This window comes from Lytechinus pictus, chromosome 12 (assembly GCF_037042905.1).
Source record: "Lytechinus pictus isolate F3 Inbred chromosome 12, Lp3.0, whole genome shotgun sequence".
In the NCBI taxonomy this organism is placed as follows: Eukaryota; Metazoa; Echinodermata; class Echinoidea; order Temnopleuroida; family Toxopneustidae; genus Lytechinus; species Lytechinus pictus.
The window spans coordinates 2302252-2374340 of record NC_087256.1 but is presented as its reverse complement, the minus strand read 5'-3'; the positions used below and the strand labels follow the sequence as shown (position 1 = coordinate 2374340).

The 72089-nt window shown below is 35.7% G+C and overlaps 5 protein-coding genes across 5 annotated transcripts; 2 read left to right on the top strand and 3 right to left on the bottom strand.

The window, feature by feature from the left end:
• The first annotated feature begins 14744 nt into the window (after positions 1–14744).
• On the top strand, positions 14745–19532 carry LOC129273350 (testis-expressed protein 36-like). Its single transcript, XM_054910373.2, has 5 exons — positions 14745–15164; positions 15961–16064; positions 16260–16394; positions 16808–16888; positions 18053–19532. Exons 2-5 carry the CDS (start codon positions 16014–16016, stop codon positions 18380–18382), a joined length of 597 nt encoding a protein of 198 aa, XP_054766348.2. The 5' UTR covers positions 14745–15164; positions 15961–16013; the 3' UTR covers positions 18383–19532.
• An 842-nt stretch (positions 19533–20374) lies between these two features.
• Positions 20375–27569, bottom strand: LOC129273352 (acylpyruvase FAHD1, mitochondrial-like). Its single transcript, XM_054910376.2, has 3 exons — positions 27402–27569; positions 23712–23811; positions 20375–22694 (listed from the first exon to the last, which is right to left on the bottom strand). Exons 1-3 carry the CDS (start codon positions 27518–27520, stop codon positions 22209–22211), a joined length of 705 nt encoding a protein of 234 aa, XP_054766351.2. The 5' UTR covers positions 27521–27569; the 3' UTR covers positions 20375–22208.
• A 1735-nt stretch (positions 27570–29304) lies between these two features.
• LOC129273351 (succinate--CoA ligase [ADP/GDP-forming] subunit alpha, mitochondrial-like) lies at positions 29305–37503 on the bottom strand. Its single transcript, XM_054910374.2, has 8 exons — positions 37214–37503; positions 35782–35885; positions 35238–35354; positions 32935–33147; positions 32365–32506; positions 31708–31859; positions 30808–30996; positions 29305–30371 (listed from the first exon to the last, which is right to left on the bottom strand). Exons 1-8 carry the CDS (start codon positions 37248–37250, stop codon positions 30345–30347), a joined length of 981 nt encoding a protein of 326 aa, XP_054766349.1. The 5' UTR covers positions 37251–37503; the 3' UTR covers positions 29305–30344.
• On the top strand, positions 37260–42824 carry LOC129272831 (mediator of RNA polymerase II transcription subunit 28-like). The gene is made up of 4 exons (XM_054909928.2): positions 37260–37683; positions 39774–39840; positions 40714–40826; positions 41773–42824. Exons 1-4 carry the CDS (start codon positions 37618–37620, stop codon positions 42154–42156), a joined length of 630 nt encoding a protein of 209 aa, XP_054765903.2. The 5' UTR covers positions 37260–37617; the 3' UTR covers positions 42157–42824.
• Positions 42825–46165: 3341 nt separating this feature from the next.
• LOC129273192 (cytosol aminopeptidase-like) lies at positions 46166–68344 on the bottom strand. The gene is made up of 13 exons (XM_064107245.1): positions 68194–68344; positions 63011–63129; positions 62169–62223; positions 61510–61684; positions 60744–60849; positions 60129–60296; positions 59263–59418; positions 52868–53081; positions 51306–51411; positions 50642–50721; positions 49727–49839; positions 48262–48395; positions 46166–47189 (listed from the first exon to the last, which is right to left on the bottom strand). The coding sequence occupies exons 1-13, from the start codon at positions 68299–68301 to the stop codon at positions 47137–47139; spliced, it is 1587 nt and encodes a 528-aa protein (XP_063963315.1). The 5' UTR covers positions 68302–68344; the 3' UTR covers positions 46166–47136.
• Positions 68345–72089: the final 3745 nt, after the last annotated feature.

Sequence of the window (72089 nt, the reverse complement as noted above, 5' to 3'; positions counted from 1 at the left end):
TCGCTACAAAAATGTCTGTTGCAATATCATGATGAGCTTCCAGATATTTTTCAACCTCTTCCCTTGAAACAAGATTTGAAGCAGTAGCCATTGTTCATGAATGTTCTATGATTGTCCACAAAGAAATAATGTGTTTGACACTTCAATAGAGCAAGAGATCACACATCACACCATGCTCAGTTCCAGTTACACCATCACTTGAATACACAGGTACTGTGAATGAAAAATTTAGAACAGAAAATCAGTAACAAAGAAGAAAAAATCTTGAATCTTACCCTTGCATTGACACTGCTCTAGTTGTTACCATAAAAATTTTGCATACCGGTATTAACATGTAGGTATAAACAGATAAAACAAGACCACAAAATCAACACAAACCCACATCGTCATCCTCATATGCATCTAAAAAGTTAAACTATATTAAAAGTTGAGCACAACAACCTTTAAAGCTGTTTAGTAGTGGAAGACGTGGTAGGCCCTACTTTGAATATCATATTACTTTGTTGGCTATTACATACGTTGATATGGTTGTAAATTATGTACATACATGTACATGGAGGTAGCATTAGTTTCAGCAAAACTGGTTCAGAAAATTGCTAAAAATGTAACACAAAAAAATATCTCATATGGGGGTCTCAAACAAAGTTTTATCAGAATCAGATGTAAAAACAGGACATTGCACTCCTTTGCCCCGAGATTACACTGGTACTAAAGGCTATATGTATGCTACACTTCATTTATATGATGTATGTCCTCATCATGACCCTTTATGAATGCAATAATTCTCACTTCTTTTCACACTCTCTGAACTTTACTTTTTTGCTGTGTAGAATCTGCCTGTTGATCTCTGAACAGCAGAGGAACTGAACCAAAAACAGATCTTGATCTATTAAAATTTTGTGATCATTACACACATCTTCTATGACATTCATAGAAGCGCTTAGAGACATGTTTTGTGATAAGCGCTATACAAATAATGTAAATTATTTATTATTATATACTATCATTATTAATATTATCATTATTAGTATTATTACTATTATTATTATTCCTCTAAACAGGATCAAGTCCGTATTTTTTTCTTGAATAACTTTGCTCTAACAAAAAGCACCAAGTAATTTCAAGTGCAACTAGGAACTTTACACTACTAATGTCCGAGAGTCTTTCTTATCAATCTGGTTGTACCCAAGATAGCTGCCTTCTGAATGTCGTACATCCGAAGGTGAGGAGAGATCTTGGTTATGCAGGCTTCCATTCCCTTCTTCACCATTCCTGAGTGACCAATGATGACTGGTGTGACCTCTGCTTTCACGTTCCACATCCTCTCGATCTCAATCCTTAGGTCTTGATACTTGAGCCGTTTGTCTCTTTCCTTTACAGCAATGTTGATATCATGGGGAACAGAGACCTCAATGATATTTACTACGTTGTTGTCTCTGACGATGATGTCCGGCTTGTTGCAGTTGATGGTTCTATCCGTTAGTATGCCACAGTTCCAATATATGGTGCTGTTATTGATCGTGGTGATCGTTTGTGGCTGATGTTCCCAAGCGTGATCACAAGTCATTTTACCGCGATCCTTCAGTAGTTGCCAATGGATAAGTTTGGCAATATTGTCATGTCTTGTGATGTACTCAGTTCCAGCAAGAGTCGAACATGCTGATACCAAATGCATGATTGTTTCGGTCTCTTTTCCACACATCCTGCAAGTGTCGTCTGTGTCTGTTCTGAGGATAGATTTTTCGTAGGCACGGGTCCTCACCACCTGGTCCTGAATAGCATAGACGAACCCTTCAGTTTCACCTCTTAGTCCCGCCGACTTAAGCCATTGATGTGTGTCTTTCTGGTCTACAAACTCCCGATGCGTCTGTTTTTCATGGTGGCCATGAAGTCGCTTGGATTTAAGTTGCTCTTGAAGTTTCTTGTGAAAGGAGCATTTAAGTCTTGCCTTCTCTTTTTCACCGTAGGGTAGTGTCAGTCGATGCTGTGCCAATAAGATAGATGCTTGCTTGTTAATGGAGTATATTGCTTGACATTTATCATAATCGAGGGATATACTCGTCAGTATATCAGGTGGATTGGATAGGTAGTTGGCGAGGTTCGTTGCTTCCATATTCCAGACCATCTCAATTTGTTGTAGACCTCTTCCTCCAAGATCACGGGGAAGGTACAACCTTTCGATTGCGGCCTTTGGGTGATGTAATCTGTGCATCGTTAATTGCTTTCTGGTCATAACATCTAGGCCACATATATCAGCTAGTCTCCAGTTAACAATACCAAAACTGTATCTAAGCACAGGAATGGCTAGAGTGTTGATCGCTTCAATCTTATTTTTGGCATTCAGTTCGGATTTGAGGATCAGCCTGAGTCTTCTTTTGTATTCTGATGTTGCCTTCTCCTTCATTGTGTTATGGCTAATGACATCATTCTCAGCTATGCCTAGGTATTTATATGTCGAATCATTAGTCAGTTCCTTGATTGATGTTTCCTCATCTTGCACAAACATGTCGCCTGTATTTACCCTCCTTCCTCGTACAAGTGTAACTTTGGCACACTTGTCTATACCAAACGACATCTTGATGTCATCGCTGAAATGTTTAACTACTGCTATCATCTTGTGAAGTTCATCGTCATTTTTTGCAAAGAGTTTGATATCATCCATATATATCAGATGGTTTATTGTCGTAGATACATCTTGCCCTTTGTATCTGTAGCCATAACTCGTAGCGTGTAAGAGAGAGCATACTGGATTGAGAGCTAAGCAGAATAAAAGAGGAGATAAGGAATCTCCTTGAAATATTCCTCTCTTGATTCGGACCCCCTCCACTGTCATCGAACGGGTGCCTATCGTAAGCGAAAGAGTAGTGCTCCATTGTTTCATGCCTGCTGATATGCACTTGACTATTTGTGGATTGATGTGATACATCTCTAGAACTTTGATGATCCAACTATGTGGTACGCTGTCAAATGCCTTCCTGTAGTCTATCCAAGCCATGGATAGATTGGTCTGTCTTTGGCGAGCATTACCGATTATTGCTTTATTTGTCATTAGGTGATCTTTACAACCCTTCTTTCCTTTCCGACAACCTTTCTGAGTGACCTCCATTATGTCATGATCATCGATGTGTCGTTATTATTATTATTATTATTATTATTATTGTTATTATTATCATTATTATTATTATTATCAGTATTGTTAATATTATTATTATTATCACTATTATTATTAATATTATTATTATTATTATCTTTATTATTATCATTAATAATAATCATTCATTAGAAATAAGATTGCACAGACGGTAGATATGTACAGACAAGGGATGCTCGAGCGCCCGATCAAGGAAGCCGTGCTAAAGCCGGGGTAATAATAACATTATCAATATCATGTTAAGCTGAGCAAGGCCTGCTGGTAGAACAGTTTTCAGAACTGAAGTGGCTTCCTAAGTAAAATATGACGATATCATTACATTATTAATGCCAGGGCCCCAGGGCTGCACAAATTTGACTTAGACCCTATTCTCGGTATACTTTCTTCAAACAGGTTTGGAAGATCACTTCTAAGACCGCTTCAAACATTCCCATGGGGCCCCCTTTATACCTTTTGCGTCCGTTCCAAGAAAATCTGAACTTCTCATCAAGCATTAAGAAATCGCCATCTTGCAAGCATGTAAAAAAATGATACAGACCAATTTTATTATTATCATTTTCGCATCACATGTGCCTGGGAGGGGAAAAGCGAACTGAATCACTATGACCCACAGGTCTCTCCTCCCGATATAACTGATGGGGGACCACTACACAGGGGCTTCCCCCTACTCTTATGACATTTTAACCTCCATCTGATACAATTATCTTTCATTTGTCTACATTTCTTTTCTCTCTAAAGCTTTGCAATTAACTCTCATGAGTAAATTAAGGTCACAATTTTTATGACACTTTTTCAGCCGAGCACACACTACCGGTAGTCGATCACCAAAGAATTTTGAGATTATGATACCAGAGAGTTAGAGAAACCCTTCTGGCTCCACCTAGTTTATAATTCCGTAGAGCAATTTTCACTCTAGGATCCTGCCTTCGGTTTGGCATTCATCTTAGTCGTGTGAGATTTAAATCAAATATAAATTAACTTCATGATCATTTTTAAATGGGTGCATATAGTAAGATCTTCCCAAGAGCCAAGACCTTGCAAATTTCTAACAATACAAAAGAGTAACATATTATTAGAGTAACACAAGTATTCAACACAGTAGTATTACAATAGACTCTAAGTAAAAAAATAAATGAGAAACAACATGACAAAAATACACTATAAATACAGTAGTATGTAGGGGGTCTGGACCGTATGGTAAGGTCCTGAAAGTCTGCGCAGTACCCCTTGTCTGCACACACGTGTATATTCATTAAAAAATCTGACTCAAAATAGTGGAAAAATACGGAAATGAATATCAGGCATTTCATGTTACGGCCTAAAAATGCAGCCCTTCTCACCAAAATCCCAAATCGTGTGAAAAGTGAATGGGTACGCAGACATGGGGCACCATCTTTTTGTTCAATTTGAAAATGACTGAACGAGGCCCGAGATTTATCCAAGAAAATCATATCGATCTAGATCTAGTCTATTTCTCTCAAATTTTTATGAGATTTTTGGCACTCTTGCTTATAAGAATTATAAGGATTATAACAACAACAACAATTATAAGGATCATTATCATATGATTTTTTGTGAAATAAAAAAAAAGATTTAGACTAGGGTCTACATCTAGATCTAAATCTAAGTTAAATTTTCGCATGCGCAGACATGGAGCCTCTCCCCCCCCCCTTCATATAATAACATTAACCATTATATTAACACTAGGGTGATGTGACCTTGATTCGCGCGCCATTACCTTATTTTGCCTCCTAAAAATTTGCGCAAAAGTCACCCCACCCCAAAAGGGGCCAGTCAAATATATTGCTGTACACATGCGTGACCAAAAAAATGGGTTTAAAGGGGCGTTTTTCAGTTTTGGACGCAGGCCACGCGTGCACTCGTTAAGGGTATCAAAAACACAGATTTTTCAAAAAATAAGGTTATAAAGGTGGTTTTGAAAGACTGGTCAATGGTCAATCGCAGGGTGAAACGTATCTAGGTTTTTGTTTTTTTTTAAGACTAGATCTAGTCAAACGAGTTTAGGGTATGGTTTTTCCCCAAGCTTTTTCCCCGGGGCTTTTTCCTCCTCATTTCTGAAAAGTGTTCTTCCCCCGATTGTGAAATTTCAACCCTAACTGCACTGGGGGATATGCAATACCCAGGGGCCGCGGAAGTGGGGGGGAGGGCTGGAGGGGCTTCAGCCCCCCCCCCCCCCACTTTTGTCCAAAACCGTGTACAAAAACGTAAAAATGACCATATGATTGTGATTTTTTGCATGGTCAGCCCCCCCCCCCCCCCCCCCCACTTTGAAAACGGTTCCGCGGCCCCTGATACCCATGAAAGACTATAGATCTAGATCTATTTCAAACATTGTTTAGCCTTTAGGGGGTCATATTCTGGCGAAAACTTGTTTAGGGGCCAAAATGTGTAAATGAAGCTCGCGAAAAACTGTAGCCAGTGTAGGGGGTTATTTTGCACACAGAGAAAAACTCATTTAGGTCTAGATCTAGGGGCAAGTAGGGGGTGTTTGGAAATAATTTGGTCATGCATGTGTATGATGGCAATGGATGGTGGGCCCCAAGTCTGCGCACCTAACAATTTGAGTTAAGATTTTAACATAAATTTCTTCTTATTTCACAAAATCTTTCACTTAATAATGTTCCTTGTATTATTACCGGTATAAGTGTACCACATTTCTCATTAAAAAATGAAAGAAAATATAGGATTTTCTTGAAAAAAACCTCGGGCAGTCATTTCAGATTGAAAAAAAAATGGTAGGATGGGGGGTCGGGTGTCCGGACACTTTATATTTTTGAAGCCTTCTTTTTTGTCTTTGGATTACACTAAAAATATGAATTCAATAGTTATAATCATCTTCGATTTTGTTCTCTCTAATATTTCCTAACATTTTGTACTAAAAATTGATGAAACTTCGCTTGTAAATTTTTCCAAATGACTTTCTAAAATTGATCATCCGGACACACAACCTGTCCGGACACACAACAACTGGGTATACCCCATGTCTGCGCACTCATTCACTTTGCACACGATTCAGGGATTTTGATGAAGGATGCATTTTGAGGCCGTCACATGAAATGCCCAAAATTCATTATTTTTCCACCATTTTGAGTCAGATTTTTTTATGAATACCTGTCTATATATTACATGTGTAATGTTTGTGCTCGTTGCGTATCTTCTACTACAAGAATCGTGCAGATACGCGTGTGCGCAGACAAGGGGGACTGCGCAGACTTGGTCTTGGGGGAACTTGCCATAGGCCACCCAAGGGTTCATTACATGCCATAGAAGTCGTGTGTTGTGGACCCAAGAAGTGAGATCCCAGCACGCGCGACCCACTAGTTAGAAATCCACTGCCAAACGCGGTTCGTGGTGCGAGGTTAGTATACTAATAGGATGGGGGGTTGGGTGTCCGGACACGTAACAGAAATAAAGCCTTGTTTTTATCTCAGGAATAAACCAAAAATATAGGTTGAATAGTTTTTTTTTCACCATCAATATTTGTTCTTTATAATATTTTCTTATATTCTGTGCTAAAAAGAATTAAAGATATTGCTTGTAACCTTTTCAAAATTGAGAGTAAAAGTCATGTGTCCGGACACCCAACCCATCCGGACACACAACCACTGGGTATACTAACCTCGCAATACGTGTGAGTGGCCATGGCATAGGCCTAAGTTACAGCAATACATTTGACCCCCCCCCCCCCCCCCGGGACCCCACCATAAAAAAAAATAAGCCTTAGGCCTAATATTATATAAGCCTCACTGAAACTATGCTGTTAAAAGTGTTAGAAGACTTCACTAACGTTATTTTTTTTAGAAAACTAGTAGGAGTTCTCACTAAAAGTTAAAAACTTACATTTTTACAAGACCATGAAAGACTGTGTCAGTGTGTGATTGTGTCACCATTCAAAATCTTGTCCTGTCGAGCACGGCGAAGTGACTGAATGAATTGATGCAATGGCTAGGGCAGTCAAAAACCTCGAGCGACGAAGAGAGTGGCAGCTGATAGATGCAAGGGCATATTCATACTCATAGACATAGTGCAGTGGTTTGAAATTCGGCACAGCAGCAAGCACTGCACCGATGACCAAGCAGGAGAAGCCTCGGTGACGATTTGCCTAGCACCTCGTCGGAAGTTCGACTTCGAGGTCGAGATCTGTGAATTTCCCGTTGCAGTTGAGTTTTGCAAATTGGAATAAACAGCAAGCTAATCGATATAGACTCTGACGTTAGTTGGCGAAAATATTGCAATCCTTTAGAATTTCTAGAATAAAAGGGCATTATCAGTCATTCTGTGACATATTGGAAGCAAACCGGGGTCTCACCATCGCGCTAGCTAGCGCAGCTGCGAATAATTCGTTGCAAACGTAACATGCACACGTTTTCTCTATTTAATTTTGCGCTGCGCTTTGAATGCGTGCTTGTGAAGCGCACGTACGCGTTGATAAAATATAATTTCCATTGAGATAGCTAACCGATACAGCTATCGCATGACCAATTAACCAATGCGCTAATTGAACAAATTAACACTACTGAAGCATCAAAATCGATATCCATCAAAACGATCAAATTATCATTAATCAATAGGAAATCAAACAGCGCGCAACGCGTTTAACAGCGGCTCGTAATTTGCATATTATACAGTTAAAGTGAGACGCCATAGCTGATTGGTCGAAAGTTTTGCTTACAGTATGACGGCATCGTCAGAGATATCGGCATCGGCCTTTCTAGCGCCTCCGGCTCGGCTGGCTTTATTTTTCTGCACGCCTAGCGCCTCCGGTTGATTGAGGAGGGATTCCCTTGTAACGGACTGGCTGACAGCGGACGATGACCTCATCAATATGTAGTCATATGCCTATAACTTACCTCTCAGATTTTTTTTTTTCATTTCTTTCTTTTTTTTGTGCGTTTTTTCATGACACGATTACACGGTATCGGGAGCGTTTCATCAACATTTTTGTCCGACATGTTGTCAGATCTGACAACTTTCCCTGAATCTGATTGGCTGAGAGGTACTGTTACTATGGTAATTGTCAGATAAAACAGGACTTGTCAGATAAAATCCTTTCATGAAATGCTCCCCCGGAGGAGATGATAGGATATCATCAATGCTGAGCCCCTGACCTATGCCCCAGACTCACGGATGGGCGTACAGGGGTCGGGGGTCCAAGGCAACAACAAAAAAGGGAAAAACATGAGAAAAGGGGAAGAACATGAAAAAATGAAAGAAAAGCAAAGAGAAAAAGTAAAAGAAGTAATAAATCTCTCAGTGAGCGAGCGAATATTTAAACTTTTTAAATACAAAAATCTAATGTTGTAAATAATTGGACATAATTATTTAGAAAATCATATCGTAATTCATTCATCTTCATTTCCTTTTATTTGTTTTTCTCCCTCCTTTTTTTCTTGGTCGTTAAAATTTTTGAGTAACCATAATGGTCCCATGCCCCCCTTCTGTACGGCAGTAAAAAATAGGGGGGTGCGATATAATGTTACTTTCTGAATATTATGTCAAATCACAAAGTTACATTTTAATCTTTAAAAGGTCTATAGATTCTGGCTCATTTGTTTGGAATTTTACCATAGGCACTATGCTGTGCCCCTCAAAATAGTTGGCTCATTGGTATCAGGTAGGGCGTCCATAGAACCCGTATTGACGGGTAATAAAAGGATGCTCCGAGCTGGAGTAAAATTTACAGAGCAAAATGATGAAAATTTCATCAAAATCGGATAACAAATAACGAGGTTATTGAATTTTAAATTTTAGCAATATTTTGTGAAAACAGTATTATGCACGTCGTCATGAATATTAATTGGGTGGACTGATGATGTCACATCCCCACATTCCTTTTTGTTATTACATTAAATCATAATTGATTCATTTTTCTTACATTGTGTAAGTGATGTGTCTCCATTATGATGAAATAATAATAACTAATGCATTTAATCAGTTGTCAATCTAATTGTTATATAGTTATTGGTATAAAATTTTTGAATAAACCTAATTTCAAACTATAAAAAAAGCGGGGATATGACATCATAACCCCACCTAATGAATATTCATGAAGACGTGCCTCGAACTATTTCATCGGAATAATGTTAATCATTAAAATTCATATAACTTTGTTATTTGTTATCCGATTTCGATCAAATTTTCAGCATTTTGCTTTGTGAATTTTACTCTATCTATTAAAGTATGAATTTCTTCAGCTTGGCACATAATTTACCCACACAGTTTGCGACAAAGAAAACTGCATCCTCTATATTTACCTCCGCACTTAATTCCCTTTATTATTATTATTATTACTATTATTATTCTCATCATCATTATTAATTCAAATTTGAAAAGTAATAAATGCATTTTATAGTGACCACCTGAGTATGTTAGTTTTACTGTTGGGGAGCTTGTAAGAAATTATATTCTACCCAGGTCTGATCCTACCCCCCCCCCCCCAAAAAAAAAAAGTTCCCTGAAAAAGGGGAAAAAAGAAAGTAAAGGAAAACGAAAATGTAATATTAGCTCGATTTTCTACCGATTTTTTTTTGTGTGTGCTGTATTAAAGAGTTTTGACAACTCTTTAATTCGGTATAATTGCCTACAATGACGTAATAATGATGTAATCATGCGTTGTAAAAGGGCCCAAGCTCTCGATTTACTAAAAAAAAACTACTTCCAGGACTCGCACGCATTAACGCCCTTCTGCCAGCAGCGTGACGAAATGTGAATAGCCCATTTTCTTTTCACAATTAGATTTATATACATTTTTTTATTTTATTTACTATAATACAGGCCTATTAAAGAAATCATCAAAGTATAGATAAATAGTAAAAATGTGTGAAATGATAGAATGACTGTGCTATTTTAGTAATTCTAATTATTATAATTGGAAGAAGATAAGAATAAACTGCTGTTTAGAACTGAATCAATACCTAATAACAATAATTCCAGATGTATGAGTTTATCACGTCGGAACGATGCCTCCAATAATTGGATTTTTACAACATTAACAATTACCCAAAAATGCAATGAGCGAGGGATTAATTTCATAAAGTTAAATTAGCTTCAATTAGAGGAACATATTCATGAAATTTTGGCAAACTTATAATGCACTAGAAAAGCAGATTCCTATTTTCTGGTTGATGGCACAGTGTGCACGTCACAAAATTTCATATCAAAATCATATCCCTCCTTTTTTTTCATTTATATACCAACTTATTTATAAAATGTTTTAGACCAAAGAACTGCATATCGCTCCTCTATACACACTATAGGAATAGGGGTTAAAATTTGTACCCTGTAGGGATTGGTACAATAGCAGCACCCAAAGGGGTGAATAAGTGTAATTATGCTCATTTTGTGCACCTGATTTAAAGGACAAGTCCACTCCAACAAAAACAAAAAATTGATTTTAATAAAAAGAGAAAAATCCAACAAGCATAAAACTGAACATTTCATCACAATCGGATGTAAAAGAAAAAAGTTATGAAATTTGTCAGTTTCGCTAAATTTCACAAAATAGTTATAATTATGCACATCCTGATCGGTATGCAAATGAGGGGATTGATGACGTCATCCTCTCACTATTTCTTATGTATTTATTATATGAAATATCTTAATATTTAAAAATCCAACAAGCATAAAACTGAACATTTCATCACAATCGGATGTAAAAGAAAAAAGTTATGAAATTTGTCAGTTTCACTAAATTTCACAAAATAGTTATAATTATGCACATCCTGATCGGTATGCAAATGAGGGGATTGATGACGTCATCCTCTCACTATTTCTTATGTATTTATTATATGAAATATCTTAATATTTAAAAATCCAACAAGCATAAAACTGAACATTTCATCACAATCGGATGTAAAAGAAAAAAGTTATGAAATTTGTCAGTTTCACTAAATTTCACAAAACAGTTATAATTATGCACATCCTGATCGGTATGCAAATGAGGGGATTGATGACGTCATCCTCTCACTATTTCTTATGTATTTATTATATGAAATATTTTAATTTTCTCCTCATTGTCTTGTGAATAAAGTTTTATTCCTCCCTGAAGATGTGGAATTACCATTGTTTTAACATTTCATGGTTTAGTCAAGTTGGTCCTTATTGTCGAATATGTAAAAATTGAAATGTAGTATACAGTGGCGTACCGTGGTTTGAGGGCATGGGGGTACCAGCAAAAAAATGAGTCATTTAGTGGGCGCGCGAAGCACGATTAAATGCCAGGTGTACTGACCTAGAGACATTTTAAGTACTATGCCATTACACGGATATGTATCTCACTGATAAAATAACGCGAGCGCGAAGCGCGAGCTGAATTTTGTTATATTCAGACCTAACAAAAGGACATTATAAGCAACATGTTTTAATCATGATATGTACCTGTCTCATTAAACAAACAATGTATATGACCAAAACGGACATTTTTAAGGACTATCTTTTAGGAATTCATCTAAAGTCATTTTAATCATGAACATGATACGTATCTCAATAATCAAATATTGTGAGCGCGAAGCGCGAGCTGATTTGTTTTTAAATTCAGACCTGAAAAGGCACATTCTATAAGACTCGTTTGTGGGAATTCACTAACACCATACGTATTTCACTAACTAAAATGATGCGAGGACGATGCGCGAGCTGAATTTTTTTTATATTCAGACCAGAAAAAGGGAAATTTTGACTGTTATTAGGAACACATGAAGAACAGACATCCCGGCAGACATATTACATCAATCCACTAATGCGAACATAGGCACGGACTGAAGTTAGGTTATGTATTTATGGCAAACACCCCTCCCCCTCCCTCTCCACTCCCTCTACCCTCCCTCTCCCATCAATCCTATACGGGCTGGTGTTGCAATTTTTTTTTACTGTTCTAAATTATGAAAGATGGTAATGAGCGCCGTTCCAGTTCGTATTTTTTTTGTAGCGTATAGACGTTATTAATATGATTTGGATATTCGACTATGGGTGGCTATTGTAATCAGTATACCACTTATTTCTTTAAAATTAAAACTCAATGTTCTCAGCTTCGCCATGCTTGTTTTTTTCGTGCATAAAATATTGTGAAGGATGACACTACTGAATTTTACTTATCGTTAGGCTAAATACGGTGGGGGATGATTGGAATTGCATTTTCTAAGTAGCGTTTTTATGCGTTTTCTGTTTGTTTGAGTTATTTGGCCCCTATTTCGATTGCAAAGAAGGATGTCTCGTAACCATTGCCTTGGGGGTCCATCAGTAAGTCCCTGTATCGCTCAACTTATCTGTTGTGGGCATCATCTGTGTTAGTCTCAAAATAATGGGACAACTTGAAGTGCGAGGAAACATATTTGGTGTATATTGACTTGAAAACGGGATGTTTTAGTACAACAGGATTTATATCTCATTAAACTGACAATGCGAGCACCAGGAATGATGAACACATATAGGCCCTATCATGGCCTACGCAAATTTTGTTTCATAAAGTTATGAAAAAAAAAATCTTATGTAATATGATATAGCATAATAAAATCTACAATCACTTCTTCTCCCCCACGACGTTTTTCTTTCTTTCTCACTCTTTATCTCCTTTTCACCATTTTTTTTCTTTCGGCCAGACGATTGGGGGGGGGGGGGCATCTGTCCCGCCGTAGTTACGCCGCTGATTGTATAAATCAAATAATAAAAATAAAACAATTAGTGAGCGAGGGACATTCATCCATCTCTCATCTGCATAGGCATGATAGGCCTATATATCACTTGAGTTGTAACTGTTTTGTGAAAAATAAGCAAAACGTTAAAATGTGTCATAACTTTTTTTTTACATCCGATTTTGATGAAATTTCCAGCATTATGCTCGATTCATTTTTCTCTATTGATTTAAATCAATATATTTCCGGGGTGGACTTGACCTTTAAGGGTGCAAAAGCTATATCAAGCATCCGATAGGGTGCAGAAATTAACCATAAAGGTTTTAAATATATGCGCCTTCAAAGATTCAATCAAGAATGGTCGTTTGAATCCGAAACGACCATTCTTGATGCAAATGATGATAAAAAGGTGATTTTTTTTGCATCTTGGGTGCAAGATTTACATACACCCCAAAATGTTGGTAAAGCGTTTCATTTCGGGTTCAGAATTGTCTGATGCTGGGGCGTTGCAAGAAATTGCGATCAATTGCAAGTCTATTTTCGGTGCCTAAATCAATCACATCTCTTTTAATTAATTGTAAATTTGTGATTGATTGCTGAACTGCTTCTTGTAAGAAGAAATGTAATTTGATTTACTACAGCTAAAATTGATCTATTCATTGTAATATTAAAACAGAATATTTGAGATTGATTGCAAATATTCTCTTGCAACACCCCCTTTGTCATGTTTGTGTGTACCAACCCAAGAGGGCAGTATACCACTCGTCTGCATCCTGTAGATTAATTTTCTTGCAACGCATGAACAAATATGATTTACGTTGTGTCCCCTTATAACAAACGTTGTTGAAATTCAGAAGTAAACCTTGGACGCGGCGCCAACTTCGTTTGATTTTTTTGAAAAATGTGAAATTTCACGTAAATGCTTGTGATTTCATGCCTGTGCGGTCTTTTCCTTCCTTCCTCGAAATTCCCTTCTTTCTCTAATGCTCTATTTCTATCTATCTTTCTTTCTCTCCCCCCTCTCTCTTTCTTTCTTTCTTTCCTTCTCTCTTTCATTCATTCTTTTCTTTACCTCTCTCCCCTTAATTCTTGCTTTAGTTCTTTCTTTCTTTATTTTCTCTTTATTTCTTTCTTTTCTTTAATTTCCTTAATTTTCCCCCTTTTGCTTTCTCTCTCCCTCCACTTCTTGCCTCATTTCGATCTTTATTTATTCATTTTCTTTCTTTCATGTCCTTTTCCCCTTTCTTTCTGTCTTTTTTTCTCTCTATTTCTCTCTCTCTTTCTTGCTTTCTTTCTTTCTTTCCTTTTTTTACTCATATTTTCTTTCCTTTTCCCTTTCCTTCCTATCTTTCTTTTTTTCCCTTTTGGCCCCTATTTGGCCTTTTTTCTTTCCTCACTTTCTTCTTCGATCTCCTTTGCTTTCCTTTTCTCCATTCTATCAGTGTCTTCATGGATGAAAACAAAAAATGAGTGGCCAGACATGGCGTATGAGGCAATTAGAAAAAAAAAAGCTAAAAAAATTGTCTTTTTTATACAAAACATAATTTGTTATAGATTTTGACATAAATATTCCGAAAGTAATATCACATTTCACCAGTTTTCCTTTTCTTTCTTTGATCCTTTTGTTTCTTGGTCGTGAAACTTTTTTGGAGTCCACGGCTCCCAACTATCTCTCTGTCATAATAGGCTTTATTAAAAAAAAAAATCAACCAACAGACGTCAGCGCCGACGCGACATTAGTATACATCTCTATGACTCATACCCATGTTGTAAACCGAAACAAAACTGCGACCAGGGGGGCGTTTCATGAAAGGACTTGTCGGACGTTTTATCCGACAAGTCCCATTTTATCCGACAGTTACAATAGGAACAGTGCCTCTCTGCCAATCAAAATCATGGAAAGATGTCAGATCTGACAACTTGTCGGATGAAAATATTGATGAAACGCTCCCCATGAAACGCTCCCCAGGGGAGCGTTTCATCAATATTTTCATCCGACAAGTTGTCAGATCTGACATCTTTCTCTGATGTTGATTGGCTGAGAGGTACTGTTACTATGGTAACTGTCGGATAAAATGGGACTTGTCTGATAAAACGTCCGACAAGTCCTTTCATGAAACGCCCCCCCCCGGTCAAAATACCACTGTGTGCCTATCATGGTGCCTATGCAGTGCCTATGATATATGCACGGCACGGACTATGTATGTAACCAAGGAGGGAGGGGGTTTGCGCTCCCCATAGAAACCGGATTGTATACAGCGCGACAACGCGACCACCACTGCACTGACTGGAGCTGCACTTACTCACCGCTGGCTACTTAGCATTTCACTGTTTTGAAGTCGAAATACAACACTTTCCGATATATCGTAAGTATTTCTGTTCGTTTTATGGCATATCTCTTTATGTTCTTGAAGTGTGCTATCGTTTCATTATCACTATTATATCAGGGAAAACTTTGATAGCTTTCAAAACTGCACGAAAGATTCCAAACGTTACCCCAATCGTTGTACAGTACCACGGTATAGCCCCTTGTAGTATCTTTGGTATTAGCAGGTGGATTGTTCCCTCTGCGTTGCGTATTGTTTACCGGTAACTCTCTGCCGGGATTGTCATTCCTTAACCTTCTGTGGGATTGCGGTCTCGTTGTTGACTGCTTTAACAGGTTCGAGACTTCGAGTTGAAATAACATTATTTTGACTAGGAATCTTGAGCAAGTTTAACAGGTCAGGCATTCCATGACACATAAATATGTTGGATGAAACAGAAATAAGGGCACATGCCAACAATTAATTTTTATTTGTATGTGACCTAGACTATCTAATAAATATTATTTCTTAATTTTTTGTTTAATTTCTTGATGGTAATACTTGAAATGTACATATTAGAAGCAGATGTGATGAATATCTGTAACCAAATGGTGTGATTTTAATTTTCTATAAAAATATTGAATTAAATTTTTTTCTATAAAATCTTGAAATAAAACCTTTGGATTAATTTGCTTAGCAAATAATCTTAACTCGAGTATCTTGAACCATTTATGCCTCAATTTTTTTCATATTTAACAATACTGTTCCCGTTTCAATCTCCAGTCTTTTTTTCTAATTTGTATTTTTAATAACTTCAAAATTTATTGTTTCGATATGCTTCTTTCTTTTCCTGCAGGATTGACATTCGACTGCGAAAAAAAAGAAATATTTGACGAAACGGGCCTAAAAATGCCAAAGTCAAGAGCTCATGCACCTTCTACTGCAGAGGATGGAATTTGGGTAAGATAAACTTATATAATCAAAATGTCTTTTCTTTCTCCCTTTCTCTTCTGTCTACTTTTTCCCCTTCCTCTGCTCTTTATCCTTCTACTTCTTCTTCTCCTATGAATTCTGTGTGATTATACTTTGAGAAATTGTGCTATATATTTTTTTTTAACTCTTCTAATAATTGAAATATTACTTTTTTGCTTACAGTTCCAAACTCGAGGCTGGTCAACAAAGAGCGAGATGAGAAACACAGGTACTACAACAGGACTTATGCTGAGTACAAAGTTCCATCCAGAAGGCTCTTCTCAACCTCCCCCACCAGCATATAATGAATTAGCAGAGGTATGTAAAACTTATGGTGTTCTCTACAAATCAAATCAAACTGTTGTGATAAAGGTTATTCATAGTGATTTATGGACCAAACATTGTTACTCTTTCCAATTGGTACAGTATGAGCACCAGCATAATAATTTTTTTGTGGGGGGAGGGGGGGGGGGGAATGAATTATCTTTGTATGGAAATTAATTAAACATTGGTGATGGAGAGTACATAACAAAACAGAAGTTTGCAAATTTACCTTGATAATCATTTACAATATTTTTGCCTTGAGATATTTTAAAAATTCATTTTGAAATTCTTTAAGTGCATCGATTCGGAATATTATTGTCATTGTGGTAAAGACTTTCTTTTAAGTGGTTTCTGTGTACCAGTATATAACATATATTGTTAATGATTTGTTTGCAATTCTTTCACAGAAGACCTACATACATGAGAACCCATTCTCAATGCATGACAACAGAAACTCATTCCAGGATCATGGTGTATATTTTGGGCATGTAAGTACATATACCTAACATGGATTCAAAATGTGAAAAATATCACTGAATTTATTTTATTTATCCTTTAAATGTAAAAAAAAAGAAGAAATGTTTATTAAAACCCCAAAGTGGAGGAAAGTTTTATATTATTTTCATGAAACACTATTTGATATCAGCTACTGAATCCTAGTATCTGTTTGACTCAGAACAGATTTTATGAAACAATCCCATAGTCTGATTATATCAAGGAGATTCTATGACTGGAGTTCCAACAGTCAACAAATTTATTCAAGCAGCTGTTCATTTCTAAAGAAGCACAAAAGAAAGAACGGCAATAAGGTCCCTTTTGATGTCCAGCTTCGAAGCCGCCAGTTTCATTGAAGAAATCCGAGGGGTGAAATTTTACGAATATTCATTTGTATCGATTTTCCATCTTTCATATTAATAACCAAACTGAAATTTGAATGCATGACAAGACATCAATAACCAAGCACTATTACGACGAGATATTTGCCCAGATTATATTAATTAACCTTTAATTAGTGAAAAAAGAAAATTGACCTCTACTGAAACCAGATTTTAACACTTTTCCGATCGTTTGCGGAGAATGAAAATTTCAAATGTGGTTGGTGGAATATTGTTGTTCATTAATGTATATGTCAGATGAGTGCCCGCACATGCCCAGTCGAGCAAATTTGAGTCATATTTCAGGACATATTGCATAGTTTATTTTCGCATGCCTCTGAATTATGTACTACACATATAACCAGACCAAGATGCGGCGAAAAAGAATATTTCCCTTTCTGTATGACCTATAGCTGCGAATTCATGCGGGAATCATTTGTCTACACAATTGCAAGAGATGTTGAGCAAAGTGCATGCCTGACATACTTTCTGCTGGCGGCTTCAAAGCTTGTTCAAAGGGATTTTGTTTGCTGTTACTCCATCTCATTTAAACCTCCTTGATTATATCATGATAGCTCGTCTGGTACCCCATGCTTTCCTATTGTACAGCTAATTCATTAATATGTGTTTGGCCCTTGAAAACGTCATCATTCAAGAGTAGACACACTATAAATAATGAAGGAGCAGGGAGGAACATACACACATAGAGTGAGGAAATAATTGCCAACAGATAAACACTGATTTGACTTATTAATTTCAATTTTCTCAAAAACGCAGGGCCTTGGAAAGAAGTTAGAGCATGGCTCGAAAAGACAGCACAACTCTGAAGACTTTGTGACGTGGAAGTCACCAGACCGGCTCTACAAGACAGATTATCAAGCTGAATACCAAGGCAAACCAACTAAGAACCCACCTACGACTAGGAGATTCACAAGGAAATATCCTGAACCTGATCAAGGGTTAATAGAACTTCCTACCTCCACCACACATACCTTTGAACCTCCCAAGGTACCCTATGCTACACCAACACAGGTGCTTGTTTCAAGTAAAGAACCACACCTGAAACCTAACCCTTGGAAATATTCATACAAAGCCTATGTCAGATAGGTTCCAGAACTCACTATGTGACTACCCAAGCTTTCGTAGAGGCAAATATAACTGCAGTGAAAGAGCTTTGGTGCTCCTGTGGACATCAACAGATTTCAGACTGTACTGTGGTCTCCTGCAGTCAAGGACCTTCAACGTTTCTGCTGATGTCAAATGCTTTTTTGAAATGACATGGCTATGCCAACTGCTACAGAGGCAACTCACTACAAAGAGCTTGGATGCTCCAGCGATTGCCAATTGTTCAAGGACTAATTAGCACTCTATAGCATTTGATTCCTGGAGCCTACATATATCAGTACAACAGTTTCCTCACTCCATGTCAGCTGCGAGGTCCACCTAGAACTCATCTGAGCAATAAGTAACAGGACCTACTTGTAGTTGTGCAGGTCATCCAGTGTAGAGAATGGAAGATGTGCTTTTCTCTCTCTGTTTCATGTTCTTGTGTGTGCAAGGCAAATTTTGATATGCATCAATCAAAGTGATATTGGCTATGCAAAATGATGTGATGATTGTGTGCTCCCAATTTGTATGCAGGGTGAACAATTTTTAAAAGATTTACTAATGCTTGCCTGTACGTGGTTGATATACGGTAAATGAAAAGATATGGAGATCAAATTAAAATTTATTTTGCCTACAGATTTGTCTACCAAATCATGTGGTTGCTATTAAGTTTTCCTCATAGTTTCAATCGCATATATGTAAATTGCTCATCAACTTCAGAGATGCAAACTATAAACCATAGTAATTACCAAATAGAGCAGAATTATACAATACATCTACCTTACATTGAAAGATGGACTAATATGAAAGGTTATTCAAACTTAATTCAATATTGCTATATAATTGCTTTTAGCCTCATGTCTGATTAGGCATTGTGTTTTTTTTTTAGGATTTATTAATCTACAGTTAGTGATGTTAAGAAATTCCATGTTAATCAATTCTGCACTTTCTTGCCATATTTGAGGGGTTTTGAAAGCAACTTGAAGTTACACAGAAAATCAAAGGATTTGTATTTTGGGGGATGGATACATACAAGTACAAGATAATTGTCTCACAGAAAACAGTTTTTATTCATGTCAGGTGATAGTCTTCCATCGTACTTTGTAAGGTTGTTGGATTACCCAGTTTCAGAGACTGGCTTTATACTGAAGGGAAAAAAACCCACCAAATGTTTATGTATTATATTGAAATGAATACTTTGATATAATACAGTATATTGCTGACAAAATTGTAAACTTTCCAGCATCAAGAAATGTTAGCAGAGGGGAGTTTAAGAACTCATTTAGGTTTATAAGGGTATTGCCCAAATTTACAGAAATAAGTTTTCAGTGATATCAAATCTTCCAGAAAGGAATTAATTAATTTCTCCTTATCAATTTGACAAACAACGTCTATCCATATTATAAATGAAATTTTATTGTTTTTGTCTATGTTGACCATAATTGGCTATAAAGTGGAAGTACATTTTTACACCAGAAAAAGCAAAGCATGATGATATCTTTACAGGTGTGTCTTACAAGTTCAGTTTAATCGACATGTAAATCAGATAGATTTCTGTGGTCTATAGAGATTTGACTTTGGCAATTTAAACTTTGTGTGTGACCGCCCATGCCCTTCATATAGAAATTTTACATGTCAGAGCTTAAATTAGCTTTGGTAAAGATTCAATAATGTTAATCATCCAACATTCATATCTTGCAAATGTTAAGTGATTGCTAAATCTTTATTTTTTTCATCCTTTGTTTCCTTGTGGAGATTTTAATTTTACATGTATTTATGTACTGCCGTCCATCTGATATATATTTTTTTAAATTGCCTTTTGAATATTCCTGGTTGGAATCCCATTCAAAATGAATTTTCATGTGAAATTATGAAGTTCATCTTAAAAATATGATATTCATGTATTCATACCGTTCATATGACAAGATACATTCATGAAATGTAGACTTATAGTAATAAACTTGAATTGGTCAACATTTTTTTTTATTGGGGGGGGGGGGGAGTGTACCCAAACTTAGGAAAGTCGTTAAAATGTATTAACTTTCTTGTCCTCAATCTTATTTTCAAGGAAATGTTATCTTCTGTATTTGTTTTACTTTATTTTATTAATTAATATCATCTCAATGTTTGGATGGACTTTGTTTGAAATGCCAGAGGAGACATTACCATTATCAGAGATTGCTAATTCTATGTGCTCTGTAAAATTTGTAATGCAATAATTAAGATTATGTTCAGAAAAAAAAATAAAGGATCAGTCTGTTTTAGATATTGAAGTTCATAAATATATTTTTTACAAATAACTTTTGTAACAGTATTTCATCAGTATTCAAATTGCAAGTTACAACAATATACTATAGAGTACCAAAATGGGATGTTCTCAATTTCTGCATTTCAGCATTTTCATGACCATCTAATTCCGGTAAAACATGATGAAAAACCTCCACCCTTCAAATTTGAAATGAAGCAGTTAATTGGGGCAAAATTTATAGCTTAATGAATACCTAATAAGACCCACTGAAGAAGAGTAAATTTGCCTGGTTCATAACTAATTGGGACCAGGATAATTCTTTTACATTGAATTCAATGGGGCTGAGTGGGTATTTCACATGGCCACATCTTTGGCTCCTCTGGGCTGATTTCCACCAAATTTGAGTTGTGGATGTTTTTTTTTTTTCAATCATGCTCTGCAGAGATATAGTATTAACTCACTAAAATGCAAAAAAAAAGGTTTTGTGACATCATCACTTTGGTACTCAATACACTGAACAAATTATAAAGTTTCCAATTTTACAGTTGTCCTTGTTTTGATATGATTCATAAATGAAGTTGTTTGTGAATTAATTATGTATTATATACATACACATGTAGTAATAAAATATAAAATACAAAACATCAATAATTCTTCCTTGGTTCATTTGTTTGTTGTTTTTCATGTTGAACCGTCTAAATGAGTAGACTTGTCTTCAAGGAATGAAGAGATATATTCACGCATATATGCATAACAAATTTAACGTATTCATAGAAGCATATTCAATACCGGTAATAATAATATACAGAATTTATAAAGCACTTTTTACGAAAGTTTCAGAGCGCTAAGAAAACAAAATCAAAGAAATAAGAATATACAAGATATCTTGGGAAAAGAACAAAAAATATGAAAGTGAAAATATGAAAATTAATTAGACATACAAATATAAAGATGATCAGAAAATATGCAACTTAAATACAAAGGCCCGATGTGTGAGTAAATTCAAATAATCCTAATAATTAAGAACATAATGCTACTAAAAAAAAAAACAATAAGAGGGGTATAATTTCATACAAAACGCAATGGAAAAGAATAATAGCTCCATAGTTGTATTTTCATCATGTAAATATACTTTAAAGGCCCAGACGGAGCTAAAAGTAAAATTGACGAATGGAAATTTTGCTAGCTACAAAGCACAACAATTTAAGTTTCAAACATCAATCATTTGCAGACTAGTATTTTGCTTGTGAAACACTCAGTTTCAAAATAAGCTTTATTATGCTTCTCCACAGCCTAACTTACATGATGCCATGTGTCAGGTGGGTTGTGATTACATAGGATTTTTTTCTTCTCAAAACACAGTGAGCTTAGAACTGATATTTGCATTTTTAATAACATGAATAACAATTTGCACAGCTTACAAAATACCTGATACCTAAAAAGACGATAAAACAAATAGTTAAGGGCACTTCTGAATTTGCAATAACAAACTGATATGGGTCCAAACTATGATTTGTGACCAAATCTTGCATACAAATTGTCAATTACTAAATGATTGAAGTCTACTAAGAACTTTGATCATTCTACAGCAAACTCAATCTGTAATAAATCATCATTAATTCCTGCGACAATAACATCCTTGCTTGTAACTGGTCCGACACCAGAGGGAGTCCCGGTCAATACGAGGTCACCGACCTCTAGCTTCATGTACTGACTGATAAAACTCAGTAAGGTTGGTACACGGAATATCATGTCTTGAGTATTCCCATCCTGTTTCATTTCTCCATTGACCTTTAACCACAGCCTAACATCATCAACATTACTGATCTCTGAAGAGTCTAGGAAACCACCAACTGGACAGGAAGTATCGAAACCTTTGGCAAGGCTCCATGGATGACCTTTAGACTTGAGGTCACTTTGTAGTTTCCTTTCAGTCATGTCCAGGGCGAGGGTGTACCCACCAACATGCTCCATGGCAGAGGATTCTGGGATATTGCTACCTGATTTGCCGATCACGACACCAAGCTCTACTTCATGGTGTATCTCTGTACAATTTGGAGGTAGCTATGAGTAAAAAAAATAAAAGGAAATACATTAAATTATATCTCCTTCAATTTGTAACTTCGATAGTTTTCATAAAATTTTGATGGAAACAGTTTTGAATTTGCAGGTACTATACTTTCATCATTGATTATACCCTCTCTTGGAAATGTATTGAAACAAAATTTAAACTGAACAATGACACAATTGCAAAAACAAAGTTGTTCAATATGTTTAGGCAAACTATCAAAGAATCTGTAAATGGTTATCTGATTAATTCGAAATTCAGAGATAGAAAATTAACTATCAAGATTGTACCACTTGTCCACTGTTTCACATATATATATAAAACTAAATTAGATTTTCGCAATATCTTGTACTTATCATAATTGTCTCTCATAATAAATATTATTTTGTATAGGCCTTATTACTAGTATTACTTTTAGTTGAGAAAAAAGCATTGAAAGAGGGAAAAAGGAGCACAGCAAAACAGATATGAAAGTCCATAATTTATTTATTAAAAAAAATTGGTTGATAATTGAAATACCAATTACCCCCTAAAATATTTAAAAAATAATTTCCACCACTGCAAATTCAGAGATACAACTATCTTATTGAAAACATGCAACGTCTTATCAACATGATAATTTGGTGTTTCCATGGATAACCATTCAAATTGAATTGAAACTGCTACTCTTAATTTATTAACAAGAAGCCCTTTATTAATCTGCCTTGAGGAAGGGAAAAGTACTGGGCAATTCCATAAAATGATCAACCTTTTTGTACATCCGACCCCCATTTTTCAAAAATTTTACTTCACTTTTAACACTGACCAAGTCATGGTCCTTTGAGAAACTTATGTACAGACTGTCAAAAAAAAAAAAAAAATCAGAGACAGAAAATGTCATGAAGGTCCCACATATAGGGGGTTGGACGTACATATTTTATGGAATTGCCCTACTTGTTCTACCTTTTGCTCATGTCTTGCTACTGACCGGATGGATGAATGAATTGAAAACAGAACAGATAAACATGACATACCTTGATGTTACCTTGCCCCTGTTGAAGGTATGCTGATGTTGGTTTTAAGAAGATCAAAGGCTTGGTAGGAACCTTATTACCCAACTCTGCTGCATGCTCTCTGTCAAGATAATTGAAAACAATTACCAAACATTGGCGGTAGAAGCCAACAAATTTAGGGGGGCCACCAAATTTTTTATTTTTTGACAAACCAAAAAAAAAAAAAAGGTTATCAACAAAAAATTTAGAATTAAAGGGGGGGGGGGCCACCAACATTTTTGGACAAGCAAAAAAAAAAAAAAAGGTTATCAACAAATAAATTAGGGGGGATCGTCCCCCCACCTCAAATTTAGGGGGGACAGGTCCCCCATTTCCGCCGCCTATGTTACCAAATACACCCTAAATTGGAAAAATTGTTTTGATTTGATGGAGTCATTGATAAAAATGACAAAATCTAGATCAAAACATCAATCACTGAATGATTGGTGGTTTCGGATATGGTCAAGAGTAAAAGTGCTCTCAATTGTTATATGTTCATTCTATTGTGTAATTTATTTGCTCTGTAAATTTCGACTGTATTTGATGTTTGGTAAATTTTGATTGTATTTGATGTTTTTATTGAGATTATGAAATAAATGAATTGAAAAAAGAACACATTGATCAAACATTTTGTAAAAGAAAAGGCTGATTTTGATCATCATTTTGTCAAAACACAAGTATTATGCCATTTTTTGCAAGATTAAATTTACCATATGCTGATGGGAATTTTTTCAGTTATTTCTTGCAATATTATTATTATTTCTAGCTAATAATTTCACACTCCAAATAGTAACATCAATTCCAGGTTTTGTTCATTCTTTTCATAAATAGTTTAGATTAATTACTTTTTAAAAATATCTTATAATGATTTCAGAGCAATATTTTCAACAAGTCAATGTCTATCAAACTTAAAGGTCAAGTACACCCAAGAAAAATGTTGATTTGAATAAATAGAAAAAAATCAAACTAGCACAACACTGAAAATTTCATCAAAATCGGATGTAAAATAAGATAGTTATGACATTTTAAGGTTTCGATTATTTTCACAAAACAGTGATATGCACAACTGAGTGAATTGCAAATGAGATAGTCGATGATGTCCTTCACTCATCATTTCTTTTTTTTTGTTTGTTTGAAATATACAATATTTCATTTTTTACAAATTTGACAATAAGGACCAACTTGACTGAACCCTAGAGTATTAAGCAATGCTAATTCCACATGTTTAGGGAGGAATTAATTGTTGTTTCACTTGGCAATGAGGAGAAAATTAGAATATTTCATATAATAAAATACAAAAATAGTGAGTGAATGACGTCATCAGTCTCATTTGCATACAGACCAGGATGTGCATATACATGTAACTGTTTTGTGAAATTAAGTGAAAGTTTAAAATGTCATAACTTTCTTATTTTACATCCAATTTTGATGAAATTTTAATTGTTATACTTGTTGGAATTTTCTCTTTTTATTCAAATCAACTCTTTGTTGGAGTGGAGTTGTCCTTTAATTGTGCACAGTTCAGACGATGTGCACAGTAAAGAGAAGGGAAGACAGGTGAAAGAGGGGGAAGAGGAGGGATGATTTAAAGTACACTTTTTTCACACTTAAAAGTTACTACTGTGTGTCTCTCCATAGTCCATGTTTGCAATTGCTGACCAAACCTTGTAGTAGGCCTACCTTGTGTTCCTCACTTCTGCCAATGCAGAATCGCCCCTCACCAGTCATAAATAACTTGCATTATTGTAAATGTGACTATGGCTATGCTGCCATGCTAAATTAAAATAATCATAAAATCCTGACATAGTTGACAGTGACGCACTGGGTCCAAGCTTAGCTTAGCCAGGACTCTGGGACCGTTTCTCAACACCGTCATAAGTCTAACTTCTTGACTAAATCGGAGATAGTGAGCTACTTGTCCACTAACCGTTTCACGAAGCCCTCTTTGCCAAGATCGGGTACAACAACCTCACTAAATATTTATGACACCTCCGATCCTGTCATAACTTTTTTCTTTGTGATGAAGTGGCATCACGTGGGTAGACTATGACATGCAAAAGTGCCTAGAAATTTGAAAATTATAATCTTATGTAATCAATCATAGGGGTTGAAATTACATTACAAAAAAAGTGGTATAATGCATTCAATGATAATTGTAATACAAAGAAACTATAAAAACTGTTGGTAAAACACCACAAAACCATTCATTTTCATATAGTAAAATAATTTAATCGATAAAGATTCTACCATGTCAGGCCATCCATAACTGGACTCGTATTTGTCGTTTTCAGACCCCTATTAACATTTGGATAATTTCTCTTGACTTTATGCATAGAATTTGTCAAATCGTATGTTTCGGTATCAAAGATTAAAAAAGTTTATGTTCAACTATATTTTGATGTTTGGAATCATAAAAGACTGTATAATTATCATCATTTTACAAAGAAACCCGTTATGGTTTACTTTCATAAACTCTTAAAATTGGATATCCGGGGGTATCCATCTCAACGTCCACATGTGATTTTTTAGTCATGAAATGAATTATTCTTAATCTAATTTTCTCAGCAATTGAATGCTCCAATCTTCATGGTCTAAGTATGTATGATGCATAATTTACCTGTGTTATTACTATTTTGAAAGATGTATTTCCCAATTCATCACAATTTTGTCATAATTTTTCTTTTTGAAAATTATGCTATTTTGTGACTATGGCTACGTCGTCTGCTCTTTTTACCGATAGTATCGATATCAAGGTATTCTAGTTAGGAAGCCTTTCGTGAAACAGGTTTAGTGAGATTGGAACTAACTCTGTGGTTGGTGCCGTGGATAAAGATATGACCAACTTGTCCAGGTGTTGACAAACGGGCCCCAGGACTCAGGAGCCCGGAGGCTCCTATGCTATGAGTATGAGTCCTAATTTCTAACTCAGTTACAGAGTAAAAGTCAATCACTAACGGGAGTTTACTCTCCGATTAGTGAATGATTTGTACTCTCTACTCTAGGAGCCTCCTTGCTAACTAGTATAGTGAGTGATTGTATTACCGACCGGCCTTGTATTACCGAACGCTCGCATCATACGCATCAGAAAAAAAATTCATACATTCAAAATTTCGCAACATTCAAAATTTCGCAACATCCTTCCAAAAGACCAAAGAGAACTTGAATAGAAAGATGATGAAAAATGGTCAAAAACACATTTTCAAAGTCTTAATATTCTAAAAACAATAAAATATGGTCAAAACTTTTCCCATAGAAAACACACGTTCGGTAATACGATACCATTTTCAAGTGACCAAAATATTTCACATGCGAAGAGGGGTCCGATTGGAAGCAAAAATCGTAAAAAGGAAAAACGATTTCGGCAAAAATTTTACATATTTATATTTTGTAGGTAATTGTGTATTTATTGTGAAAGTTTGGTGAATTTTATGAGAATAATGTGCTTGATATGATTGAATTCATGAAAAGTGTTCGGTAATACGATCCACTACCATAACTGAGTTACTGTTAGGGCATAAGCCCACAGAAATATACAATTCGTTGCATAAGCCCCACTGCACTGTCTGCAGCAAAAAAAGTTTCAGTATGTGGGACTACGCTACGCCGCCTACGACATGAAGTTTGCATTCATTAATTCAGGTACCGTAGATCGATTCCAAAACAATTACTTACGCATAATTTCTGCCAATACAAACTATCTTCTTTCCAAAGTTTGCAAAATTGCTCAGCGGTTCTTTGTTGGAAGACATTTTACGGATGGTTGTCATTAAAAGTCTCTGGATTTGCATCATTGATGGCGATTTTTTAAAACTCCTCAAAGTCGACACATTCCTCTCGCACGTGCGCACGTGTGCACGTGACTGCATCATCTAGTAAACAACAAGATTTGACACACCCCCTTTCATGCTTTATGTTCATCCACGAAGCTGCGAGGCTTTTTTTTTTCGAAGGATCTTTTGACTTCATTTTACCCCTTTCAGATTAAAGATGCCAAAGTAAAGTACAATACACTGAAGTTTACGAGGAAGACTCCCCAATCCACAAAATAAGCCGTAGTAAAGAGCTCTTTGGGGTCTTTTCATTTTTCCATAGAACCACTAGCGTACCTACGGGGGGGGGGGGCAGGGGGGGCACTCTGCCCCCCCTGACGAGATTTTGAAGATCTTTTTTTTTTTTTTTTTTTTTTTTTTTTTGCTTGTCAAATTTTTTCTGGTACGAAAATCTTTATTTTGTATTGATGACCCCTTTTTTTTTTTTTTTTTTTGTTTGCTTGTCAAATTTTTGGGCGGCCAATTTTGCCCCCCCTGTGAAAAATCCTAGGTACGCCATAGAACCTATAAATCTTTGATTCCAATATTTTTCCATTTCATTTGCATTAATTAAGGTTTCATTAACAATTGTTATTTTTCATTTCATCTTCCTCCTTGCAGATATTAATCGGCCCTCTCCCGATTATGCAGGCATTCAACCTGCCTGTTTTTTATTTATTAAAGGTCCCTTATTCTTGCATATAGCTCCCCTCTTCTCCTTTAGAATATATAACTGAGCTAACCGGGCTTGCCCTTTCAAAAATCAGTGAATGTAGCAGCAAGCAGGAGGCACCAGGCCCGGCCACCAGGATGTAGCTACTAGGAATTCAAGTGGGTGATGCAAAACTGTACTTGTTCTGTAAATTATGTACCCTTTTGCATTAACTTAAGATCTCTTGTTGAATTTATTTACATTTACCCAGTATATTTCAGTTTTTCTAGAGCCATATTTAGACAGTGCGCTCAATAAGACATCACTATCTATTATTATTGCATGTATTTCTATATCATATTTCACCCTCATTTCTGATCATTTTCAAAGTTAAACTTTTGTAAAGCTCACTTGCTACCCTTCTTGCATTGGTATAGGTTAAGTTCTACTCAGTGTTTATTAATCTCTCTTACTGAACTTTTTTTTACAAGATGCTATTGAACATCCTCATAGGTATAGCTACACGTTTTGTTTGTATTCCCTCTTATGTTCTGTCCCCTCCTATCGTTCACCCTGCTCTTTCTTTGTGTGCTTTTATCTTTTAATTATCTCTTCGCCCTCATTTATCTTCTCTCTTTTAATCATTCAACCCTAAAAAGACTGGGGACAAATTTGGCTCCCTAAACATTTTTGTGGAATTTTATGCCAAAAATTAACAAATATATGATTATTTTTCCTAATACTGATCAACAGTGGTGTTTTTGGTAGAAAAAAAAGGTGGATTACAATCACAGGTGACAAGCACGCCAATTTCTATTATGGTTGTTAGGTCAACAGCCAAGATATCAAGGGGGGGGGGTATTCAGCCCCCCCTGCCTTTAGGTGGCAAAATAGCCCAGTCTTTTAAGGTCTAAGTGTCCTCTTTTCTTTGTTTATTAATTTCACTTTTCCACTCAGCTTTGGTAACCCTCCCTCTCTCCCCCTTCTTACTTTCCTTTCAGTCTCTGTTTCTCTCTGTCTCTCACTCTCACTCTCACTCATACACACTTTCTCTCTTCCATTCTTGTCGTTTCCATTCCACTTATTTTAAATAATATAATCAGGATAAACAAAATTGCATTAATACAATGGAACAATAAATTTATTCAACCATAAAAAGAGAAAATATCTCAACTTTCCTTCACTATTTCTCCCTTCTCCTAGTTGCTGTTCATACCCTGGGCTTAACAAGCAAGCTAAGTGACCCCAAGCATATCTGTGATATATCTGTACATCTTTACAGAAACTATCATGTATTCAGGACTTTGTTGCAACCTCATTTCCATATCGAGGATAACAGTATTTCTAATCAAAAATATCGAGGTTAAGTTTGTATGAATACAGTCTACATAATAAAACTGTAACTTTCACCCAACACATTTACTTTAAAACCGATCAAATAATTGACAAGAATAAATGCATGACGGATATATGAGCAAAACTTTCAGATCTAAACACCCCAGATTATTTCTTCGTTTCATATGTGGCTTTGTGGAATGCTACAGAACAAGTATTCAATCAACTGGATAATTAGCATTCTCATGCAATCTTGTCAATAAGATGAGAACATCTTAGAAATATGATTTCAAATCTTACCTTCAAATTGTAATTCACATGTAATATAATCAAGAAAAAGTACATTGACAAGTTCTCTTCTTTATAATAACTGCTGCTGGCAGCTTTATATATGGTATACTCAGTTTGAATACATTTTCATTGCTAACTTTTCAAAGTTTGTATGCACACAAGTAGCAGACCAGAGTACCAATTTCAATTTTATCCTGAATTGAACTCAACATCCAAGCTGGGGGAGATGGTGTCATACATCAGTAACTATGTAATTTGCTTTTTATATTGTTCTGTTTATATTTTATTCACTTGATTGAACAAATTTGATAACAGGAAGGGATATTTCAATTAATATCTAAATCAATAAATCACACAAAATATTTCAAATCTACAAGACAACTTTGATATAATACCCTATTATTATTTCATTTGTGAAAATCAGATATCATTGAAACAATTTGATTCCCACATGAATATATTTTCCCTATTAAATAGTGAAATGCTATTCATATGATGGTTGTTAAAACTTGTCTTTTTCTACAGGGTTCATGCCTGGCCAATCTTTTCCATTTCCTGTACAAAAATAAAAAGTGAGAGAAAAAAAGAAAATCAGATATCACTTTATAGCCATGATAATCATTGAACAGAATGTATGGCTAATAGTCCAAAATGAAATACATTTTTATACTTTATTAACCCTAAAAAGCCCAGGGGGTGGGGAGGCGGATTCCGCACCCCCTCGACATTTTTCGCAATTACTCCGCCATGCCACATGTGAAATATTTCATATAAGAAAAAGAAGGGTTACACATAGGCTTCTTCAATTAATCATTTTCTATTTTTCTGATCATTAAAATGAATATCTAAAGTTTGAGGAAATTTTGCATTTTCAGGGCATTTTCCAGTCTTCCAAATCTAACTGAACACCAAATCATATTCTATATCTTCTATCTTTCAAACTTAAGAAGCTGAACAATAGAAAAAAAATCTATAAGAGCAATAGACTTACTTTGAGTATTGTTGTTCCCATTTGTGCTGGAGACATAGTAACGACGACACCTGCATCCTTCAAGGCTTGGATCTTCTCCGTAGCTCCACCTTTACCACCTGAGATGATAGCTCCAGCGTGACCCATTCTCCTGCCAGGTGGAGCCGTCAAACCAGCAATGAATGCTGCTACTGGCTTAGCATCGGGACCCTATCAAAATATGACAATCAAATAAATTGTCATGATATGATTTCTACAAAGGATAATGAATTTATTGAAATAGATATCTCTAACTTGATGCCTGACCCCTGAGATTTTCAGGACCTTGTTTCTACTGATGTGATGTAAGATCTTAAGCTTGAGTGAACCTCAAATAAAAAAAATAAAAAAATCTTGCTCTTTAAAATCCACACTAAAACTATGCAACATTGAATCAAGTACTTATATCGGTTTAGGTTGATCAATTCAAACAAATTTCATCACATTTTAGAGCTCAGGATATCCATTTTCAAATAATTAAATCCTTTTTTGTTGTTGCAAACATGGGTTTTAAGCAGGGTGGTAATGTGTAAAGCCTGCTGCACACTTTATAATTCACCTGGGACAATTTTTTTTTTACAAATCACATAAAAGTTTGCACAAGTAAACTCATGAAAATTGACTTTTGGTCAGAGTACACTCCAAATTGGCTTCACATTGCAGCTGGTGGCTGAGACAACAGACATCACTATGATTTGGAACTTAATTCGCCTTCATTCCTACAGGAAGACTCACAACAGAATAGAAATTCAAGTTTAAAATTCATACCACTATACACAACTTTGATCATTGAAGAAAAAAAAAGATTTTGTAGATGTATTTATTTTTTTTTAAATTGAATCACAAATAGATTTTATAATGTACGCTGGGATTTAGACTCACTGAATTATGTTGTTTGAGGAACTCTGCAGCCTTCTCTTCAGCTCCTCCACCAATCTCACCAATCAGTACAATACCCTCAGTAGCAGGGTCATCAAGGAAGATATCTAAACAATCTACAAAGTTGGTTCCATTGAAAGGATCTCCTCCGATACCTACAACAAAAAGGACAAGTAGATGACAGTAGTTCAGTTGGTGATTAAAGAACAATTATTCCCTAAACCTATGGATTCTTGAGGTGAAATTTTGCCAGCATTGGCCTTGACCTCAGGTCATATGAGAGGAACTTTTATACACTAGCTAAACTCTTACCTCATTACAGACTCATCGAGGTAAAAGTGAATTACTATAACAGCAAACTGTCAAATTGTCAAAATCATCTTTGAAAATGAAAGTCGTTTAAACTGCTGATCAGAAAATCTGATATGAAGGTAAATTGTGAATGGCTACATTTTCTGTATGGAAAATAAAGATAGAGCAACAAAGAGAGAGAGAGAGAGAGAGAGAGAAACGCACACATACAAACAAATACAGAAAGAGAGGGTGAGAGAGAGAGAGAGTGAGAGAAAGAGAGATGATGACAGATCAACTGACCAAAAAAATGAATAATGAAGCAGAAAAAAGATCAATCAATTATCACAATACATATATTAAACATACCAACACACAATGTCTGGCCAAGTCCTACAGCCGTTGTCTGTGCGACTGCTTCATAAGTGAGTGTTCCTGATCGAGAGACGATACCGATCTTCCCTTCTTTATGAATATGACCAGGCATGATGCCAATCTTGCAAGCTCCAGGCTGAAAAACATAGAAGATGGAGTAGAACTTATCATTCTATATCATTCTGTTATGCATTATTTCAGTCAGAGGGTTGTGATATCATTTATATTATCTCAATTAAATTCATAGGTTATTATTTTGAAATTTCCCCTTATTAAGTGCTTTTGATTACATTAACATATTGTGCGAGTGTGAATCAGGGGTAATTTTTAATAAAGATTCAAACAATGATCCATTATCTACAAGTTCTGCACTCAAAATTTGCAATCATACATCTCTAACCCATTCTAAAAAAATTATCTTACATCAATGATGTGTTTTCAAACAAATTTTAAGAGATGTTTTAAATCAATTTACATTTCTTTAAAACAATCATTAAAAAAATATATTTAAAAAATAAACTTTATCCATCACAATCTGGCTACACACTGTGACATATGACTTACTGCAATGATTCCTGGGCAATTGGGTCCAACAAGCCTGGTCTTATTTTGTCTCGTAAGTCTATGTTTAACTTTGACCATGTCTTGTTGTGGGATACCCTCTGTGATGCAGACTACCAATCCAATCTCTGCATCAATAGCTTCCATAACAGCAGCAGCAGCAAATGGAGCAGGGACATATATAACAGATGCATCACAACCAGTCTTTTCTTTAGCCTGCAGAGAGTAATTATACAGAGGAATATGAACAATGATAATTGTAATAATAATACAGTAATATCAATACAAGTGGAATGCCTCTGGCGGTCTCACCTGCATCACGCGATTCAATATAGCAGCAGTGCTGACTTTGAAAACTACTATAACTCGCACAAGATGTTCAGTGATACTTGGTTACTCTTATGTCCACGTTTTATGAACTAGACCAATATACTTACAGAGTTATGATGGTAATTCAACGAATACCCCCAACATGGCCAAAGTCCATTGACCTTTGACCTTGGTCGTGTGACCTGAAACTCGAAGGGGATGTTCAAAGATACTTGATTACTCTTATGTCCAAGTTTCATGAATCAGATCCATAAACTTTTAAAGTTATGATGGTAAATCAACAGATACCCCCCACATGGCCAAAGATCATTGACCTTTGACGTTGGTCATGTGACCTGAAATTCGCACAGGATGTTCAGTGATACTTGATTACTCTTATGTCCAAGTTTTATGAACTTGACCAATATACTTTCAAAGTTATAATGGTAATTCAACAAATACCCCAAATTTGGCCAAAGTTCATTGACCTCAAATGACCTTTGACCTTAAAGGGGAATGAAACCTTTGGAACAAGTAGGCTTGTGTCGAAACAGAAAAATCAAAGAATAAGAACAAAGAAAGTTTGAGAAAAATCGGACAAATAATGAGCATTTGAATATTGCAATCACTAATGCTATGGAGATCCTCCTATTGGAAATGCGACAAGGATGTGTGATGTCACATGTGAACAACTTTCCCTTTGATGGACTATAAAATACCCCAAAAATGTCTCTTTTTGCTTTTACTTATGGTGATACAAACTCGTTATTGATGATGTATTCTTAAAAAATCTGTATTACATGCCCTCCTATAGAAAGAACACATGATCTACTGATAGATGTGATAAAAGAGGCAGTTTAGGTGAAATATATAGTAAAGTAATGGGGAGTTGTTCACAAGTGACATCACACATCTTTGTCGCATTGCCAATGGGAGGATCTCCTTAGCATTAGTGATCGCAATATTCAAATGCTCATAACTTTCTCAATTATTTTTCTCAAACTTTTGTTGATCTGTTTCTTTGATTTTTCTGTTTTCACACAAGCTATTTTGTTCCAATGGTTCCATTCTCCTTTAATCATGTGACCTGAAACTTGCACAGGATGTTCAGTGATACTTGATTACTATTATGTCAAAGTTTCATGAATCAGATCCATAAACTTTCAAAGTTATGATGGTAATTCAACAGATACCCCCATTTGGCCAAAGTTCATTGACCCTAAATGACATTTGACCTTGGTCATGTGATGTGAAACTCATGCAGGATGTTCAGTGATACTTGATTAACTTTATGTCCAAGTTTCATGAACTACATGTAGGTCCATATATTTTCTAAGTTATGATGACATTTCAAAAACTTAACCTTAGGTTTCATGAACTAGGTCCATATACTTTCTAAGTTATGCTGTCATTTCAAAAACTTAACCTTCGGTTAAGATTTGGTGTTGACGCCGCCGCCGCCATCGGAAAAGCGGCGCCTTTAGTCTCACTCTGCTATGCAGGTGAGACAAAAACCAATGTCAACAACAACAATGGTAACAATATGAAGAAAACTAAAACTAAATTTTATTACTTCTGATAAGAATGGTTACAACAACATTAATAAACAATTCTAGTTAATAACACAATGCTTTAAAAAATGCATTCATGGCATTACAATTCTATGGGCTGAAGTGATCAACAAAATACAAAAGTTTCATCACCATGAGTGATGATTATCAAATGAAAGTTAAACTGCTTTGGTGAAACATAAGATTTGAACAATCCAAAACAAAATTCTTGGTAAACGGAATGCAATCATCAATAATTATGCTATCCCAATGAATAACACATATTTTTTAACCCAATATATCATATTTCAATTTGTTAATTCATCAGGAAAAACTTTGCATTCATGATTTGGCACTTCATATCCAAGCCATTGCATAACTTTATCAAACAATTTGAAACTCATTCGCCATCCTGGGTGGTGTATGTTGATTAGTTATAAAGCTTACCTCATGACAAGAATCAAAGACTGGTAGTCCACAAGATACCTGGCCACTCTTGCCTGGGGTAACACCTCCTACCATCTTAGTACCATACTCAAGGGCTTGGGTTGTATGGAACGCACCCTGATAGAGCAATAAATATCATCGATCATGATGGGTCTGTATATCATATCATGCACATAACTATCAGTCCATTCAAACGATCCAAGTTTCCTCTTGTTTTTCTAAACTATTTTAAGCACATACCTGATGTAGCAACTGAGCCAGACAGAAATAGAATTCACATTGCTCTTTCAGTTTATATGAAATCTCATAAAATTACATTAATTGCTACATTTAATACGTAATTAACGCCTCAAAATGGCAAAATAATTGTCTAAGAATAAAAAAATATCATCATCATCATACTAGCATGGAGAAAAGGTCAACATAAGAAACATACATTGTATACAAAATTTGGGCATTTTTAGCTTCTTATAGTTGTAGCATAGAGTTATACCATGCCCTAAGCTAAACTGGACATCAGAATATTTCCATCTAAAACACTGACCTGTTTGCCTGTGATTCCCTGGCAGATAACCTTGGTGTCTTTGTTAATCCTTAGATTTTGTCTTGTTTCTGTGTAACAATTTCTTGCACCAAACCTTGTAAGGGCTGCATAGAATGTATTGAAAAGAAATAGAATTTAGGAAGGATGTCAATGTCATCACAAGAAAATGAATCAGTCAGTCAGGGTTGGCACTTGGAAATTTCATGTATTTTCCACCTGTACTGTTGCCAGGTTATGTGGACTTTTTTCTTTGATCTACATAGACACACACTCATAAAGGTAAAGTAAATAAATTATACACAACAAATTAAAAACAATAATTTTTCCTTTCTTCCTCTTTGCATCCCAAAACCTAGAGTATGCAGGCCCCAAAATCCAGTTTATTTTTGTTTTCTCTGTTGTAGCATATTATAGCAGGAGAAAATCACAGAAAAATATGCTGCAAAATTAGAACAATGCATAAAAGGGGGACACAAAAAAAAATTAAAAATAATACAAAAAAAGAAAACAAAAATCAAAGAAGAGAAATAATTTGAACAAAAGACAAAAGAAAAAAAACGAAGAACAGGAAAAAATCAAGAAAAAAGAAAAGAAAAAATTTAGAGAAAAGAAAAGAAACAAAAGATCATAAAAAAATTAAAAGAAAAATGAATAAAACAAAATGAAAATAAAAATGAGGAAAAGGGGAAAGTTAAGAAGCTATTACAAATATTTTTTTAACAGCTGTGGCAAAAGTCTATTCTGACTGAAATATAACTAAAAGCCCAGCAAAAAAATGTCACTTGCCTTTTGGGAATGGGGCATTTGTATTTTTAGAGTTGTCCAGCTAGAACTTCGGTCTCTGTATTTGGCGAGTGGAGCCATCAGAGTTCAGCGGAACAACCAACATAACTTTAACAGAGATCGAACCTTTTGTTCTAGATTCTCAAAATCATGATATGAGTAGAGGTCTATTCCTACTAACTTTATAGATTGAGATCTGATAAATGAATATGCAATAGCGGAACGATGTACAGATCTTCGTCCGTTAATCCAGTTTATGATTCATTTTGAAAAAGAAGTTAAGTCAAGAAGAAGAAGATAAACAAAGACTTTATTAACTTTAACGAATGAATAAATAATGTTTGCAGATAATTTATCTAAAATGCGTTTCACTTACGCATCATAAAACAATGGGCGACACGAAGTCGAAAGACAATTCTGAGGCAAAGACCCTGGCTTAGTTTCGTGCAATCGGTCCCGATATCCTCTGTCTGACTGTACACGAATCGGCATGCATGGGACTATATCCACGAAAAACGATGTGTGATGGTTTTAAACGCATAAAATCTTGAATTACAACAAATAAAACTTACTTATTTGCCACCAATGTACAATCAAGATTGATTACATGTTGTTTTCACAACAATTCAGTCCCGATATTGTCACTTACCAAGAGTTCGAGCAAATAATCTGCCAGCGGACGCCATTTTCTTTCCACACACCTACAAAATCTATTGATTGCTCCAGGCGCTTAGATTTTTTTAATGAAAATAAAAATATGTAGATAATTATTTATCAAGATCAAATGAATTCTACTTTAGGCAAGATTTTTGAATAATTATAATTTTGGGAAATTGCATTTTCTTTGACCGTAAAATGCTCTCTACTTCGGTTAGAACTATATCTATTTTTGTACTTTTTATTTTGAGTTTTATTAATAAGGCTATTAACGTCAGCCTGAATGCATGATGAACAAAAAGGTTTGGACAGGATTCTAGGATCTCAATCTTTCGTTGTGGTTGTGTGGCTCATCCTGTAACTGTACTATTAGTATTATCACTATTATCCTGAGAAATGGCTACTCACGTTGGTCAAAGTACAGACAGACACCTAATTGACGAACTGGAAGCAGCCTTTAAGGTAGGATACTTTAAAAAAGGGAAGAAAAGAATAGACTCTACACTCAGTCTACTTTTCAATTTCAATCAAACAAACAAGTTGTTGAACAGATATATGATGGTGGGCCCCAAATCTGCGCACCTAACAATTTGAGTTAAGATTTAACATGAATTTCTTCTTATTTCACAAAATCTTTTGGTTAATAGTGTTCCTTATATTATTAAGAGTAAGTGTACCAAATTTCTCATTAAAAAATGAAAGAAAATATAACTAAGATTTTCTTGAAAAAACCTTTGGGCAGTCATTTTCAGATTGAAAAAAAAAGGGTACCCCATGTCTGCGCACTCATTCACTTTGCACACGATTCTGGGATTTTGATGACAAAGGCTGCATTTTGAGGCCGTCACATGAAATTCCCTGAATTCATTATTTTTCCACTATTTTGAGTCGGATTTTTTAATGAATACCTGTCTTTGTATTGCATGTGTAAAGTTCGTGCTCGTTGCGTATCTTTTACTAGAATCGCGCAGATACACGGGTGCGCAGACTTGGGAGATCGCGCAGACATGGGGGAACTGACCATAATTAGTCTAAGATATGCTAGGCCCTTGTCTGACGTTAGACGGTTAAGTTTATGGGCCGAGGGGGGGGGGGGCTTGTCTGTGACCCAACAATTTTACTTAAGGTTAATCATAATTTTTTATTATCTCACTAAAAAATTCAGTTGATAATGTTCCTTATAATTCTTATGAGTGAGTGTGCCAAATTTTTCATCAAAAATTTTGAGAGAAATATGATTTTCTTGGAAAAAACCTCGGCCAGTCATTTTCAGATTGAACAAAAAGATGGTCAGATGGTGCCCCATGTCTGCACACCCATTCACTTAATTTACACATGATTCAGATCATTCAGGGATATTGACCAGAAAGGCTGCATTTTAAGGTCGTCACATGAAATGGCCAAAACGGGCCAAAATTCATTATATTTCCACCATTTTGAGTCATATTTTTTAATGAATATTTTTCTAAAAATTGTGGTCACGTATCATCTTATCATCTTTTACTAAAATTGCGCAGATACGCTAATGCACAGACATGGGCATTGCACAGAATATAGAAAACCATAAAAATATTCTTCCTTGTTTGGTTTGGTTTCTACCCCCCCTCCAGTTTGGAACTCATGAAAGCTAGAACTGCATGCAAGTACTAATAAGTAGTACTACTTCATAGACAGCTGAAATCTGTCTGTGTGGAGGAGTTGTGTTTTAAATGCATTTTACTTTTTCCCTATGGAGGAGGTACTGTAGCGAAGCAAGATGTAGTCCGGTTGAACAAGTAACGTAAAGCTGTTGGTCTAGGTACTAGTACACTGCAGCTGATATAAAAACAATATAAATCTACTTGGTTGTATGTCCTGACAAGACAAATAATATCAAGAAGTTTGCAAGCAATATTTCATTACCGGGTACTTGTATTTCAAAAGAAATACCAAAGCACAAATCTTCACAATTATTTGTGTTATTGAGGCATGTATGTTGAGAAAAAACAAGAGTAGGAGAAGATGTTTTTATCAGCTAAAATGTCAAACTTTCAATGATTTTTAAACCTCCCATTTAATGCAGCCCAAACCATAATCACAAATTGATCATTAATTTTTTAAGCTCTGTTTGATTATTGCCTCGTCCTCTCATATATTGGAAGGTCCACACCCTTTACAAATGTTTATTTTGTGTCAGGTAATATTAGTCTGGGATTTCTGTACAGATTGTAACCCCTTCCCCACCCCAAAATCACCCAAAGGGTTCATTACATGCCGCCGCGCACAGAAAAATCAATCCATAGAAGTCGTGTGTTGTGGAAACCAGAAGTGGGATCCCAGCACGCGTGACCCACTAGTTAGAAATCCACTGCCAAACGCGGTTCATGGTGCGAGGTTAGCACACTAATACTAACCTCGCAATACGTGTGAGTGCCCCAAAATAATGTATTTTTTTTTACATGTATTTATCAGCCATTTTATAGGTGTAATGTTTATTTATTTTGTTTTTGAATGCTTGGTATCAACTGAAATACTAATATTAATTGGAATATTTGTTTGTTGGTTTCTTTCAGGCATGTTTATCTTCATTAATTGCTCAAGAGAATGTCCATGTTAGTGATCAGATGGAACTCAAAACAAGTAAGTATAAGCCCTGTAGCTGATGCTCCACCAGTAACATGCAATGCGTTTTTTATTGTAAAGAATTCAATCACAGGATTAGCCTTAGGACAAAGATGCCAAGTTCAATGACCAACAGTCATACTTTAAGTAGAGAAATGGTCAAGGTCTGGGATAAGCTGTGATGCATGCATGAAAATGAGATTTGTGGGGGGGGGGGTGAGCAACACACCCTAATTTGTGATTCTCACACTTGATGCGTGTATCTTGGCATGTCTGGAATGCAGAGATGTATATCTTCTTTGTTCTTCCCCCTGTTCAAGGATCAGCAGTTATCCGCGAGTTGGATATTGCGTCGGAGGAGTTTCTCTTTGAAATTTCTTAATGAAAATGCTTCAAAATCATATCTTTCAAAATTTGATTTAAAATAGAGCCTACAATTAAAAATGTTAAGGGTTTAAAAAGGATTTGTTATTAATCGAACAGAATAAAAAGATAGAAGGTAAATGGTTTCAATTGAAAGAAAATTTGATCATGGAAATATGGATACATTTAGAATTTTGACCAAGTTCTGCTTAACTCAGTAATACAAATCTTTTATGAGTTTATCTTTTTGGCTGCTCTGGATATACATGTAAGTGTAAGATGCAGGTTTGCTTTACTTGTTTTGTTGTAATTGGGTATACGTATTTGTCCACTCGCACTCTCTCTTTTTTAACACTTAAAATGTGTTTGTGTGATTTTTTTTGCAATACATTGGAATAAATAGTTAAATTTAAGTTGAAGAGTTGTGAGTCATGACCTGAAATTGCACACGCAGTTTCTAAGCATTAAGGGTACATATACATAGGTTGATGGTATTGTTATGAAACAATCTTGTTTTTAAACAATTAGGTGTTGACCAGTCGATGCAGAGATTCCAAGAACTTGCCAAGGAAACTGAGAATTTCTTTCTTCAACGTCAGATGCTTATGGCTACTACAAAACCTGAAAGCATAATCAAAGAGGTGAGGTTGATTATCATCATGGCAGCTGTTGAGATCATCATAGCAATCAGCATTGATGATTCCAATCAAAATCGATGATGATGGCTTTCAGAATTGATGATGACTGCTATCAGAATTCATGATTGCAATCAGCATTGATGGTGAGGTTGATTTTCATCATGGCAGCTGTTGAGATCATCACATCAATCAGCATTGATGATGATGGTAATCAGTATTGGTGATTGCGATCAGAATTGATGATGACTGCTATCAGAATTGATGATTGCAATCAGCATTGATGGTGAGGTTGATTATCATCATGGCAGCTGTTGAGATCATCATAGCAATCATCATTGATGATGTTGGTAATCAGTATTGGTGGTTGCGATCAGAATTGATGATGACTGCCATCAGAATTCATGATTGCAATCAGCATTGATGGTCATGGCAGATGTCGAGATCATCACATCAATCAGCATTGATGATGATGGTAATCAGTATTGGTGATTGCGATCAGAATTGATGATGACTGCTATCAGAGTTCATGATTGCAATCAGCATTGATGGTGAATGCAATCAGCACTGGTTATGATTGTAATGATAAATTCCAATCCACATCGATGATGATTGTAATAAATGATTACAATGATGGTGGTTGCTGTAGTATCCATTACAGATTTTAGTTTATGGAAATAAATACCGGTATTTGATTATAAATTTCTTCCTTTATATATTCCCCGTTTTTACCCACACTGTTTAAATTGTTCATTGGAGAGGACTTTAACCTATAAATTCTTCAGAGATGTATAGTGATGACAACAGTATTACTTTTACAACTTTTTTTTAAAAGGTTGTTAGAATATAATGATTTATTTTGGGTGATCAGGTATGCCATTATTGATTCACAAGCTCAGTGCAAACAATAAAAGCCAACTTTTAAATGTTGTATTTTTGTCTCTTCTATCAGGAGATAGATGAGCTGAAGACTGAACTGAACAGGAAGAATGCACTCCTTCAGAAACAACAGACCAAGGTCAATAATTGGCTAGGAATTCTTCAATCTGTAGAATGTGGAGGACCACCACAGCAACAACCACATGCACAACAACAGCAACTCCACCATGGGCAGATTCAGCAACAGCTTGCTAGAGGAACCATGTCAATCCCTTCCAGCAACATTCCCCAGCCGCAGAGTGGCGGACAACAACATCATGGTGTGGTAGGAGCTGCTTCCATTGCAGGTGGTGGGGGAGATGCAACTCCCATTTCAATAGCAGCAACGCCACTATCTGGACCATTAGCTCATTTAGAGCAAGCAACTTCAAGTATTGGTGGCTTTGATCGTCGATGATCACGGACAGTTTGTGAACAGTTAACTTTTTTTTTAATGTGAGACAATGCCACAATGGACCCAGTGAATACCAGATTGGTATGGTCAATACCGAATTTCTGTAATAAGGGCGATTGTTTAAAAAAAGACACCTTTTTTTCTTTGACATTGTGACACTTGACTGTGACAAGATCTTTTAACCTTCAGACCAATCACAGACTGCAGCAGTAGGTATTTATGCCAGCCGTTATCTATTGCTGGAGAAGCTTGCATTGCAGTAGGTGAAAGCTAATTGAAACCAGGTGTTTATGAAAGAATAAAGTTCACGCACATTATTCAATGCCATTGATGAATACATGGAAGCGCATGTCCCATAAGCGTGATCTGACAAATGCTGTGATGCATTAACATACCCCAGCAACTGGCAATTTAAATGTGTTTTAGGTAAACTTAATTCCTTGTGAAACATCCACAGTTAAATATTTGTTCGTGGTTAAGAAAGATTCCTGCCTTTTCTGTATTTCTTCTCAACCCATCAAGGAGGGCTAGGGACGATCAAAATCATGAATTCTGGTGTTCCATTCCAACAATTGGTGTCACTGAAAATTGTAACCGTCATTTGCCACAAACTTGTACATTATTTATATTGCATTATGCAATTCATGTGAATAAACTCAATTGTATATACAGTCATATGTATGGAGTTTGCAATTTTGTCTTGTTCATATTGACATGAAGTTAGCTTCATGTTTTGTTTTCTCTTATCCATTTTATGTTTTGTAATACAGGGAGTCCAAGAGAAAATGGTAATTGGGATTTTTCAATTCTTACTCATACCTAAATAACTTATATTTTTATTCATAAAAGTCAAGAAAATTGATCAGGAGTCGTTAGGATGATGCCCTCGTGTACTAAAAAGATGGCTCATTAGCATTTCATATTCTTTCTCATTTTAATTAACTAAAATGTGTGAATACAGATATCTGTCTTTATAATCTGCCATCTTTGAGCAATAAGTATTCAGTCTCAACTTAACAGATTTGACTCTCCCTACACTCATCAAAAGTTAGTGCAGAGTCTTTCCCGCAGTTTTTAATTTACAAATAATTATAGTTACCATAGACAAAACAATGGGGTGCAGGAAAGCTGCAATGAAAAGATGCAGAGCATCCTTATAGTTGGATCCCAGCTAAAGACACAACATAGACCTTTGACAAATTGCCTAAAGCCCGGCTCACACTATGCAATTCGTTGCGACACGATTTTTAAAGAAATCACATTTTGCATAAAATATGAAATTTCCAAGAATTAAAATGATTTTATTCAGAGTTTGGCATAATGTAGGGAATACGAAAATCATATTTTTACTTTGCCGCAAGCCCTGTGGTTGGAGTAAAGTCCGGATCGGCTTCAAGTCGCAGTCGATGATGATGTCATTACAATTTGGATTTGAATGTGTTTTTATTTATTTAGGGAGGCTCGAACTGGACTGAATTTTCGATTTCGGTAGTCCTACCACTATTCTGAACTCTGATCTGAAAGATTTTATTAGTTGGAAAGAATGTCCATATCAAATGTTATCACAATTTCTTTGAAATTCGAATCGCAAAGTGTAAGCCGGGCTTCAGTTTCAAATTAAAAATCATAACACCATTGAGGCATGTAAAATCTATTTTTTAATCCATAAACATATTTCATTATTTCATGCACTGCAAATAGATGTCAAAGCCAAGAACAGAAAAGGATGTGGTGATACTCACTTTTCATTAAACATCTCTTGAATTAGCTTTGCTCAATTGTGAGGGAGCTAAGAATGATTATTATCATGCTTTTTTTTTGGGGGGGGGATGATTAAATTCCCCAATAGTGTAGAGGTAGCAAATATTAGGATATGGATGCAATGTGCAGTAGAAAGTTTCAGTGAAAATAATGGTGTCTTTAGTAGTAATCAATACAAACTCAACTGACCAATCAGAAACAAAGCATCACAACTATATTATATACATGTATCTTGATTTTTATTTATACAAAAAAATACTTCACATATAAAGTATACACATAAATTAGGGATGTCACTCACAATAGCACATTTCATTCACAATTTCTCAGTCTATCACTGTTTTCGATAAAAGTGCAACATTTTGATACCGTAACATCTCAACCATTCTTGAATGTTCAGGAAAGAATATGATTTCTCATCATCCCCCTCCATATTTTAAGAATTGCTCATTTAACATACATATTAAAGCTGAATCTAAGCAAATTCCTTTATTTAAAAATGTTGTATTTTCGCCCCCTTTATTTCAAAATCGTGGATCTGCAGCATCTGCTACCACTAAAGATTTTAAATTGTCCATTGATGCTGATACTTGACACTGATTCAATATACAGAGCTGCCAAGTTGTATTTTGCATTTTCAGTATTCTTATCCCCCAAAATCAGTATTTTGACCAAAAAATCAGTATTTTTACCGTGTGAGATAAATATTTTGTATTTTTCCCCAAAAAAGTGTATTTCATAATAAAATGCTTGGCGCACTCGCCCATCACGGCGCTCAAGCTGCATGCAAGCTAAAATGAGCACTGCTCTTGCAGATGAAAAAAAAAAAAAACATTGAAACTTGTGTATATCTCACCCTGGTTTTTACAAAATGATTGAAAAAAAAACAAGTTACCTGAAATTACATTGATCTAATAACCATATTTGTGTACGTTTTATGAAATAGAGACATATAGAGATGATTTTTCTCAATAAATTTCGATTTTTTTTTTTTTTTTTTTTTTTTTTTTTTTTTTTTTAATACAAAAAACGTATTTTTTCAAGAAAAAACGACTGCCGTATTTTGGTTGCAAAAACGTACAAAATACGGAAAAATCGTACTACTTGGCAGCTCTGAATATAGTCTACCTCACATAAGTGGAAACTTTTATCAGAGACATTCATTATCTCATGATTTTTTTTTTTTTGGTGGGTAAGTCATAATTTTGCTTCAGAAGAAGCTATTTCATCAGTGCTTTCAGCTGATTCAACTTTTGCAGCTTGAACTGCAAAAAGATAATAATTTTTGTAAGTTGTTTTATTACCAAGTATTCATTTATTGTTGATCGGAACTTTTGAACTCGTGAAAAAACATAATTCAAATTACAATCATAATGTACTAATATGAGAATTGCCTTGATCACATGACTGGAGAAGGTACAATATAAGAGCAATAAACTTACTATTCAACCCATTGCCAACTGGAACCAGGTGATACATGTAAAGTCTATTGGAATACAGAATTCAAGGGGATAATGGCCTGCAGATTTGTTTCAATACTGGTGTGGTAAATTTTGCAAACTCTTAATTAAAAACAAAAAATAGTTTACAGTATGTATGGATGGAAATATAATTTTATATTTTAACTATCAAATAGATTAGGTAAGCACAGTAATGAATTATTTTTAGACTTTCACCTACATTACTGTATGCTTCTTCAGATGTCAACTACTGTTTCTTTCTTTTTTTCAATCGGAAATGAAGTAGAGGCGCTAGAAGATTAACAATGAGCAACCTCATTTCAAGTCAAACAGCACATCATTCAGCATTTGAAGAATCCTACAAGTGTATGGGCAAAAGTCTCACTAGGTAATGACATTTTCTTTACTGCATGATGAAGAATTTTTATTCTACAACATACACCAGCAGTAGCGGACCGTGACCCGGAGGAGACAAAGCATTGGAGGGGCACTGTATTGTTTGTGAACAATGCTGTGCCCCCCAATGCTTTGTCTCCTCCGGGTCACGGTCCGCTACTGTACACCAGTGAGATGAACCTTTTCCAAGAATTCCTGTATTTTTATCAAAAGTCCACTTTCAATCATAAAAGAACTGTGAGAAGTGTTATTACAATACTTCCATATTCATAATTATAACAACACTTGTATCAGCAGACAATTTTGATTTTGCATGATTCATTGATCGAACCAAACCTACCTATAACAAGAGTATTTAACCAATAGTCTTGATTCCTCATAGTTCTTTTCAATTTAAATTTCAAAAACCTGTAAAGAGAAAAAGCATTTATTCTTCTCAAGAATAATATACTTATTATCCCATGAGATGCTGAATATGATAAATACTTTTTCTGTTTTTCATTCTTATCTCAACAACACGGAGGTTTTTTTATCAAACAAATGCCCAGATATGTGAAATGAAAATTTTAACCCGAGATTGGTAGACTTGTACGATTTAGATTTCCAAACCATGTTTCAGAAAATACGATACACATATCACCAAGGACTAACATTTTTCTACATAAAGGTGTTTTTTTCTCTATTCCTTTTCATGGTTTATCACCATTAAAGCAATTCCAAGAGGGTGATTCATATAGCTTTAAGTGAGACTTAAATTAATGCGTAAATGTTGACGCACAATGTGCAGTAGTACAAATCTTTTTAAAATGATGTGACCAATGTGGTGATGCGTTGTATACCATGTGCAACTGGAATTAAGGTTCAACTCTATATCACACTTAAAACCCTGTGACACCCCCCCCCCACCCCCCCCCATTTTTAAATAAAATTAGAAAAGTTGTTTAGAACTGTTTCTTGCTTTTAGCTAATCAGAAGACAGTTGTTTGCTTATCAAGACAAGAATAAAGCTTACCCATTTGGACCCCAAATACTGATCATACAGGTACATATATAACACATATACAAGTTCTCTTTGAAAAATTTGATTGCACAAAGCATTGTGGAAAAATTTTAGAGTAAATTTTTCTGGGTAGGTCAAAACTAACCATTACATATTAATTAGATTTCAAACAATTTGGTGCATATCAGATGACAGAGCTTCACATCAAGTCATTCTGACTCCTTTCTTTATCTTCAGTAGCACATCAAGCTTTCTGGAAGGAATAGGTGAATTTCAGTTGGTAACAAATTGAATGTTTCCACATCAAAAAGTACTTTCCTTGTAGTTCTTATGCAATTTTATTTCCGAATTCCTTGGTCTATCTGATCATACTGACTTGAATCGCGATACAAAATCTATAAGAGTCCTGACTGGTCGCCCTGTGCAAAGGAAAAATAATACAGAAATGAAAAAGATTTTATTAAATGTGACTTAAACAATATTCCACCATATTCATACAATACAAGAAACTTTTTTTTTAAAGGTAAAATTTTACACTCCTTTGGAAGACAATGGCAGCATAAAAAACAAATACACTTATGCAAGTGATAACCTCTTAAAAATATGAAGGAACAGATATACATACACATAGACCCATCATGGCAGACCGGATGTTTAGCAATTCATGTCTTGACAAATGTTATCTATTTTCATATCTTTGAGTCTCTATAGATATATCATAGGTAGTCAACTGTGAAAACACTACATGAAGTAATATCAATTTTGTCTACTGAATTTCTTGGCCCGATGACATGAAAGATGCAAGGAAATCTTCAGTTGATTATATCTGAAAATCCACGGCAAACCATGTACAAAGAATCACAATCAATTTATTAATCAACTCTACATCTTTATAATAATAATAATAATACCAACATGCTTATATAGCGCATATCACTGCCAAATATGTCCCTATGCGCTTAATTGGATATTATTACCCTGGCTTTAGCCTCGCAGCCTTTTACAGCGCGTTGGCATTTAAAGGAATAAATTCCTGCCAGGTACCCATTTACCTCACCTGGGTCGAGTGCAGCACAATGTGGATAAATTTCTTGCTGAAGGAAATTACGCCATGGCTAGGATTCGAACCCACGACCCTCTGTTTCAAAGTCCGAAGACTAATCCACTGGGCCACAACGCTCCACGCTTTATGGCGGCAAACCCTAGTCTCAATGCTTTGATGGATGGTGATACTAACTATTCAATACATCATTCCAACACTTAGGTTTATAGAATACAATTTAATACATGAAACACCTTGATAGTTCAACATTAAGTTGGGATCATTGCAATGCTCCATAGGCACTTGATTGGTGATCTGTTTCTTGCAACAAGCAGTATTAAGTTTGTTCTTGTTATGATTGATATTTCACTTTAAAATCTTATTAGAAATTTGCAATCGATAGCAAATGTGCAAGTTTCTTACGCAAGAATCCTCCAACTTTAACTTACCTGACATTCCTTTTCCAAGGTAAGGAATCTCATCTTTGTTCTGCATCACTCCAGCTATATCAAGATGAGCCCATTTAATATCATCAGTTATAAACTCTCTAAGGAATGCTGCTGCTGTACAACTCCCACCAGATCTACAGAATGCACATGTAAATGGAAATGCTTATTCCCATAAATCACTTCAAAACATGACTAATTCCACATCACATTTGCTCCTTTGAAATTGATCAAATTTAGATTTTTCAGTCATAAAAAAAAAAAAAAAATTATAAATGAAAATGAAAATACACATATGAAAGAGGCAAAAAAAATAAACAAAGGAATTAATCATTAAGATAAATTTATGTATAGGGGAAGGCGGGGTAAGTTGTGACACTTTCTGCAATTTGCATGTTAGAATTGATATGACTTACAATATTGTAGTATTAAGTAACTTGCCTTTAAATTTGATTCTTGGGAAATATTTTTCACCTATATATAACTTTCTACCGCCACGCTGAAAGTCATTGTGACCTTTGAAAAAAACAATGTCAAATAGCTCAACTTGCCCCATCTGTGGGGTAAGTTGTGCCACCTTCTGGGGTAAGTTGAGCCACAAAAACTATGTACAAAATGTATGCGGGAAGAATCGGCATGTCAATTTTTTTTATTTAAAGTCTTTTCACTTGCTAATTCTCTATAAATACTAACATCCTCTAAAAGTAAAAGAACTGTCATGTGAATTTGCTCCATCCTGTCTGCATATCAATGGCTTTTTAAGGTTTTTTTTTTAATCATTCATTACCATAAGAATTACCATGGCTCAACTTGCCCCATGTTGGCTGGCACAAATTACCCCAGTCCGAAATTAATGCGATATTTTTACATCCATACATTTCTTATGCATCCATCATGTAAAAGACTATGACAAGAATGAGAATCCATACCTGGACTAACAATATTTTTCTTATTTCTTTATTATATTTAAAGACGTGTGTGGGTAAAAAGCACTGAGCTATTTCCCACATTTTTTACTTTTTGGGCTGAAATTTGTATATTTCCCTCTAAAAAACTACTTTTTGTTTCAAAGTTGAAAACAATGTGGTGGGTTAAGGGTTATGTAATGGGTCATCAATACATGACGCCACCACAATGTCTGACTCATTCATTATTTGCCTGGGGGTGATGGCTCAACTTGCCCCTATGCTCAACTTACTCTGCCTTCCCCTACTGGTATTTCAAACCTAAACTAATGTAGTTGTAACAAAAATATAATTCATGAGAGCAGTGTGAATTATTTTCAAGTTACAAGCATATCACAAGTTTTATGTACCTACATGTATGTATTAATCCAAAACCTTGCTAGCGCATTTAGCCAGAGAATAACACATTTACAATGATTGCAATTATAGATGATTAAAAACAAAAACATGATGGGAATAAAAAAAGAACATTATGCTTGCTACAGAAACCCAGAGATACCTACCTGCTATATTTTCCTATATTGCTAACATCAGCTAAGTGAGCCTCTGTAACCTGTTTGGTGTAATGCTTGAACAATGGCATCCTCCACATACGATCTCCTGTCGAAACACTAGCCTACAATCAACAAATAGTGAAATAAGAGTAAAACTCAGTACACGTGTGAATTGATTTTTGGTAATATATACCATATTTGCTTGGGAACTTCAGAGTTGGCTTGAGCATGTGAAATGAACTGCTGCTCTATTATTATTATTATTGTTGTTAGCAGAATTTTCAGATGACCAAACTGCCAAAAATTACCAGCATCACCCAACAAATCTGTTTCACAACATTCATTATATTTGAATATTTCAGTAAAATTCCACTTTCTAACAAAGATATCATCCATGGTAAGTTTTATGAAAAAGACATTTCAAGTTTCATTCCAATGTTTCAATCCAACCTGTTATCCTAAAAGTCTTGAAATCATATGAGAAATCATCTTAAATCAATTAGCAACTCTTCAATAGCTTATAATAGTAGCATGTATATAATATATCATATGTTGGATTTTTGCAAGGTATTCATTTTCACATTGTTTGTTGTTGTACAGTATAAACCTCAAAACAGAATTGGAATGACTCAAAGTACAGCACATCTCCCCAAAAATTCCCTCTGACATATGGCTGAAATAATTCTAAAATGTAGTATTTATCTTGATTAATGTACAAGACAAGAAAGCTCATTTCATATTCTAACTCCTGTGAAAATTTTACAGAAGTAATACTTTATTTTAGAATCAATTTAAGCCGTATGTCAGAGGGACATTCTTTGGGGGACATGCTGTACTATGAAGTCATGAGAGAAATAAAATAGACATAGAATTTGAAGGAATGCAGTCACACATTAAATGCATTTTGATATAGACAAGACTTACCTGTCGAAGCATATCCCATACATGTTGTGAATTAGTAAAAACTCCAGTAGCAGCTGAGCCTAAAGCTACATCAATAGCACCTGAGGAGAAATAATTGAAGACAAATCAAGTCAAGATATCCTAGGCATGAACAATTGTAAGGATTTTCTATCATTGAATCTGCGGTACATCCAGATTTTCGGGAAGAGAATCCTGAGATGCTGCAAACTGAATTTATCATTTGTGAAATGCAACATTTATCTTGACTTGGCCTTGTATTAAACTTGTTTCTGATTTAATGAAGAAATAACTATAAGGAGCATGATTGTATTTCAAACTTTCATTAAAAATCGTCAGTAACTACAATATCAATAGAAATGACAATGCTTTATTGTAAGCACATAAGATCAGAGGTCCTGATAGTGATATCCCGCACCCTTTCGAATAAATTGTGATTACCCAAAGAAGAATAATATAGGCTGCCATTGCACAGCTTTTATCACTTGATACCATATTGTAATGACTTGGACCCATGGTTACAAATATATCATCATTTTTCATGAGCGTGGCATGTTTGTTAACCCTTAGTATAAAGCAATGCTACAACAGCCATGCATCGTCTTCTAGAAGTTTGATTTTAAAAAGTTTTATCATAACAACAATTACACAAGTTGAATAAACTTACCAGTAAGAGTAGCTAAATCTAAGACCATAGTAGGTTTGAGATTAGAGGTTGCATAACACAATGCATCAGCTAATAGTAATCTACCTTCAGCATCAGTGTTGTCTACCTGAAGAAAAATAAAAGTAAGATGTTCTCATAAGGGCCTCATAACACATTGCTAACCTATGAATTGCAAGTCTGATTTTTTTTTTTTTAATTATTGCAATAATCATTTTGTGTATGCAATCGTATGAGAATCATTATCAAAGCTTTCTGTTTTTGGACTCCTGTAGCCTGAAGCACAAACTGAGCAAATGATTGTTCAATTAATTTGTACACTTTATTGCATACTGATCAATGTAATCAAGCCTAATAATTAGCCCTATGATCAAACGCTAAGATTTGCCTAAAAGAGCCTGATCACGTTTGACATTTAATCTGAGAATGGTTGCTGACAGATTGGAGAAAATATTACATATTATTATTTTGAAAATGTCTTGGGATACGAACAATTCAACAATTATAATACTCCTATTTCTTGATATGAAATCAGGTTATGAGCCGGGAAAGGCATGCTGATTTTTACATTACTAAATGTAACAGTAAGGAGTGGTACCTCACTTTATCTCCTCACTCCATTCATCATATTCATAATCCCTTAACCCTATCTAGGCCGGGGTATTTTGGGAGTTCATATGGCCGGGGGGGGGGGGGGGGGGGGGGGGGGGGCCTCCCAGGCCCCCCCTTGAGATCTCGGCCGTTGACCACGCGATCGCACCAAAAATTGGCACGCGGGTTGTCTGGGACATAATCTACAAAATTGTATAGTAATTTATTTCATGCGAATTGCCATTAGGTGATTATGCTAATTTATGCGTAATTAGTATGCAAAATCATACTTTTTCCACTAACTCCCTTAATAAAGCTCCAAATGTTCTAATTTTTGGTATAGAAACTCTTTGTGGTGTTCTTAGCAAGTGCACATGAACAAAATTGCGATATCAAATCATTTTCTTATGTATTATATTGTTTTTTGCAATTTCTTATGTATTCTTTGTTTTTTAACCTTTTGTTTTTCATTGTTTTTTCAATGAAATTTGTTGGGTACTCTTCTGAGATCATAAAAAAAATACATTTAGACGAGCAAAACTAAAAATAAACATACATTTTTATTATTTTTGGTTGAAAACACAATTTACATTGACTTTGTACACAAAATCACGTTTTTGAGCAATTTTTGGTCTGACAAGCACTTACATAATGTTGCGTAATTTCGGAACCACGTACCCGGGTGACGCAAAATTGGTCTCAAAAGTTGCGCAAGACTTAAAAGTAAAAAGTCAGCGAGCGGCGCGGTCAAAAAATTTCGCACGGCGAAAATATTGCACGGATCGTTGAGGGGGGGCCTCCGAGGCCCCCCCCCCCCCCCCCCCCGGCCTAGATAGGGTTAAAATCCCTAGGATATCCTTGGCTTTCATTATTACCTGAGATCAAGATTGAAGTTACAACATCCAGCAATGAATACTGCTTGCATAATCTAAATCCACCATTTTACCTAAATGATCACAAATGCTTATTCCTACCTGTATTGTTTTGCCATTCATAGCTGTGACCACATCACCCGGTTTAACTGCTGACCCATTGACCATGTTCTCACACAGTGGTATTAATCCAACCACATTGACCGGTAGCTCAAGGTTAGCCATAGCAAACATGGCCGCCAGGACGTTAGCAGCTCCTCCCATGTCGCCCCTCATTAGATCCATTCCTGCTGCAGGCTTGATGGATATTCCTCCACTGATGAATAAGAAACAAAGAATGTGAATTATTTCTTGATTAATAAACATTTCCTTGCTTTTGAACTGAAAGTGCTAGCATGCACTTAATGTAAGCATGCTTACATAAAGTGCCAGCATGCACTTAATGTAAGCATGCTTACATAAAGTGCCAGCATGCACTTAGTGTAAGCATGCTTTCCGGGGGGCCAGTCAAATATATTGCTGTACACACGCGTAACCAAGTAATTCCAAACAACCCCTAAACGAGTTTTTCGCGGGCTTTATTTACACATTTTGGCCCCTAAACAAGTTGTCGCTAAAATATGACCTCGGGGAAAAAGCTTGGGGGAAAAAACATACCCTAAACCCGTTTGGCTAGTCTTTACAAAAAAAGCTTTGGGAGAAAAAAAATACCCTAAATATGTTTGACCCTGTGATTGACCATTGACCAGTCTTTCAAATCCACCTTTTTTCTTGAAAATCAGTGTTTTTGATACCCTTAACGAGTCCACGCGCGGACAGCGTCCAAAACTGATAAAACACCCCTTTAAACGCGTTTTTTTGGTCACACGTGTGTACAGCAATATATTTGACTGGCCCCATCCCCCCCCCCCCCCGGGGCATGCTTATATTACGTGCTAGCATGCAAAAGATGTGCAATCTCATTGATTAGTATGTAGTAGCATGAATCTCCTGATTATGATCTGACAAATCGGTTAATGCATTTTATAACAAAAATATATTAACATATCCCTCAGAATTTCTGCCCCGACCTGAACTTATAAGGCAACATCCACACATATAAAAAAAAATACATGCATAAATTTTATATTAAAGCAGATACGAACCAATAGCGCCATCTTGAGTCCTCAACTGCTCATTCCTGACCCATAATGCCAGTGTAGTCTAGTAATATATACCCATTTAAATGATAACATGCTAATTAACTACTCAATACATTTATACTGCAATAATTATGTTACCAAGTAACAAAAGAATTACTTTTCCTCTCAAAACATTTCAATTTCTCTATACAAATACAATTATAGGTCAATTTATTCTCTGTATTATTAGTAGATATCTGAAAACCTATATTTTAAGATTATGTATTTATAACACACAGTCAATAAGAGACCACACACAGTTCACTCCCCCTTTAAGCAATCATAATTAAGATAAAAATAGTATTTTAACATGGAAATACATGAGAAAAAGAAATTATGGTGACATTAGGAACAAGATATGGTTGTCGGTTGCGTACTTTTATAGAGCAAAGAGAAAGAAACAAAAAAAAACTATAAATACTTTAAAGTATACATCCAAAGAATCAAAAGTATTTTATAATGACTTTATGTGGTCATCATTGTAAAGGGGAAGTATTACTAATCAGATATATAACTTCACTTTTCAAAATAGTGATCAGAGATTGCAGCAATCAGCTCTCAAAAATGATTTATTTTCATGCCATATTTCTGCCTTCCACCGGTCCTCTTGCGAGCTCTGGACAGCTGAGTGACGTCACACAATGAGCAGTGAGCAGCTGAGCTGACAGCAGCCCATTGGAGATGATCTTTCCAATCAGCGTTTTTTGCTCTTAGAATTGTTTATTCCTCTTAAGATTGGTCTTGTTATATAGATAAAAGTTTGAATTTACTGAACAGTGAAAAAAAGTGCACATTTAACGTATTTTGGTAACCGATATTTAGCTTAGAATTTTTTTTTTTTTTTTTCAAGAAATATATGTGAATAAACAAAGCATATTTTCACGTAGAAATCACACTTGCGTCACATTAATGTTATAGTCAATATAAAGCATAGACATTCTTCTTTATGACTGAACAAAAATTATGAAATTTCATTAAGTAGCAAAGTCAGGAACCACAAAAAAAACACGGCAATATCCATCGCGAAATGACTGAAATTGCAGTTGAATTGCCGAAGCATTATTAGGAAACAGCGGCGAGCGGACTTTCTTTCATATATCTTTAAAATGCCTTCCCGTTAGGGCGATGGTCTGTGGCCAAATGCGTTGGCCATTGTTTTGTCATGTGCGAGGACCCTGGTTCGAAACTCAGATTTTTTTTTCTGGGTATTTTTTTTTTATTCCTTCCACGTCCCTACCCATCTTTTTTTTCTCTTTTTATTTTCTTGTGAAATTCTATTCAGACCTGTATTTATCAAATCTTGCTTCTTAATTGCTGCTTTTGATTTTCAAGTTCTTGATTAGATTATTTCTACTCTTATTTGGGATGGGAGGGGTAGAGTTAAAAGTCAAGTCCACATCAACTAAAAATTATTTGAATAGAGTAATTTCCCTTGTTGTTTTTACTCAAAACAGTCATATACACAAAACAATGATATGCAAATTAGAGTTGTCACTCACATCACATTCGTTTCTATTTTTTGTGGCATTTTTTTTTTTATTCTTTGCAGATTTGACGATAGGAAACTCTTCATCTGATCACAATAGGTTATATTTACGGAACTGTTAAAATAGTAATTATATAAATTTGAATCAAAGTTTTTATGAAATTTCCTGCAATATCTTGTTATTTTTCTTTAAATTCAAATGAATTTTTGATTGCGTGGACTTCTCCTTTACTCTTAATGTAGGGAATGCATAGCAAAATTTATCCAGAAACAAAATTGTCTTAGAATATGTAAATCAGTAATTGTACACATGTTCACTTTTCTTTCATCCAGGCCACTTCCTCACATCCACCAGGCTTTCAGTCTTATAATAAAAATGATGAACCATCACACAACATTCACAGTGCTTCACAATAAATATTTCACTTCTGTTCAAACATGCAATAAATATTGTGGAAAACAAATAAAAGGCATACCCATATTCAAATACCGTTTAAAAGGACAAATATATTATACCTTTCGAGAAAAATCAGCACGTTAAATATCTGATAACAAAACATAATTATGGGGCACTGCAAGAAACTTATGTTCAATTGCAAATCAAGCGTAAGTCTTAAATTCAAATTCAAGCGTAATAAGGTCGAGTTGCAATCGCAATTCAACTACATGTTTAATCAAAGGACTTACCCTTGATTTGGGACGTGTGATTGAGTATAACATTTCTCGCAAAATGCCCTAGTAACATTAAAATTGTTCTTTCGTTTAAATTGTGTGTTATTATTTTTGACAAGCTGTATTCCTGTCCAAGTCAAATTTCTTAGTTCTCTCCAAAACTGTGCTCAAAATTGTTTCCAAGATTGATAAAGAAAATTTTTCTTTTGTATCATTATCAGTCCACAACTTGCAAACCATAGGTCCTGGAAAGAGTGAAGAAAAAAATGGCTATACCCAAATCATAGTAAAAGGACATGATGGAATCTCCCAGATTGAGGTAGCAAGCAGAGACCAGAAGTCACCAGAGTCAGCAAGTGTGCAGATCTGTGTGTAGAAGAGAGAAAAAAAGAAATAGTTTAAATAATCAAATCAAAGTATGAATTTAATTATCGTGATGATTGATGACGTGCGGTGGCATGTAATTCCCAGTCAACAACAAATGATAGTAGGTTTAGACACCTGAAAAGTTCCACTCAGAACACTGGTGCTCTACCTCAAGTGATGTTTGTGTAGGCCCCACTCCACTTCACTACCGCTACACTACCGTACATGTACACCACACCTACCCGGGTAGGTGTGTAGCGTAGTGTAGGCTGTAGCAGTACTCCAGTAGTGAAGTGGAGACTACACGAACATCACTTGAGGTACGGTGCTCTCTGAGTCTCTGTGTCATTACAAAGATTGCATTTATCTTCATTGTTGAAGGCATTACGCATACATATATGCAGCAACACTCTAATCAGAAAGAAACACCAGACTCTAATTTTGGCCCACCCAAGGGTTCATTACATGCCGCCGCGCACAGAAAATTCAAGCCATAGAAGTCGTGGACCCAAGAAGTGAGATCCCAGCACGCGCGACCCACTAGTTAGAAATCCACTGCCAAATGCGGTTCGTGGTTAGTATACTAATACTAACCTCGCAATACGTACTAGTAGTATACTAATACTAACCTCGCAATACGTGTGAGTGATTTTGGCCAGGAATCAGGGTAATCACTGCTGAAAATTTGTCTGGCTTCATGACATCGGCATCATGGTGATATAATTCTGTGTATAATAACAAGTGGAATGCCTCTGGCCGTCTCACCTGCATCACGCGATTCAATATAGCAGCAGTGCTGATTTTGAAAACTACTATAACTCGCACAAGATGTTCAGTGATACTTGGTTACTCTTATTTCCACGTTTTATGAACTAGACCAATACACTTATAGAGATATGATGGCAATTCAACAAATACCCCCAACGTGGCCAAAGTTCTTTGACCTTACATGACCTTTGACCTTGATCATGTGACCTGAAACTCGCACAGGATGTTCAGTGATACTTGATTACTATTATGTCCAAGTTTTATGAACTAGACCAACACACTTTCAAATTTATGGCTGTAATTCAACAAATACCCAATTTGGCCAAAGTTCATTGACCCTAAATGACCTTTGACCTTGATCATGTGACCTGAAACTTGCACAGGATGTTCAGTAATACTTGATTACTATTATGTCCAAGTTTCATGAATCAGATCCATAAACTTTCAAAGTTATGATGGTAATTCAACAGATACCCCCAATTCGGCCAAAGTTCATTGACCCTAAATGACCTTTAACCTTGGTCATGTGATGTGAAACTCATGCAGGATGTTCAGTGATACTTGATTAACCTTATGTATAAGTTTCATGAACTAGGTCCATATATTTTCTAAGTTATGATGACATTTCAAAAACTTAACCTTAGGTTAAGATTTTGATGTTGATGCCCCCAACATGGTCTAAGTTCATTGACCCTAAATGACCTTTGACCTTGGTCATGTGACATGAAACTCAGGCAGGATGTTCAGTAATACTTGATTAACCTTATGGCCAAGTTTCATGAACTAGGTCCATATACTTTCTAAGTTATGCTGTCATTTCAAAAACTTAACCTCAGGTTAAGATTTGGTGTTGACGCCGCCGTCGCCGTCGCCGCCGCCGCCGCCGCCGTCGGAAAAGCGGCGCCTATAGTCTCACTCTGCTATGCAGGTGAGACAAAAACTTAAACATTCCTCTGAAACAGCAGATTTTCAGCCATGGTCCATACCACTCAGTGCTCCTAAATAATTTAATCGCCTGCCTGAGTCCTGACCAGTTTTAGAAATCTGAAGAAAAAATCTGCTGGAATTGTGCCACTCACACGTATTAAGTATACTAACCTCGCACCACGAACCGCGTTTGGCAGTGGATTTCTAACTAGTGGGTCGCGCGTGCTTAGCCTGGAGGCGTCTGGGATCTCACTTCTTGGGTCCACAACACACGACTTCTATGGCTTGATTTTTCTGTGCGTGGCGGCATGTAATGAACCCTTGGGTGGAATTGTGCAAAAACATTATTTCTAAAATAAAAACTTTTTAATTTTATTAGTAGTTATGCCAAAATGCATGATTCTAAACTTATATCAGATCTGTATCTGTCATCTGACCTGAATGCATCGTCAGAACAAGTACAGTTTCCAAACATGCTTACCTTACACTTCCCTGCCTTGACTTTTGACTGGATCAAACAGCGTAGCCTGCAACATGCATCGGGAGCAAGTGAATGGGACCGTGCAGCTTGGAGTTTTTCAATAGTTAGTAATAGTAGAGCAACACAACAAAGACTGTCGAGTGGACAAAATCGATCTTTCCAGTTCACAATTCAATAAAAAACGGGCAAAATAACACAGTTCTGGTTCCCTTATAGTCTGAAGTTGTCGAAAACAGAATTCGGATGTCACATTACATGAAGAAAACGTAAATTCGGAAGATATTGAAGAGGTCAGTAAGGTGATTCAGTGTATTATGCACAGAGGGGATGATGAGCTCGATGATTGTGTGACGTCATTATTCTCGACTGTTTTCACTGCGTGAACTGTCGGTCTGGGGGCGGCTGGGGGGCTGAGAAGGGTCTCTAATAATTTCATTTCTTGCATTTCCACGACATCAATAAGACTTTTTAGTGACATATTTGTGTATAAAAAGACAATACCTTTCCATTCATATATAATTTGTCTATAATCATCACTTTCGTGAATTTTCTTTGGATGTATACTTTAACAAAATTTAATATGCTCAGACTGTGTTGGTATAGCAGTGTATCCTACCTGTCAAAGGTGACTCCTTTACCAATCAATACAAGAGGATCCACATTCTTAGATGCACCATTGTACCTTACATCCATGAAGATTGGTGGTTCATCAGATCCTTTAGCTACACTCAAGAAAGCACCCATCTTCTTATCTGAGGCCCATTTCCTGGAGCTGATTAATAAATAATCATAGCAAGCATTGACATATTACTGGTCACAATAAAGAAAGTTCTTGAATTTTATATTGTTGGAACAAATATGCATGTCATAATCAGGGATTGGCCTGCAATTATTGTGGGAAGAAATCTATTAAATTGTTGACTTTAAATTTGAAGCAGAAGGACTCCAACAAGATTAATAAATATGTACAATAAACAAATATCTAAATATCTACCCTATTGAAGATCGTGAAAATCATTTCTTGAAGTAATGGCATAAAACATCAGATTTAAATTTTTGAAACTAATGTCTTGATTTCATGGATCTGTCAAATGATAACAAATGGCTTTGAGCCTCAAGTATGTTTCATATACAAAAATGATAGTAACATAAGTGTACAGAATTAAAAAATTGGCGTAAGTCACAGTTCAAATGTGAATTTTCATTTTAAAATATATCTCTTTGGGCCAGGCAGCCCCATAGTGGATGCTTTTTCAATACAGAGTAAAATGCGATCAACATTACAACAATAAAATACCATCATATACATTATCACACATTTCCAAACTATACATGTACTTTCCCATTAGTGTCAACTACCATCACCTTTGCTGGCTAGTTTCAACATTCCATAGAATAAAAGAAAAACATGTAGTTCCTACTGGTATTCATTGAATTGATGAATGAGATGAGACAAGGGATTGGTTACTTTTGATGACTTACTGTGCCTGGATGGTGATAGGTAGGTCTGTGCGCTGTCTCTTGTTGTGAGCGATCTCTGAAAATGATGTTGGAGTGAGTTTATTCGCTGGCATCTCCATCAAGGTCCTAGCAAAGTTTTGAGCATTGGCCATAGTCTCTCCTCTCTTCCAGGCACTGTGAAGCTCTGAGCTACAGGACAGTCAAAGATCAGAAGCAGCAACAACAAAAACATAAAGCATGTTTAAGCTATGACTGCATGTAAAGTATAAAATTCTGAAGAGCATTTTGTTTCTATCAAAGCATTTTCCCCTGAAAAACCTCATTTGAAATTACGAATGAAATCAATTGCCAATCATGATATTGTATTGAAGGAGAGGAATTGATGAGATTGATCTTGATTGATAAATCAGCCAATAATTGAACAAGATAAATTCTTCACCAAAAATATATGCACAGTCTAAATGACTTTCTTTATTATTATCATAAATATCATAATTAAGAATTCAAAATTTTAAACAATAGTAACTCTCATTGTTCTTGTTGTAATCATTATCACTAGCACTAACGTCATTGCTGTCTCGATTATCACCATCATCATCTTTTTCACTGCTACAATCAATTTATTACAAGACTTACCTGTTATCTCTGTTGAGGAGTGATAGATTGACTTTAGGTTTCCTACTTGATTCTGCTTTCAGTTCATCATACTCAAATATTGACAATACAGATCCTTCAGCAGCAGCTGAAAAAAACACAATTACCAACAACAATATTGGTTTAATTTAACAGTACCAAAGAAATTGATTACAATAAAACATTGTGAGGGTAAATTAAAATTATGGTAAGCACAATTACAACATTTTCAAAATATTCACTACAAAAATGAACTATTGTGAATAGTGAATCACATCCCCACTTCATTTCAATACTTGAAAAAGTTCTTGGAACATTCTTTAGATATGCTGTGATTATTTCATTTAAAAGATGTAATAAAAAAGACCAAAGTTTAAAATTACATCCATACAGTAACATATCTCAGTCTAACATGCCAGCTCTTCTTCCTTAATTCCCTCTATCAGTCTTATCTAAATACAGAATAAAGCCTTGAAAGAAATAGGAATCATTCACAAGTGCTTTCCTATATACTAAGCTGATGCAAATTCTTCTCATTCATCTATATAAGATAAAACAAATGAAAAAAAAATTGTTGTAATATTGTTAGAAATTAATTCACTTGGAAGATTTTTGGAGCCACACTTTGCAAATTACTTTCTTCAGGCAACTGAATTACCCATTCCTTTGAGTCATATCCACTGCATAGGATACAATTAAACTTACAGTCAACTGTCACTCTTCAGTGAATGGACTTTTAATTGATAAAGTAACAAAAGCAGAACAATACCTTCAGCATCGCTGCATGGATCCACTGCTACCGTTTTACAGCCAACATCTCGTAATAATCTAACACCTGCTGCCATGGCAACTCGGACATTCTCCCTTCCTTCATCTATCTCTTCCAGGTCATTTACCCCAGCGGACTTCTTTCCGAGGCCCACCACAGCAACTTTACTGAATTCCTAATTACCAAATCAAAATAAAACAAGGAATACATAAAATACAAAATAAAATGTAAATGTAGAGAAACCTCAATGGTAGAAACAACATTATGATAATCATGACTGATCTGTCATGTAGCTGTATTAAACTTGTGCTTTCACCTTGTCAATGTGTCTCTTTGACCACTTCACATCTCTCACATAGAGAGGCTTTAGTCTTCAATAAACCCAATTTCCCTATGCTAATCCAAACCCAACCCTTATTTTTTCACCTGACAATATTTTTCCAGCATTTATGGATTATCAAATAAACAGGATTTGGGTGTAGCTAAAGGTTGGACATGAAAAGATAAAAGACAATCAATAATTCATAGGTAACTTTTCATAAAATAAAGTGCAGTACAAGCAAGAAATCATACATACATGCATAGAATAACACAACTAGAAGAAACATGTTTCAAGATAGTTCAATGATTTAAGAGTGAGGGAAGTATTGTAATCTTACCTCATTTAACCCGTAGAATACTCTGCTTTTTCCCTTCTTCAAATTTTGACAGTACCTGGAATAAGAAGGTAACATTTGATAGTTATGTCAAGCAAAACAATGGTTTTTTTTTGGGGGGGGGGTTTAAAACAATATTTTTTGGGGGAAGGGTTTATTATCTAAATACTAATGTCATATAAGTAAACTATTATCACAGATCATTATGTATCAGTTTTCAGAGGTTTGACTTGTTTTCATTTACTTGACTCAGTTCAACCAAAGTAATTTTATTCGTGGTGATTGATCCTAAATTTATATTTGCTAAATTCTATCAGAGTTTTAAAAAGTTGGAACTTTGGAAATATTGTTCAAAAAGGAATCATGTTCGTCCAAGATAGATAAACTTCTTAAATTACAAAAATTAGTAAGATATTGTACCATTGTGACTAAGTGTACAATTTCTTAAATTAAAAAGTACTTAGACACATGTAGGTTCAGAACTATGAAGAATGCAGTTTTCCTGTATAATTGTCAAACAAGAATTTAGCAGCATAGTGCCCCTTGGCAAAAGTAAACATTTATTCTTTGACCTTTCTCAGTGTACATGCTGAAATGACATTCAGTTTTGGTATGGCGAAATATACATGTATACCGAAGTCTAACACCACGCCATATCCTTTTTTTCCGTGTTGAATTATTTTTCGACACACAAGTCCTCGACCAATCATATTTAGTTGTTTCTATGATGTACCATGTACAAACCAACTGAACAATTATTTCTATTTCAGGTCATAATACATCCCCCACACTAAGGCCGCAATATGTACCAATTTTATGTCTGAATAATTCCCTCCATAACATACCTGGTTATGTTTTCTCTTAATTGACCTTGACTTTGTTCATTGACCTTTGATGCTTCTGGTGTAAAACTCACTCCATTATTAGCCTCGTCCTCATAAACACCAACTACAACACCAGACTCCTACAACAAAGATAAAGTAACACAACAGGTTTATGATGGACAATCTGCACCTGCCACACACATATTAAGCTTGAGAAGAGTCAGTAGACGTCTAAATCAAGGCTTAAACTTAAAGCCAAGGTTTTTTTTTAATTTCTTTTATTTAGAGAAGACAGTCATTAGATCTAGTCAAGAAAAAAAAAAGCAGACTTTTTGTCTTATCATCACTGATCATTAACTGAACACAACATCATTTTGCACTAATGCAGTTTTGCACCAGCCAAGAAGTAGACTGAAGTAAGCGACTAAAGATTTGCCTGTGGCAGCTCAACTATTTGTTTGCCACATGCTCGTATGATTTTGGTCGCTAACTTCAGTCCATATCAAAATTACGGCGAGCCAAGCAAGGCGATGACATCTGATTGAGAATTTGAACGATGACGTCGAGATCAAAGCTGAAATACCGCTGTTCCCAATCGCAGTATTCGAGGGCATATTGACTTTGAAGTAATGTTGTAATCCGCTCCCGTTGCGGTACGGGTTAACCTGCCGGTATGCCCCCGATCGCGGGTTGCGGGAAGAGTTCATTCTCAAACCCGCAGACCGTCATACGAAAAAAAGGAGAAGTAACAACGCATAATAAAAACATTAACAATGAAAATTGAGTTAGGATCATGTGCTTCTTACGTGGCGGATTCTTGTAGAGACGTAGATATTTCCTTTAAAAAAATGCTGGTGTATTTTTGTCTTGTGAACAGTAATCAGGACTGAGACAGTTCGACATATATACATCGAGTTGCTCTTTCAAAGGAGCGCCAGTGCAGCGCAGTCAATGGGCGCCCTCGTGCACGTTTGTATTAGTTTACAAAGAATTGGAAGAAATACAAAAACAGAAGGAAATAATATGGAGATATACAAGTAGGAAAATTGACTGTATCATTATCCAGATATTTATTTCAATTTTGATTACTTTATAGATGAGGTCCCATAGAATTGAATATTGTAATTATGATTGTTGTTAGTCGCCGTGTCGACCGACCTGGACTGAAAAACAACATTGCCGATCTAATTGCTGGGCAGCCTGGGCTAGCTAGCGCGCGCTGAGCTGCGGCTCTGATCCGAGGAGTTAATTGCGTAATGCTTTCAATTTCGAGATCAGAGCGGACCCATTTCGTGTACAAAGTCACCCAAAAAACATTTTCTCTCCGGAATAAAAGGCGAATTTGCAAATTGTAAGTAAATTCACTCTAGGCTAGGTTAGTAGTTGGTATATATTTTCCTGATTTGAGCCTGTATAGTGTGGGGATTACAGAAATAATATTTTTCAAAGATAAATTGACTTGCGGGTTAAAACCCGACGGGTCAGCGGGTCCCGCTTGCAAATAATTGGATTATACGGGACGGTACGGTTCGGGTTTTCACTTGCGGGTTACAACATTACCTTGAAGTGTGATTGAAGGATTTGCTATGCCTCACTTGTTCACTTCAACCACCCTTTCTGTGGGGATTCTACATGTAGATCTATGGTATGCCAATACAGTACACAGCATACACTTAAATCATGCAAAAAAAAGCTATGTTTGTATAAGAAGTTTTTGAAGAATCCATTGGAAATTAAACACACAAATTACAAAAGGTATCGAAATATTCTTACAAAAACAATTTCAATTGCCAAACAAGACTACTATACCAAGAAAAATTATGATAATAAAAAATATAGTAAAAAGTTGAGGTGTGCAATTAACAAAGTCTTAGGAAGAACAAAAAAGAAAACTGCGTCTTTAAACTTCAATACAAATGATGGTTGTATTATTGATGATCCTACTGTAATAGCAAATAGATTTAACCAATACTTTGTAAATATTGGAACTGAATCTACTGATTCATCGAATATTAACATTTCTCACTGCTTGAGTTACTTGAATGATCATGTTTCTCAATCTATGTATTTAAAACCGATAGAAGAATGAGATTTTAGAGGTAGTACATAAGTTAAATCAGAGGAAAAGTCCTGGTTATGATAATATTAGTACCATGATTGTAAAAATGTCTCTGAAGTACTCTCAAATATAATATTTGCAGATGATACAAATGGTTTTTTTTAGTGATCTAGATTTAATGTCTCTAATGCATAAGATGAATATAGAAATCAGTAAGGTTTTTTATTGGTTTAAGGTTAATGGTTTATGGGATATACTGGATAAAACAAAATATATGCATTTTACCACTCCAAATGCAAAATATCACAGTAATATGATATTTTATAATATCTTCCAACAGCCATATGTTTGTATATTACCGGTATATCAACTTCGGATAGGCCTAACGTTAAACCATATGTTTGTGTATTACCGGTATATCAACTTCGGATAGGCCTAACGTTAAACCATATGTTTGTGTATTACCGGTATATCAACTTCGGATAGGCCTAAAGTCAAACGAGAAAAGTGGGAGCTACACGACAGCCGAGGTAGGTCACTGCTTTTGTTCCTAATCCTAGGCTTAGTCTAAGGCTTAGTGATTTTCCCCATTAGGAAACCAAAACTTAAGAAGAGAAGCAATCTTACTGGAAAGAGTCAAATGAGAGGAACAATTTAATAAAAGATTCATCAAAATCGGTTATGGAATAAGCAAGTTATGGACGTTTAAAAAGTCTTGTACTTTCTATGGGGATCCTCAAATTGGCAAACATGCTTCAAAATGGCTGATTTTGTGGACAACTCTACATTTGATTTGTACACAAATTTTCAGATTTTCCTTAAATCTTTCAAATCGCAACTTGCCTCCTTCTGAGCACAACATATGTTATTTGAAAAAATAATTCACACCACATATGTCAAGGTCAGGAGGAGATAATGTGAAATATGTAAAATAAAGGGGGAAATCAGAAAAATTGTGTACAAAACAAAAGGAGAGTTGTCCACAAAATCAGCCATTTTGAAGCACGTTTGCCAATTTGAGGATCCCATAGAAAGTACAAGACGACTTTTTTAAACGTCAATAATTTGTTTATTTCATAACGGATTTTGGAAAGAGTTCCATATGCACCCCCCACCAAAAATAACAAAAGATTGTTGAGACTTCCAGTTTGTTCACTTCAGATTTTTCTGTCATTTTTTAACTGTTGCTTTAATATCTTAGTTGGGACTCGAACTCACCTCGTTTTATCTGCAGTCAAGACCTCTTCCCCCTATGCTAGCGAGAAGCACTGATACCAGAAGGGGTATTTTAACGATTATCAGCCGATAGTTCGACTAGTCTTGACTCACAGACCCTTTTTTACTGACTAAATAAACCGATGTCTATGGACAATTACACGCACTAGATCCTGCTCGAAATTTGATGGAATAAAGCCATATTTTGGTATGTATTTCCACTCCCCCATAATATATGTTCTATACTACTAGGGCTAGCTTTATTATTCTGAAATCTGAACATACATCATGTTTTTATTTTCAATTTGAGTGCGGGTGCATATGGAACTCTAGACCAAAACTAAAAGCTTCAGTCTCTGTATTTTGGTTGTTCCGCTGAACTGCGTTGGCTCCACTCAATGGGGATTATAGTAAAATGTCAGGAATTGTTAAATAAGTCCCCAGAATTTCAGAAATGACGGTTATTCCTGTCTAATGGAACTCTTGCCTAAATTTTGATGAAACTTTTTTTTAAACTGTTCCTCTCATTTTACTCTCTCTAATAAAATTAAAATTGCTTCTCTTCTTGGGTTTTGATTTCCTTTATTTCTGGATCTGGATGTGTACACTGCCAATGACTGCTGGACCAATTGGTATTAATGCCAAAACGGAATAACAATCAACTTTAAAGTCATTATTTAGATCCAGTTATTTATTAGGCCTAGGGCTAGGCCTATTTGTAATTGTATATTTTCCTTAAAATAAATAATTACAAAAATCGAAGAGCCCGTCAGGTTTTTTTTTGTGTTGTTAGCCCCCTAATGGCGGCTGCACGATATAGTCAGCTGCGCTGCCATCACAGCTTTCAACTCCCGGTGGAACCAAATCCGCCGCTACACCAGCCAACCACGGCCAGCCAGCTTCAGTCGGGCTGGCGAGCGAGCGAGTTGTGCCTTAGACCAAAAGCTTCAGTCTCTGTATTTTGGTTGTTCCGCTGAACTACGTTGGCTCCACTCACCATACATAGACTGAAGGGGATGGGGCCCCGTACCTACAGCCAACGTATAGTGAACTAGCGTTTTATAGATCGCGATTTAAAACTGTTTTTTAAGCAAAATTGAAAGTTTCATGGTTTCCATTATCAGGGAAATATAAATAACTTAAGTAATTGCATACCTTGGGCCGGAGTTATTGAAAAAAATCCTCTGGATGATTGAGAAATCTGTCATCTAAGACATTTTCACCTGACCTGACGGTTTTTCTTGCAAGTTGCCATCTTGAATGACGTCATTATCGTTATTAACTTAATGTCTCGAATCGATATATCGCGATTATAACTAGTACTAGTACTAGTATAATTAGTATCGTTTATCTTCGGTTTCGTTCGCATATGGAGCAGATCGTATAATATCGAAAGCAATATTGATATCACATTCGTGATTGTTGACGTTCGTTTGTAAACTAAATTTTTTATAGTTTGGCTGCCATTTTGACCATTTTTATCGTGTTCAACCCAATTAAACATCGGTAAAGTATATTTTTCATGCCTTTTTCATCTATATCGTTTAAAGTATTTAAATATTTGATTATCAAGGTTTAAAAGTTTGTTGTTTATATTATACATCCTTGACCTTAGATTGTAAATTCGATGTGTAAAATTACATCAAACTTTGGACTGTGAATTGACAAAAGGGAGGGAATGAGAACACATGCGAGCCCACACGTACACCCTACCGTCGGTAAATGGGGATTACAGTAAAATGTCAGAAATTGTTGAATAAATCCCCAGAAACGACGGTTATTCCTGTCTAGTTGTGCCTGTGCCTGGATCACTAAGACTAAGAGTAAGACACTTGACTAGTAGCACTGCTTTATTTCGTAAGTCTGGACCGGTATGACAGCGCACAAGTTTTATGCAATAGACTCTAGACTCTACTTTAGATTTCCTTACTTCAAGATTTACAGCTTGTGAGTAGAACCTTCCCCATCTAAAACCACAAAACGACGATGGTCTTCTGTGTAAAAACAGACGTCTACAGAGTCGCATGGAGGCTGCCATCTTGGAATAACGATATGTAACTGCGCATGCGTTTTACTTGTATGAATATGATTTTTTTTTTCGGAGGGGGGGGGGGGGGCGGGGGACCGACAGGGGAGGGCACAAAAAACATGGCAGGGGCCGCGGAATGGTTTTCAAAGTGGGGGGGCTGAGCCAAAAGTGGGGGGGGGGGGCTGACCATGCTAAAAATCACAATCGTATGGTCATTTTTACATTTTTGTACACGGTTTTGGAAAAAAGTGGGGGGCTGAAGCCCCCCCAGCCCCCCCGGTTCCGCGGCCCCTGCATGGGGTGGTATTTTAAACATATCGTGTTTCTTTTTGGCGTTACTATGATTTAACACGCCCCTGACATATCTCCAAATCAATATTCTGATAATTGCGTTATCCGTCAGCTCAGTCCGCTCCCCATCATCGATCAATTGGCAGAAGGTGTGGGGGCAGAGGCGTCGATCCTGGGGGGGGGGGGCGATCGCCCCACCAATGAAAATATTGGGTGGGCAAACATATCGTTTTGCCCCCCCCCCCCCCCCAATAATTCCGGATTGTGCAGAAATAAAATAAGATTGTAATGTAACACAGAAATCGGAAAGCGAGATTGAGATACACAACTCGCTCTTTTTTCGAAATCGTGCTCAAAATGTCCGGTTTTCAGATTAGAATATAAAATTTTTCAGCTCGCGCTTCGCGCTCGCATCATTTCTTTAGCAAAACCCCATACTTTTCATGATTAAATAGGTGAACAGAATGTCCCGTTTTCAGTTCTGAACCTCAAAAGAATTCCCGCTTCGATTTGCAATATTCATTTATTGGATTTATATCTTGTTCTTTATTAAAAACGTTCATTAAACTGTCAATTTCTTTCAGATTGAAATATCAAAATTTTCAGCTCGCGCGTTTCCCGCTCGCATCTATTGGTTTTTTATATACCCATCTTAATCATTGAAAAATGCTTAGGATATCAAGCTTATAGGTCAGAATATTAAGAAATTTCAGCTCGCTCTCGGCACTCGCATTATCTGTTTAGTGAGATATCTAACCTCCTCATGAGTAACTACAGTCCTATACAGGTACCTTTTTCCTGTTTTCAGGTTTGTAGCCTATATACTTTAAAAAAATTTAGCTCGCGCTTCGCGCTCGCATTAATTTCTTTCTCATGAGTTATATATATATATATATGGGTCTATGTGTGTGAGTGTGTGTGGGTGCGCATGTTTTGTGGTCGAGCGCCTTTGGAACTTCGATTCATGATTTTGCCCCCCCCCCCAATCTGAAAAATGGATCGACGCCCCTGGTGGGGGGATACAGTCTACTGTGCAAACCCTTCACTTGAGTTCAGGGTCTGAATGTGCAGCCTGTCATGCCTAGTGTATATTGGAGGCCCTTGGCCTCTCGCTCAGGATTGAAATCGCAAGTTTTGTATGTCTTTGCGTGGAGACACACTTGTTGATCAAAGTTTCAATCAGGGTCTGTGTGCCTGCAGATAGGGGGGGGGGGAGGTTACACCCTTCCAAGCACAAAATGATTTGAATACAAAGGAGCAAGTCGAAGTAAACATTCTGAACTTGTTGCATAGGCTGATATGCATCGAAATACCGGATTCGGAAGACATTATTATATTCACACTCATTAATGCTGGGAGTTTAATTTATTCATAAATCAATCATCTTCAATTAATATAATCCAATGTTTAATTATTTATGTATACTGTATTATTATTGTGTTATTGTAACAATTGTTTTTTATCATTGTATTTGACTTGTTAGATATTCTGCCAAATAAAATACTACTACTACTACTACTACTACTACTACTACTACTACTACTACTACTACTACTACTACTACTACTACTACTAATAATAATAATAATAATAATAACAAAGATTAAATATGGCAATCGAAGAGCTCAATAATACTGAAAAAGACTTATACATGTAGTAATATTATGCAGCAACAACAAATAAAAACAAAATAAATCCATGCAATCAAACTGTCATTTCGGCAGAGTAGAAATGTCCCCCTTTCTCTATAATGATCTTTTGCGTCTTATATCTAAAAAACAAGGGACTTGAAATCAGGTGGGCGTAGCTGGGGGTGGTCGCCCCCCCCCCCCCCAAAAAAAGGGAAGTATGGTATCGCTTAATGGTTTTACCTTCTTATTTTTTTCTCGAAAGAATAAAAACTAAAACGAGACGTCTCCTCACCCTTCATTAAAAAAAATTTGCTTTTCCTCTTTGTTTGCCAAATCCCTTTTCTACCCCGTTTCCCCCTCCTTGGCTAATAGGACTCGTGCATGTATCTCTTGCCGGAAAGTATTAAAGTATACATTCGCGCATGGAATAAAGGTTTAAATAGGTAATCGTGAAAAGTAATCTTTTTTTTTATGGCACAAATTACCACGCTTCCCGCTTTTCATCAAGCAAATTTTTGCCCATTTTTGACAAGTATCTCAAAGGGCAGCCATAAAAATATGTGCCGTGCTATATATACAAAAGTATACGATGGAACTTCATTCCATATCCCTGCATTTCCATCTCCTGTCTTGTTATATCCCTCAAGTTTCTTAATCTTACAAAAGGAAGAGCTTACTATTGGGGGGGGGGTGTCATTGGCGTAAATTCAAGTGGTAAAATTAATGTTCAGGGGGAATGATTTACTGTTTCACCCCCTTGAATAGTATGATGTCTCGGATTTACGCCAATGAGGGAAATAACATTCATTTTATTATCATTATTATTTTAATCACAGAGGTTTCCGCGCTTACAGCGAGAAAGGAAAAATCAATCATTCTTACAGCATCCCTTTCATATTTGAGTTCTTCTTTTTCATAATTAAGTATCATAATTTTAGAAAAAAAATCAATTTAGAGCAGGTGAAAGTTTCAGAAAAAAATTATAAATTTCACAGCTTCAGCGCTATATTTGCGGGAAGGAATATCTTAATTCTCCCTGCATATACACTTTCTTTTTAAGAGTTAAATATAATTAATGTGGCTGATTTTTTTGGCTATCAAATCTGACCTGATAAAGCCTAGGCATAATGATAATAATGATGATAATAATAATAATAATAATAATAATAATAATAATAATAATAATAATAATAATAATAATAATAATAATAATAATAATAATAATAATAATAATAATAATAATAATAATAATAATAATAATAATGATAACCATAATAATAAAAATAATCCAATAATAATATCATTAATATGCAACATTTATAAAGCGCTTAATACAAATGTTTCCAAGCGCTTCCCACCGGGTACCCTTTTACTACACCTGGGTGAAGAGAGGCAAATGTATAGATAAACGCCTAGCCAAAGGACGCGAGTGCTGCGGTGGGGGTTTGAACCCCAGACCTTGTGGTTCAAAGTCCGGAGATTTATCCACTGAGCCACAAAACCTTCCCATATTTGATGCGATTCCAAGAATGCCCTTTTATTTTCTCAAAACTACTACACATTTTTTTTTCAGTTTTCATTTTTTGTTGTTGTTGTTGTTGGGGGGAATTGTTCATCATCATCATCAGCAACAGCAGCAACACCGTTATCCTCATCATCATTATCATCATCATCATCATAACCATCATCATCATCATCATCATCGTCATCATCATCATCACCGTCGTCATCATCATCATCGTCGTCATCATCGTCGATCATCATCATCATCATCGTCATCATTATCATCATCCATCATCTTTGTATGTAGCTTCTCCTCTTTCACGAACCTTGCAGTTGCATCACAGCTAATGAAATCGAAACCATCTTCGCCCT

Excerpts from the sequence above, each read along its gene's own strand:
- LOC129273350 (XM_054910373.2), top strand. The coding sequence starts at position 16,014 with ATGCCAAAGTCAAGAGCTCATGCACCTTCTACTGCAGAGGATGGAATT. Across the intron at positions 16,065-16,259 it reads CTGCAGAGGATGGAATTTGG|TTCCAAACTCGAGGCTGGTC; the intron begins GTAAGATAAACT and ends TTTTGCTTACAG. Across the intron at positions 16,395-16,807 it reads CATATAATGAATTAGCAGAG|AAGACCTACATACATGAGAA; the intron begins GTATGTAAAACT and ends ATTCTTTCACAG.
- LOC129273352 (XM_054910376.2), bottom strand. The coding sequence starts at position 27,520 with ATGATGCAAATCCAGAGACTTTTAATGACAACCATCCGTAAAATGTCT. Across the intron at positions 23,812-27,401 it reads TGTATTGGCAGAAATTATGC|AGAGCATGCAGCAGAGTTGG; the intron begins GTAAGTAATTGT and ends TTATCTTGACAG. Across the intron at positions 22,695-23,711 it reads AGGGGCAAGGTAACATCAAG|CTACCTCCAAATTGTACAGA; the intron begins GTATGTCATGTT and ends TTTTACTCATAG.
- LOC129273351 (XM_054910374.2), bottom strand. The coding sequence starts at position 37,250 with ATGGCGTCCGCTGGCAGATTATTTGCTCGAACTCTTG. Across the intron at positions 35,886-37,213 it reads ATTATTTGCTCGAACTCTTG|CCCTTACAAGGTTTGGTGCA; the intron begins GTAAGTGACAAT and ends CATTCTATGCAG. Across the intron at positions 30,372-30,807 it reads TGGGAACAACAATACTCAAA|GAAATGGAAAAGATTGGCCA; the intron begins GTAAGTCTATTG and ends ATTTTTGTACAG.
- LOC129272831 (XM_054909928.2), top strand. The coding sequence starts at position 37,618 with ATGGCTACTCACGTTGGTCAAAGTACAGACAGACACCTAATTGACGAA. Across the intron at positions 37,684-39,773 it reads AACTGGAAGCAGCCTTTAAG|GCATGTTTATCTTCATTAAT; the intron begins GTAGGATACTTT and ends GGTTTCTTTCAG. Across the intron at positions 39,841-40,713 it reads TCAGATGGAACTCAAAACAA|GTGTTGACCAGTCGATGCAG; the intron begins GTAAGTATAAGC and ends TTAAACAATTAG.
- LOC129273192 (XM_064107245.1), bottom strand. The coding sequence starts at position 68,301 with ATGGCAGCCTCCATGCGACTCTGTAGACGTCTGTTTTTACACAGAAGA. Across the intron at positions 63,130-68,193 it reads CACAAGCTGTAAATCTTGAA|GAGTCTGGTGTTGTAGTTGG; the intron begins GTAAGGAAATCT and ends TCTTTGTTGTAG. Across the intron at positions 62,224-63,010 it reads TTAAGAGAAAACATAACCAG|GTACTGTCAAAATTTGAAGA; the intron begins GTATGTTATGGA and ends TTCTTATTCCAG.